Below are 50,534 nucleotides of genomic sequence, written 5' to 3' on the forward strand. Positions count from 1 at the left end.
TCCCACATTGGGATGCAAACTTACATGTCAAAGAAATGCTTTATCGTATCGCCAAATGCTATTGGAGGGTGGAGATACACGAGATCAGTATATACATTTCAATAAACTACTAAAATATTTTTGTTTCATGGGAATGCTATATATACACAGGGTTGATAGAGTTGAACCGCATGAACCCGAATCCTCGGGATCTATCAGTTGTCTGGTTTGTGATCAGTAATGGAACATGAATATTGCCTTGTGAAGCTGAGGGTAAAGCGAGCTAATAAAAACGCAATGTTCCAGCCAATTCATCTTCTATCGCTGCTCGGCTTCAGGACATTGTAGTCGGCAGCCAAAAGTATTGTTTATTGAACATCTGCAGCATTCCACTGAATATGAGATCTGTCTAGTAAACCAATCGTAATCAAGTAGCTTATGGCACCAAGATAAAATGGATTAGTTTTTTTCAAGATTTTTTAGTCATTTAATTCGGTTTAGTTTGTTATGGAAACCAATATCGGAGTATGACCCATATTACACTGTCTGGTGTAGATATTGAAATATGACAAAAGAGAAATCTCAATATGGTCATCAGCTAAAATTTGATTCACAAGACTACCCAGCGGGCACACAACGTTGAATCAACGTTGAATTTTGGTTGTTTGGTTGATCAACCTTTCATAAACGTTGATTCAACGTTTATCATGGGACCAAAGAAAGATAGTCGAGATTCGTTTAGTTGTCAACGTTGTTTCAACGTAAGGAACCAACAAAATGTCAACTAATTGTTTCCTTGGCAAATTTGATACATAATTCATATTGGTAATAGGTATCCAACTTAGCAACTATCATTTCGGAACATTATTTTCATAAAAGATCAAGATCGAGCTAGTGACAGATATAATCTTATATATTATTTGATTGTGCATCGATCCACGGACGGAAATATTACGTAAATCGCAGTTTTAGGTATAAAGTCATCAGTTATCCAAATTGCATTACATTCGATATTTTCCCACAAAACTGTGAAAAATTGTATAATTCCCGACAATTTGTTTCCAAACACAAGCCAGATGTTGACCTTCGATCGCCTCGTTTGGCCATATCCGGACATGCGCACAATTATCGCGCGCGCAAAGGCAGCTGATCGTTGTCAGTTCACTTTGGCGAAGTTCAACGCAATATCGTTCTATTTTCACCATCTTCACGGCATGCTGGTGTTTATTTGGTAAGTATGTCCTTCATGTATAATGAAAACGTAGGATTGCCGTTTAAATCTAGCAGTAGCAAGAAACTCCAAATTAGGGCTCATGTTTTATCTCACAAGGTTACCGGTATGTCACAGTACATGTTTCTCAAAATTTTTGTTTTGTTATTTTTCAATATATTTGCATGCATATATAATTTATTATATAATCGAATAAGATTTCCTTTCGTACCCATCACCTGATTTGAATTTTGCAAATATACATTTTCAAATAATCAATGAAGTACATCAATATAAGGAACCGTTCATAATTAAATATATGGCTGCGGGTGGTGGTGTTGATTGTAAGGGTTGGAGGGTGGGGTGGGGTGTCACCCATTTTGTTCAGGGAGCTAATGGGTCAGCATTTTGTACACACGCACTATGTTTAGAAATTATGGGAAGGGGAGAGGGCGTCATAGATAATGTACATGACATGCAGGGTGGTCCGTCTCTTAGTCTGTACATACTCATACACTTTTAGAGGGGGGGGGTGTAATTCACATTGTACATAAAAATCAACATCACCCCAAAGCCATACATTATGAACGGTCCCTAAGGGCAGCTATACAAAATCGGATAGGATTAATCAACATTTTATATTGCATCCCATTATTATGAACATTTGTTCGTTTGAATAGATCTATCAGTAAATGATGCATTGAGCACGCCCTGAACCCTATCAACATATGTATATTATTGGGGTGGGAGGGGTGGTGGAGAATGGCGTAAGGAAATGCAACGAAAATTTTCACTTTAAAATGTCTTGTGAAAGTCTTTGTTAAGGATGAAATTGTATATAATTTATTTGAACTTTTATTTATTTACAAAAAGTGTAACTTCACTAATGATTCTTTGATGGGACAATTAACAAAACTGCACCCACAGACTTTCATTCTTACACTTGTTTGGAAGGGATATGATAATTCATGTCTCTTAAAGGTTAAAATCTTACATACAAAAGAAGTAATTTTAATGTAAGGAACATTTAATTATGAAATAAGATTATTTTAATGGAATTTGCAGAAATCTCATCTTCAAGACTGGGTGGCAGCAATTTTGTGGATCACATAAAAGGAGCAAGGCTAAGGTAACACGCTTTTAACATTTCACTTGTTTCCAGTATATCACCACAAAGTTTAAGAGAAAGATGATAATGCTCTTTCATTACCCCTGTTTTGAATATTTGTGATAATGTTTGGTCTTTTTTGGTGATAATAGTTGGTCTTTATTTTCATTTATATATTAAGGTTGATCATTTAAGAGAAAAAACTGACAATGATTTCCCCCTGAGATGTTTAGTTTAATGAGCACTCCCTTGCTTGGCGCCATATTGTTTTCCGCCGTAAACAGCTGGATGCAAGATAGCACGCGAGAGGACAGAAGTCATACATTTATAGATATATAGAGATGTTTATTGCTGGGAAACACACTCTTCAGGTATTTGGTCAGCTGTAGAATTTGAATATGATGTTTTTTATTATTGTCAAAGGGTAGGTTTTTCATTATTTGCAATCTAATATGTGTGCAGTGAAACATACTGAGATTTGGAAGAGTCCATTATATAAAGTACAGGTGTTGTTAGATATCAGCATTTTATGTGCATGTTCCCTTGTTAAGATTATCTATCGAGTATATTAGAGAGAAGGTGTATATTTGTAGTGTTTTAAATCAGAGTTATTTTCAGTGTATGACCTACATTTAATATGTTTTGGCCACCTGTCACCCCTTTGGTCAAATAGAGTAGGACTTCCATTTCTTGGAATTGAGAGTCAGAGATGCACTGTTTCCAAGAATTTGCGTTAGCCAGCGATGTTTGTTTACGAGTACATTTAAGTCTTTTTGAGTGTAGATTGGAGTTGTAAGAGATGTTATTCAATGTCTTATTATTCATGATATGATAGATTATTTCTGACAATGTAGAGTTTAATCTCATTATTTTATTGTTCATGATTCAGAGAAGCATAGTTATGACGTCGCAGATAATACGCACACATAATTCATTATATGAGAGATTTTCTAAGCGTTCCTATAAGAGATTAAGTGTAAACATATATGAATTATAAAAAAGTTATTTATCTGAGTTTTATGAGTGTACAAATGACAAAGAGAGAGAGAGAGAGTAGATAATAGAGAATATATTGTATACTTATGAGAGCTCATTATTGTTTTCAGAACTCCATGATCCATACTTCCTTGTGTTTGGGAACAAATGGTGTTGGGAGACCTCCCACAATAGACTTGTTCTTTGACCTGTGAAGCACCACCCATTTTGTTTTCTTATCATTTAATGTAAAATGGCTTTTGTTACAATTTATGACTCCTGGTAGCAAAATTGCTACATCAGTTCAACTCCTATTAATTTGAAATAATCATTTCCGAGAATCTCTAAAGAAAACTAAATCTGACAGAATAACAACAATCTTCCATTGTTTTGCAGGACAATGTCAAACAATTTGATGTCAAGAATGAATGTTGATGGGCAAAACGGCAAGTTTTCTTTTTAAGAATACAAGGTTGTATTCAATCATCTCTGGTAAGTTAATTACCAAGTGCAGCATTTTCATCATGACCATAGCAAATAATATATGACAGTAAAGCATCGCCTAATTCATCCCACCGGTAATTCATAGTCTAATTAAATAATCAACTTGCAATTGAGGATTTTCTTTGAAAATGTTTAAGAAAACTTCCATTCCTTCGGGGTTGAAAATATAAATTGTTTACACTTTTCGTCATATTTTGTATTGATGCTGTTCATATGTTCACATGCCAAGTTACAGCAGTGAAATGAACCTTTCAAGTGATTGATTAAACAAATACTTGAATCATTTAAGACAATATATCTTCCATATAACTTATTCATGTATTTAAATATAAAATTTCAGAATGTGTCCTATCTCAAGGGAATGAGATGGGAATGCATCCAAAGCAAATTTCAAGAAAGAGTTAGGAACGTTTCTGAAGTATCCACCTGACCGCCAGGCAGGAGTGGCAGAAAGAAGAGGAGCTGATAATTTTGTTTTGGAGTTGTAATTGTGTTGAAAAATCTGAACTGTGGTATTGAAATTGGTGGCGAAATGTCACTTTGATGCTATATGCAGATGATATTGTGTTATTAGCACAACAGAGATCACCTACATACTATGTCATGTGTGATGTTTTACATTATGCATTAAACCACGTTTTCTGTGTGCGTGTGTGTTCATAAAGATTTCATGAAAAGTGATTTGTTTTATGTGCTGTCTTCAGGTATAGTTCCTGGTCATCTTGGATCCCTTTCATGGTGAAAGTAATTGCATTGTGTTTATTCAGAGGTCTGTCTAAGAGCTGAAATTCAGACAAAATGTCTTCTCGGGACAATTTTCACCTTTTCAAGGTAACAATACAACAGTAAATAGTTTTTCTTAATTTGGAATGATCTTTTCTTCTTACTGGAATTATAATGTCCAACTGACATAAAACTAAAATGAACATTATATTGAATGTGGAATTTTAACCAAGTATTTTATCAGGTAAATATTTTACTGCAATTTTCTGTTTGAACACTGTTTATTGCAGATAGCTTTTGGGTATTTTAGCTGGATGCAGGAGTTTGGTGCTACTTTATTGTAGTTTAAAGATGAAATGCGAGTCTATTTACAGGAAAGCGTAATACCTCCCAGACACAACCACGAACAACCCATTTTCAACGTTAATAATTTGTCAGACTTCAACATTGATTCGACGTCGGATATCTACGTCAAAAAAACTTTCATATACAACCTATTTTCAATCTATTTTCAACGTTGAGGATCAACCTATTCGCAACGTTGATAATCTGTCAAACTTCAACGTTGATTCCACGTCGGATATCTACGTCAAAAAAACTTTCATATACAACCTATTTTCAATCTATTTTCAACGTTGAGGATCAACCTATTCTCAACGTTGAAACAACGTTGATGTGCCTGCTGGGTAGACTGCAAAGTTGAAAAGGCGCGAGTTTGACTTGGCGCTTCTTATAGCAGTATATCAGTATGTCATGCCCTGTCAGTAACATTTGGGAGGAGAGCTCAAGTGATGGATCCAAGTTAGACTAGACCCTCAGCAGTCAGTCACTTGTAATAGGCAACGTAATTGGACCAGTTCTTAAACCAAGTTTCTGGACCCATTGCCATGCACCCTGAGTAAGACGTTGGTCATGGCATCAACCACTGGTTTGTCTTTAGAGGCAACAGTGATACAATCTGACTGCATGCAAAAAACGCAAAGAATAAACATAGCATGTTCTTGTCATGCAAAAAGCTTTAGGGATCATGAATGTGTTTGGGGATAATTTCATGAGTGAGTGAGTATGGTTTTTATGCTGCTTTCAGCAATATTCCAGCAATATAACGGGAGAGAGAGAGAGAGAAGAGACCACCAGAAATGGGCTTCACACACTGTACCCATGTTGGGAATAGAACTCAGGTCTTAATTGTGATGCTTTAACCATTACACTATCCCACCACCCCAGATAGTTTCATGAAATTGTGTGCTCAGAAATTCATTGCATAAAATATCCCCAGAAATATTAATGATCCATAACTTCTTTTGTTCAGTATATTTCAATTACAGATGACTTGTTTACAAGTCTTCAAATCAACACAAACAATGCAGAGCAATATTTTGACTTCTTTATTGGATATTTATCGCATAGTTTCAATATTTGCAAATGAAAAATACAAAATATGACATTTCGCCATTCATTATGGCTGGATTATAATACACAAATTGGACCCTTCACTTCAGACATTTTCTGTACAATATGTGTAGGGGTCATCCCACCAGTGATATTGTCTCATTTATGTATATCTATATTTATATTTATGTAATCACAATACTCACAAAGCCCAACAACAGTACAGAAACAAAAACACTCCAGAAACATACACCCATGTACACAACAAAAATCCACATTTTAAATAAATTTCAAATCTCATAAAATAAAAGTACCCTTCACAAATTGGACCTAAAGGCTATTGTGACAAGCCCCGAAGTATACAGTCTTGGTGTGGAAGTGATTAGCCTGAATGCTTCATACAGCTGAATAGCACTGGATTGTCCAATAATAGTCTTCAAGTATTCTAGATAATCATGGCCTTCCGCTGACTGATGCCAATGCCAGATGCTGGATTCAGACAAGTAGTTGTCTTTGGCTTGGGCGTCAATGTGAGTGTGCCAAGACTGTAGTCTCAGACATCATAGAAAGGTTCACTGCCCCATAACCTTGATAAACTAAAACTCTGTGGTTAGTCATGGCTTGACAAATATGCTGGTCCTCTGACAAATGCTAGCCAAAATTAACTAGGGCCAGTTATATAAAACATGTGGTTTAACCAGTGGACAAAATGTTCTGATTTTGTTTACTTTCAGGATGACCAGTTGAATGATGTGAGTGGTTGAATGAGTGACTGAGTGAGTTTAATTTATGCCGCTTTTAGCAATATTCCAGCAATATCACGGTGGGGGACACCAGATATGGGCTTCACACATGGTACCCATGTGGGGTTGAATTGAACCAACCCAATAATCCAGGTCTTCTTCGGGCATGACGCATTATGACGCATGACTCTGATCAGGCGCTTTAACCACTTCAATCTACCCAACCACTGCCCTAGTGGTTGAATGAGGAGTTTGGTTACCTGTCAATTAGCAATAATCCATCTGTACCACAGCTACCTCTGAATTATAAAAATGACTGCCTTAGTGGTTGAATGAGGGGTTACAATTAGCAACAATAGATAGCATGAATATCCAATCTATGCCCACAGGGATATGACATTCAATCAGCCAGGTCACAGAATGCAACCACAAGATCTGAACCTTCATTGACTCCCAAAATGAAACAGTTGACTGACTGACTGACTGAGTTTGGTTTTACCCCGCTTTTAGCAATATTCCAGCATCATCACGGCTGGGCACACCAGAAATTGGCTTCACACATTGTACCCATGTGGGGATTCGAACCCGGCTCTTCGGCGTGACGAGCCAACGCTTTAACCACTAGGCTACCCCATCGCCCCTGAAACAGTTGACCTTACTGGAACACCTGCAATCTGAATACAGTAAACAACCTTTATAACAAACACACCTATAACAAACTACAAACAGTCGTCATTAGAGTTCATTATAACCATCATTTACTGTACATTGGAGGTAACCTGTGAAGATCCAGATAAGAATTGATCTTCAGTAACCCATGCTTGTCATAAGAGGCTAACAGGGTCGGGTGGTCAGACTCACTGACTTGGTTGATATATGTCATCATATCCCAAATGAGAAATTGATGTGCATGTCAGTGACTGGATTGTCTGGTCCAGACTCGAATATTACAGACTGTCATCATATAGCTGGAATATTGCCAAACGCTGTTTCAGACAACAAGCCAACAAACAATGGTGGTACTGTTTAAAATGATTTGTAGTTTTCTGGCAAAGGTCTTGTGGCACCTGTGACCCTTCTGCACTGACCATGCTGTTTATTTACTTAACTAAAGTTATTGTTGAAACCGTGGTAGTTCAAATTCCACTGAAAACATCACACACAAATGTTCTTGTGTTCTCTGGCAGGAACAGCAAACAAGGATGCCATGTGTTCCCCATCCCGTGTATGTCTGTACAAATCGATAAGCTGTGCGTTGAATTATTGAGGAAACTTGGATCAGGCACTTGTTTGTCTGCTTTCAGGAAGAAATCAATTTAATAATCTCATGGTCACATCTCAAGACATGAACACATGTCATATATACCAGAGGTATAAACATGAACACCAAATTTATAAAACAGCTTAAACTCAACAAGCCTATTAATATTCAATACTTTCAAAACACTAGTCTACCTTCACCTGAATTAGATTACTCTGTTGTACTTAAGAGTCTACCAGCTCTAAGAACGACCAAATATATATATGAAAGGTTTAAGAGTCCCGTCTAATTTTGCAATATATCGTGGAATATTAGATTTGTTTTGAAGAAAGTGCTCAGTATCACACAAAAATAATTTTACCACTTTGGAAACTCATGGACAGTAGTTTAGGGAGTTTAGTTTTACGCCGCACTCAGCAATATTCCAGCTATATGGCGGCCATGAACAGTAGGTACAATGGTAATGGTCAATGACCTCTAACCCCTTGACCTCGTAGCCAAGGGAGACAACACTGCATAGCAGTTGCACTAGTTGACTAGAAGGACATTGGCTGTACAGAGTTCAGTCCATTTGTTACCAGGATACGCTTATAACTGTTTGGATGGTATATTTGGGATTATGTGGTATATGAGAATGGAAATGAAATAGTCATGATTGGCTTAATAGACTCCTATACAAAACTTTTAAAAAGCAAAGCCAGAAAGAGGTTTTAAACATAAATAGAAGTACTATCCTGGAATGCAATGATGATGTATGTATAGAAGTGAGAATGCATTGGTCTCTGTGATGGTTCTTATGTAATAAACACATCAATACATGAATGAGAAGAGCAAAATGTGTCTTTGGCCTTTTGGAAATATATTTCAAGGAGTGCCTGTCTCTGTGTAAAAGCGATGAAGCATGGGCAAGAAGTAGAGACATTAATAGACTGTTGTTACTTCTATGATTGCTTGACTGCGAAATTCATCAAAATGCATCAAATAAAACTGAAGGGTTTTGGAATGTTTACAAATCCTCAACCATGTTAACAGTTCATGGTCATAAAAAACTACTAATTACCAAATTTATTGTGTTGATTAATACTAGCAACCCTTACAATTATCTGCCTTTTATTTCATCTCATGCATTTCCACATACAGAAAGGAAAACTGATTTTAAGAAATGTGACATTATACGGTGAAACTTTCATCATTGTAACAATATCGCCACCTCAACATCACACTATTACCTTAAGTACAATAAACAGAATGAGCTTGTTTCAATGGCCGATAGTGTTTAGAATGGGAAATTCATTAAATGCTTATTTAGTTTGGTACACCAACAATTTATTGTCGTCATGTTCATGATTATTACAGAAAATCTCCAAAAAGTCCTGAGTTCAGTCTTGAACTACCTTACTTTGTCAGATACAGGAAGGAGATATAGGACAGACTCTACAGACAACATCAGTAATTGTAACCAGAGGCATGTTTTAATCTGAGTCAACTGGACGACCACTTACAATAGTCTGGCAATTACTGGGTGTCCTGCAGATAGATGAGAACCTCCAGTAGACTGTTCATAAACTACACAAGGCCCTGTCCTTCAGCTATGGCGATCTGAAGCTTATGTTAAAGTAAGGGAGTTAGGACTGTCAAAACTCTGAAGTTTCTGTGAGTAGCTGAGTAGCAGAAGGTTAGATTTCTAAGTTAGTTGAGGAAGAAGTTTGTGTAATAATTTATCTTTATTTTTGTGTGTATTTATCCTTTTTGCTATAAGTAGACTTCTGGGTGAATGTTGGTTATATCAGTCATTGCTTTAGAGGGAAAAACACTCTTTGGTTTGTTGTGTTTCTGTTTCATCACGGTACTTAGAGCTCTTTCAAAGCATCACGCCTCCGTAATTAGTCCAACACTGTTGGTAATTAAGCTGATTGGATTAAGAGAGGCCAGTTCGGGAACACGTAAGGTTTCAGGGGCCACTCTGGGATGAGTTGTCAACAAGGTGTGAAAACTCAGGGGCCACTGTGGGAAAGGCCACTCCGGGTATAAATTCTCACTTTGTACCAATATTATGCCAAAAGACGATAGTCATAAGTGTAATCATGTGACCAGTCATGTGACTTGTAGAGACAGGGGTCGCTACCTTCAGTCTTGCTCAGTGTACTCAGTGTAATAATTGTTATTTGAAATTCAAATAAATGTTTGTAACATTTATTTTTGTTCTGTCATGACTGGTCACTAATGATGTAAGTTTAACTAAAGTGGCACTTTTAAGTCTAGAAAACAGTAAAACAAAAAATTCTATCTCCAGATCTTGACGGAATAGAAAACATTTTGTTTAAAAGGTCACAACCATGATTCATTATTATGCAAAAAACATGAAATTTTTCATCCATACATGGACACATAAACCTTTAATGTAGCTTGCCAAAGCAATTCCCTATAGTTGTTACTGTTACAACTAAGAAAATTTATTCTTGTTTATCGTTTAGTATGCACTTGAGACTTCACATGAATAGTACAATTCCAACAAATTAAAATTCATGATGAAAGAGTACAAGATTTAATTAGAATATGTTCTTTTGACATACTACGAATGAACAAAGCTGTTTACCTAATGGGCTGGACCTCAAGCTAAATATTTTAAATACATTTCCAAACACAAGGCAAAACTTCCTCATGAGCTCATGTCATACATTATTAAGATAACTTACACAAGGAGCACAAATCAAACAAACTGTCATGGTTTAACATGGTGCATGTAAGTATTTCATTCAAATTCAATGAGTAAGATCAATACTTCATTATTAAATGAGACAAATAACATTCTCAACAAAAAGCCATTTTTGCAATTTGAACTTCACAAATATGACATGCCTATGTTAACAAAACTAAAATCACTTGAATACATGATGAATAATGTGTAACGATATTACTGATCTGCACAAAAAATATCAAAACAAATATCTTTTACATAAACCAAACAAAACTTTCAAACAAAAGACCCCAGTATGATACATAACATATTTATAATAGTACTGCTCTCCCCAGGGAGTTGAGAATAGAATTCTAGTGCACACTGATACAAAGGTAATATTCCTGTAATATAGATTATCATTTATTACTAAAGATTTGTGAATGGAATCTGATGTATGATAAATGGTCTTACTGATATAATGATTATAATACTGCAATGTCAGGAGTAGAATATTAAACTATTGGAAGGGATATTCCTGGTATTCTGCCATGCACTTTGTAAATACAATTTGGATGTACTGGCCAAGAGATAAGTAGGCCTGCTTACACAAATTTGTCATCTTGTGTACAATTTCTACCAAGAAATGTTCACATTTGGAGAATTTACAAATCATGTATTCTACAATTAATTTGGCAGTGGAGTTGAAGCTATTAAGATGCATTAGCAATGAAACTTTCTAAAATTTCCCTTGAAGATAAGAAAAGGTTGTTCACACATGGTTTACTTTGGATTCCAAACAAATTTCCCATGGCAAGAAATTGGAAAGAGAACACAAATAATTCAAAATTAGGATTTTTTTAAAGTTCTTGTTTTCTTGAATTCATAGGTATTTTAACTTTGAATTACAAACCTCCCAACACCAGCACCTGTCTAATCTGTCACACTGTCAAAACTGGCATAAAATTTTGGTCCTGCCATTTTACAACAATATTATGATCATTAAAACATTGTCTAATGCGGCACCTGTCAATTCCTTATTCCGGCACAACTTTCCGGTCCCAACAAGCAATTTTAAATGAAATTAACATTGTCTAAACCGACATGGGTATGAGCTATCAAGGACCCATAATCCAATACACTAATTAATCCTCTTGGCACACAAGATAATCAGGAAGTGGTGATTGCGCGGTGAATCAAATGCTCAAAGCTGGCATGGGTATGAGCAGTCCAATCAAGGTCCCTTAATCCAATACACTCCTCTTTGCACGCTAGATAATCAGGAATAAAGAGATTAGCGAGTGTAAATGGCAGCCATGTTCGAAAATGATTGTCACTGTCTAATCCGGCACCCTGCCTAAACCCATTGGGTGCCAGTTTAGACAGGTTTCACTGTATCAGGCTTAGAAAAGGTCACGTGTACCTGCAAGTTGAGCTGAATATTTTCAAATTCCTATGGCACATACATCCCTATGTCTCCCCAACACTCACCATGAACCCATAGACTTACAGCACTTGAACTACTAATAAAACAAGAGAACCATTCTCAAGTTACCTTTCAGCTTTGAATGTAATAAGTAAAGAAAAACTTGGCACAAAGCACATTTGTTTCAGGTAACCATGGTAACTCAACCAATCCAATATTTTTTAGGTGACAGAAAGGTATCATGTTAGAATGAAAGAAACAGCTGAATAAGAATTTCATGTTATGAGATATTTAACACACGTGTATCTAGATGATGAAGCAATATCAAATTAAAAGTGGAACAAGAATTATACCTCTTGCATTGGTAAATGGTAAATTACCATGGTTACCAGAACAACAATTCAAAAGACCATCAGACTAGGAAGATTGATTTAGTAGATTGGATGAACACTACATAGGGAATTGTCTGCCATTCTGATAAATCCATTTAGTGGATAAAACACAATAGATTTCTTTTGCCTTCATTCAACTCACACAATGTATTTTATCACCCATACACAAGAATAATTTACAGACATCAGTTATAGACCTATAATCACACAAGGCAATATTGTTTCCAAAAATATAAAGAGATTCTTGTATATTTCTTCTCTATTTCTTATTTAAACCTAACACATAATTATGCTTTTGGAATTTAAGAAGTTTCATTTTCATCACAAAAATCCTCAACATACTCTCCCACTACCCAATCAGTCCCCAGAAATACCTTCAACTTGGCTCAGCAGATTTCAGTCACTCTCAAGCAAATATATCACACAGGACAGACATGTTGACAAATGTAGTATTTGTCTGGGAGTCTCACAAGGACATTAGCTCTATTGCTCTCGGTATATTCTGTGTAACAATATTTTCATTTCTCCAGTTACCATGCCTGCTTTATCATATTTCCACTGTTCTCTGTAAATATTGTAAAAAGGTCTGCAATAACGGGTCAATATAATTAACCTATGGAACATGGCACACATGAATCCACAGACATCTAAATCCACAAGTTCTATCAACAAACCTCTTGTTCATTTTGTTAAGTATCATTTAGCAAAATGAAGCAATTACCAACTGAATCAGAATAAAAACAAAACAATCCATTCTTCCTTTTTTCAAAAGCTGTATCCATGATTTACATGGCTAAATTGCCAATTTACCATTTTGCTTAGAGGTTCAAAAGCAATCTGGCAATAAAGTTAAATCTTACTTTGGGTGCAGCTCCTTTTTCTAAACAAAAGCATGTGAATAATTACAAAACAAGACACATGGTAATCATTATCCTAGCTTCCGGGACTTACAAGGAAAATACAACCCTGTTGTAAAGGAGAAATACAAAGGTTGAGCAATAAAAAACAACAGAGTATCAGAACTTCTAAAACATATAAAAACATGTAACAAAGGCATTAACATGGTCCAATAATCATGATAATAGATATCAATAACGATAACGATAACGATAAATTTGCTATTGCTTCTTTTGCCACAAATCTGTAGAGCGACTGTAGAAATCTGTAAGTTTGCCATGAAAGATGAGATCAGAAATGCTCTCTGCCTTTAACTCATAGCTAACTACACATCTGTTTCTTGTCAACTCAACACACATCGACAGCCCATCAATGTTAACTGCACCAAATATCTGATGATACAGTTATCACAATCATCCCCTCACAACAACATGTAGCTTGAAAGTTACTGGTCCAAAATCACTTGCCACTTTTACCCTGATTAAAGTAAGTAGCAAATTACCATGTCATGTTTAAGTTTATAGAGTGAGATTTTAAATTTAATTCAAATTTAAATTTCAATGACACTGAATTCAAAATTCCTGAAAAAGATATCTTGGTGGATAAGAACACCTAATATCACTCATGGCTATTTCTACAAAGGACTACGCATGTTTTATAGCATACATATATCATAAGTAGATACGAATGTTCCAAACATACCATCTGAACTAGGTTTACAACTGAAGGATACGATATAAGGATCAACAGCCACTATATTAGAATAAGTGAAACGTTTTGGTGTAGGTTCCAATACTTTGTTTGATGCAGAGCTCCAGATAAGGGCCATATCGGCATATGTACGGATAAAAAATATGCACGATACGGTAGGAAATAATTTAGAAAATGTAGCAGATACGCACCACAGCAATGGTGTAGGCGGTCTTAGAATCATTTACAGACGTATTTATCTGAAAAAGTGTTGGGTTTTTTTACCTGTTTACACAAGAGTAGCAATGTTGTGGTGCATATATGAAACGAAACACAAGATCACTGATATTCCATTAAATTCCATTCAGTACTCTAAATGTACTTTTAAGTTTTTCCAGTAGTCCTATATTTAAAAAAATAGGAGTAGGTACTCCTGATGTTAAAAAATTATCTGGAGCCCTGTGATGATAGTGTTAGAACCTACACTGAAATGTTGTTCCTTTTGTATGAAAGAAGTTCTTCATCTTAAAATCTCATCCTTCCTACTAACTGCCTTGCAAAGAAGTTATAGTTTTACAACAACAGTGCTTATCTGGCCTCTCACTATCAAATAGATCAAGCAGAATCCTACCCACAGATAGATCCACACTCTACAGGTCCATATTACACACAGAAAGCTTCATTTCAAGACAAGGGCACTGGATGTCCTGACAATTAGTGGATGGATCCAGAAAGATAGTTTGGCTTCTCCTTTCAAAAGAAACAGAATGACATCTGGGAGCTGTGGTCCTGAACCAAATTTCAAGTTAAACAAATATTAAATCTATCTTGAAATCTATCCCCATAAAGACCAAACCAAGAACATGACCTTGTCATCTTTCATGGAAGCAGTGCTCTATATTTCTGTCTTCAATAGTATAATAATATTAATAATGATAATATATTAATAATAATAATCCCAGCATTCATCCTCAGACTCAGCAGGTGCTCCCAAGTGAATACACAGTTGGTACCCAGGCATCAAGCACGACCAACATCAAACAGACAGCATTTGTACAACATGGCAGCCAAAGCTACTCAGTATATCCTTTCATCCCAGAAGGTACCACATATACACACAGGTATCATTACATGATATGCACATATCCACCAGCAAAACGTCATATGTCATCCATCAGCTTGTACACACATGTTCACAAGGCCAGGCACATGGAAGGCGATGAGAATGTTGTTCTCGTTGCCACATCACAACATTGATTATTTTACATGGTCCACTTGTTATCGTATATCCATACTGGAATGTTTCTTCTGTTAATAGCAGTTCCTTGTTTTGCTGAATATTTACAGGTAAAAGTAAAGTTGAAACTCACATCCTCCTCTGCTGAGATATATAGGTCAAGGTCGTAACTTGAATGCAGGTCAAGGTCAATAACCTACATTGGATGGCTTGTCTTGACCTTTGACTGGCCTCCTTGTTGATGGTATTTCTCTAAATGCATGGTTTCAATTCTATTGCAGAATGACTATCACCGTCCATTGGAATGTGATATCAACTGTTCTTTTTCTAATTCTTCTGCACTCACAAAGTCATTGTCCCACTCAAGGTCATTTGAGTTCATGGGACTGTCCTTTGTAAGACCCACCAGGTTTTCTTCTGTGGACGACCGCTGTCGTAACTGAGGAACAACGCCTGCAATGGGGAAAAATTGTTTTATCATCCATACACAAAATAATCAATTCAAGGAGTGATACCTTTGATTTGTTTGACTTTCAATCAGGCAGTCATTACATGCTACCTACCAGCTTCATGTTCCCACTCAAGGTCAAGAGATGACCCTTCGGTTTTGTCTCGATGGGCAGTACTACTGGACGAACTCTGACCATCACCAGAACCTGTAGCCAAACACCATCATTATATCACAATCATTGAAATCTTCATATCAGTGATCACACTGCCACATCAGCATCATAATATCATTATCATTTCATTCATCACATCATCATAATTACTGCAATCATCATCAGCATCATCACTACAATCATCACATCAGCATCATAATGTCATTATCATTTCATTCATCACATCATCATAATTACTGCAATCATCATCATCATAATTACTGCAATCATCATCATCGCGTCATCATCATCATGATCACATCATCATATCATGATTTCATCATCTTCATTCATCACACATCATCATCATCATCATCATCATCATTACCATCATCATCACTACAATCATCATCATCTCCATCATGTCATTAACATTTCATTCATCATCATCATCATCACTACAATCATCACATCATCATAATTACTGCAATCATCATCATTGTCGTCATCATCATCATCACTACAATCATCACATCATCATAATTATTGCAATCAACATCAGCAGCAGCAGCAGCAGCAACAGCATCACCACAGTCATCATCATCATCATCATCATCACAACAATCCTCACCATCATCATCACTACAATCATCACCTCAGCATCATGACATCATTTAAACATTCTGACCCACCATCATCAAATAACTGTTTGGTTTTTTCGTCGAAGCAATAAAACATCCTATACAAGTCGCTGTCCTAGTCTGATAACTGTGCACAGATGGCCACCTGACAGGAACTACCTTTCATCTCCACATACCAATACAATGTCTCTTTGATCAATATACTACCATCCTTCCCAACAAGGTTTTCACAATGCATGGATGATCCTATAGACAAACATGGCAGCAACTGATGATGCACTACATCACGACAGCGGCAGGTTCACTCAAACACATTCATACATTACTGTTATTGTGTCGCTACCATAACAATAATGCCAATTCATGTCCATACCATAACATTATCAATTTCCTTATTTAATTAAAATTCATTTATCTGTTTATGCCTGGATTTGGTAGTGCAAGTATGTAGAGCTTCAAGTAAGCATAATGCAATTCATATTCTCATTTTGAATTTTTTGCTACATATTACTTCATAGTTGCAAATCAGAATTGAAAGGAATTGTTTGGCTTGTTGGCCTTTAAAGCAATAATATAAAATTTCAAAACTCACTAGCCATGTTATATTGTAAAACTACATATTTTAATATACATGTAAATTAAATGTACGTTTTGGTTGCATAATTTTAGTTTTGTATACATATTCAGAATACTATTAAAATAATCAACAACAATAAGATCAAGGTAAGACAAGAAAACAAACGTTACAGTTTTTGTCTACATGAAATATGCACAAATTTATATTATATTTATTTCAGATTTATTAACTACATGTAACTGCTCTCTTCTCTACTAAAATCTCTAGTCTGCTAAGTCAGGTGATGTATCATTATCTGTTGTTTCAGTTCAGTGCACTTCCTGGGCTATCCTATTACCTAAAAAGGGGTGATGAGCAGTTGTTGTTTTAACAATGTGTGGTAGTATTGGGATGTGGAAGTTTTGGGATATAATCGCGAGAGGTTGGTTGGCCCCTTCTTCACAGTTGGGGTCTGAGGGATTACCCCAATGAAAGTATATACAGTCAACTCTCGTTAATCCGACACTCGTCTCAATTAATTATCCTGTGTTCCTAATTAACAAGTGTGATGTTCACCTACGTCGGTGTCAAGCAGCCAGTAAGGCACATGCTAATTACCATTCACTTGTGATTGTTTGTATACGGCCGGATCATCCGACCGGCTGTGTTGATTGTCGGATTAACGAATGTTTTTACAATGTATTTACAGTAATCAGTTGCTAGATTGGTGTGTCGGAGTCGGAATGCGAGAAGGTCGGATTAACGAGAGTTATTATCACTATTTTAAATGGTTCCCTAATTTTTTGTCTGATTAACATGATTGTCGGATTAACGAGTGTCGGATTAACAAGAGCTGACTGTAGATTTAGCCTGAAAATACGCAATTTCTGCATTTTCTGGGCATACTTAATCAGATAGGACTCAAACTGACATATTTAAATGGATATTTACTAAAATTGTTTCCAATATTCTAAATTTATAAACATATTTATTTTCTCAGAAATCGGAGTTTTTCAAAGACAAACTGGAGATCGGATTTTGCATTTGAAATCAGAGTAACTAGAGTTTTCCTAACATACAATATAAATACTCTCAACTAATTACCTCCATATAACTAACATCCATACAAAATAATTATACTGAGAATGTTCTCACACATTACAACTAATTACAACTAAGAGGTTCTTTCTGGCAACACAAATACCTGTTCACAATGCAGGTTGGTTTGCTTGTTTGTCGTTCAACAAATATTCCAACTTAATGACAGCGGACACTAAACAATCATGTCAGGAAGCTATTCTAAAGCTGGTCCTTATGGCAACAGTGAAAGATGCATCACACAAGGTAATCAAGACTGACTGTGATACAAGAATCATGCTAACATTAAATATTTTACTCTGGTACTCTGTGTGAAGATCTGAAGAAGCCTCCATGTTGACTTGCATTAAGTGAACTTCCTGATCAGCTAATCAGTGTTGAGGCTTTGAGGTTATCGGTATGAGAAAGTGAAGCATGCAGTTCAGACCAGCATATCTGACCTTTATATCTTGGAAACAAACTTTCCTGGATGTACATATGGCCACTCCATTATATTAATGTTGATATCTTACACATCCTGTCATCTCATGGCCTCTATACTAAAAGGAAGTACCACCAAAGGTACATTTGTATACTGTATGCATTTCATGTTGCTACATTGAAATTTCCAAAACAGTGTGGTGTAGAACAGAAGCTTGTATGTTGTAGAAAGCAGACATCTGATTAGTTCAAGGACCCACTTATCCTTCATTCAGATGTGGAGCCAATGGTCAGTCAAGGTCAGTCAAGGGTCAGTCAGCAGTCAGTCAATGGTCAGTCAAAGGTCAGTCAACAGTCAGTCAATGGTCAGTCAACGGTCAGTCAATGGTCACACTGAGTTCACTAGACACAATCATCTTTAGAGGTGTCCTCAGATCTGGGAATCATATCAGAGAGTAAAAGATCTGATACAAAATAATTTCAAGGCTTCACCGATGATACCCTCATCACAAAAAAAGAACAGAACTACAGAACTCATAATGCATACAGAGGATCCCTAGCCAAGAAATGCATTAACTGTCCAAGGCGATTTACGTACCTTGCCGTAGCTGTGCAAGCAGCGAGGGACCGTGCCTTCACACTAGCTAGGAAGATCTCAAAATCATCCTCTCCACCAGCCCTGTATATAAAATATAAAATTATCTCCGATATTGTGTGCACGGGACGAGGTGTTACAGAGCTGTTAGCAAGCTTACAAATTCATGTTCTGACCCTACTGAATCTCAGAAGTGTTGTTAAGGAGGAACAAGAATATAATCCATCTTGTTAGTCCATACAGTCACATCCTTTTGATCAGTATTTCTGTCATATGTTATCATGCAGATTTCTGTTGGTCTGTACTGTTCTCTGACAAATATATTTCTTCAGTTATTATTAGTTAATCTGGCAGTCCAAATAAGAATTGAAGGGACTGCACCATTTTAGTGTCAGGACTCCCAGGTGCACAACCACATGTGACTTGAGAGTTTATCTCAAAGAAAATATAATGTGCGCTATGTTTTTCACAAAATATATGTGAAGGTGTACACACTTCTCACATCCAGGATTTTTTTTTAGAAAGTGGTCAAATGTAACATGTTATATTTGGGATTACATTTTCTTTGTAAAGTACAAATTCTAGTACTGTTTTAGTACAACATGTGGAAGTTGCAGTGGCTGAGTGGGTTATGCGACTGATTTGTGTGCTGGCGATTAGGTGCCTGACTCTAAGGGAGTGGGTTCGAATCCCAGATGTGACTGTACCCAAAAAGGTACTAGAATTTGTACTTAACTAAGAAAGTGTAATCCCAAATATAACATATGTTACAACTGATGAATTTGCAATGCTGTAAAATCTGATCAAAAGAAGATAATTCTGAAAATGCAAAAACTCAAGTATCAAGACTTACACTTCCCAGTCTTCTTCGTCACCCAGCCAGGACCGTGGACCATTGGTGGTGGCATTCTTTTTGGCAGCAGCCTCTTTGGCACGCTGGAGTTTGGTAATACGAGCCGCCTCACGTTTGGCTTCATAATATGCCTCCTCCTCCCTTTCTATTTCCTCTTCCTGTTGTGCAAGCTAGAGCAGGAAGGACACACAGACAGACAAGTGAGAGCACAGTGTAAATACTGACATCAAGGTCATGTGCATTATATTCCAAGGGCAAATTATCACAAAGTTTTATTTTTAAAGAAAAACTATGTTTGTTACAGATATTTCTGCTCAATATTTTGTAAAATAAGTAAGAACTTCAACACCTTTGTCTATTTCTCTGATCGTTTTGCAAAACATGCAATTTCTAATATCAAATCTAGTTTCTATAGCAACCATTTTAAAGGCTCTACTTAATTCAAATCAGCCATGTTTTAAAGAAATCTGACATTTCCAATAAACTTAATTTTTACTTATTGTGTTCTTTCTTTACAATATATATAATTCAGATGGATAAAACCATATGTGCAAGTGTGTGACAGAGACCATTAGATGTCTTTGAGCCATAACTTTGGACTGAACAAAACACATTGAGGAAGAGTAGAAGATAGTAAAGTGCTGATTTATTTACTTGCTTCAGCCCTTATGTTATCATTTTGACAAATATTTCATAATTGCAAAAGAAATCCGATATTTGGTTAAACATTCTGGGGAAAATATTCATTGAACTCATTATGAATGCCAAACTAGAGTAATTTTGTAATCTTTCTTTACACCAACCAAAATTCAAATTCAATTAATTTCATGGCTTTTGAAGATGACGCTCAGGAAATAATGACTTTATCAATCAAATAGGATTCTCGTCATTCAGTGAATTACGAATAAACGGAAACTTATTCATTGGAACACCAAACATGATGGCATCTGCGGCTGCTGATGAGGCTGACGTAACCATGGTTACTGATTTACATTTTAATAGTTTTTTACATTTTACAAGGAGATGAGGACCACAGATGTGATTTTTAGGTTTATTTCCATAACTGTTAACATCACTTTTCATTCTTGTCACAATCGACAATCTTCCAAAATCAAATTGCAAAAGGACATGTATGCATTATCACATGAAACTTTTGACATTTGAATTCAATTTTTTGGGGTGATTATCAACCTGAAATCAAGTCTTTGTGAAAAGCGCCAGTGTTTGAAATGACGTTGATGCATAAGAAATAATACAAGTTTTGACCTATCATATTTAGTTTGACTTTTCAAGGCATATTTCATCTGTAACATATACAACTCTGCAGATTTTTTTATACATGGCTGAAGAAGGATGATGACAAAAATTGGCATTCTGTTCGTGTCAAGTTGTGCTGCTGACCCAGTTTACTTCAGCATCACTATCAGGATAGTTCTACATAGATCATACATATGCCAGTCTATGGAATAAGGACCGTCCAAGCCCCCGAGACGAGCTAGATTTCTGACGGTCGGTCAAAATTTTCAGCTAGCCAGCCCGATGGTTTGGTGAAATTTTAGACGTCCCATACATCTGAGTAAATTCACCATATTTTGGTGTCTGATCTGGTTAAATTCTATTTGGGCTGGTAACATTTTGAAGTTACCAGCCCTGATGTCTGGCTGTGTTTCTGGCTTATTTCATACACTGCGTATGCACATTTAATCAGATATTTACAATACTTAGACAATACTTATTTCCTTTTACATTTGACCATCCTGAATAAGAAATTAATCAAAACCAAAGTAATGTACAATGTAATATAGTTTTATTTGTTCGTCAGGTCTCAGATGGAAGGAACATCTTTACTTCATCCATTCTTATTGATTCTCTGGCCACAGCCAACACCTTATACATATTATAGTTGTTCTTGAGAGGCATATAGAAGTTGGTATTCAAGTATAAGACAAAATATTATGGATGTCAACTTCTTCTTTATTCCATACACGTTTCAGGGCTTTTCTTTGCCCCTTCGTCATTCACCTGACAAAGGGGCAAGGAAAATCCCAGAAACGTTGTGTATACAATGGAGAAGAAGTTACATCCATAATATTTTGTCTTATACTTGTTATAGTTGGTTTACTGTTTAACTCCAATATCCATAATATATCCAACTCTTTTAAGTGTGTTAATAATCAAGTGTTGACCAGACACATAGTGATTAATCAAAGGTGAAATGTCCGATGTCATTGAACAGGAAGCAACTACTTGATTTGGGGAAACAGGACTCTTTTTTTTAATCAAGAACCTGATTTACTGGAGGGAGTACATAAGACTAAAGTACTGTCGGAAATGCTAGAAAATGCTTTTTAACCTTAATATCTTTAGAAAGGTGATAAATGTATTATGTTATCAATATATCAACTCACCTATAGTGTACCTAATTTTTGTTTCAATTGATTTAACATTCCCATGCATTTAAAGGGCAGTTTACAGGAGAGAATTTGGTACCAAAACAACAACTTAAGATTTTTTTAGAGTTCAACAACAGAAATCTGAAATAGTCTTTACATTTATGCTAATAATACAGGTGGTGTAAAAATAAAAATTAACATTTTTCTTAAACAAATAAATGTTGAATGTTTGTGTTACTTTACTTAATTATCGTTTCTTTATTGAAGAAATATTAATATAAATGTTAAGTCTTGATAAATAAGTTTCCCATCATGCATGCACATCTTTATCACAGCGTCCACTATGGCCAACTATTTGCCGACGATTGTTGCAAAGGTTTATAAGTTTTTTGTGCTTGAAAAAGACAGAGGTAAACCTTTCATTAGTATAGAAATGGTTTATTACAGAACTTGTAGAGCTGTTGGTATGTCTTACCAACAAGTGTACAATATTGTAAACAAATCAGACAGGCCAGGGACCGTCTCAAAAGCAAACCCGGGACGTAAAACCATCCTTGACAACTTTGACAAGGGAGTACTTAGACGGGCGGTCTACAAACTTTAGGAGAAGAAGAATATATCTATTCTAAAGAAGCTACACCAGTGACTTCCTTAAATCTTTGGCCAATGTTCACAACTAGATTAAACTGACCGAATTACATCCATATTTTTGCAAAGAACTATACTGTTGACATGCAAAACATTTATTAAAACGTTGCACATTTCTACAATCAATCGATAAGATAACACAAGTGATAGGATTCTTTCCAATGTACAGTAATTCATATGTTTATTTAACAACAAACACACATACACAAATGATCCCTTACATAACCAATACGTATACTATACGTACACATATTCAACATTTTGAAGAAAACATCTATTGAGATGACCCCTCGCCCGAGCGTGTGCTCAGGTGTCAATTTCACCTGTCGATACCGTGGATTCTGATGACGTAACACAGGCAGTTAATGTTTGTATCAAATAACGTCCCACTACCCCTTATTTTTCTAAGTTTTTGGTATTTTCATCAGTAAAAACGCATTTTAGGACATGTCTCAAAATTTATTCCCTCGGTCTACATTAGGTAGATGTTTCTTAAAGTGATATTTGTTATTTAAGTAACTGTAATACCTCTGAATTTTAAATATAAGTCAAAAAGCATTTTTCTAGCATTTCCGACAGTACTTTAGCTTTACAGGAACATTCAAATGTGTCACTTTTTGCAGAGCGTGTGTCCACAGATAACTGATCATTATTATCTATTTATTATAAAAATAATTATTGAGCACCTGTTCATGTTGGAGAAAGTAATGGAATTCCAAATATGAAATACTGACTACCATCCCTGAAAACAAAATGGTTTTTCTATGAAATCTCTTATTTCATATTTAGGATAAAATATTTGTGAATACTGTCTAAAGACTCAAACAAATAGATGCTATATTTCATTAGTTTTAATAAGTTATTTCTATAGTTTTTACAAAGGCCTGTATTAATGTATAACCATTTTTACAATTTGCAAATATTATATCAGATTATTTTCAGTCACTGAGTGAAATATAATACTTTTCCATCGAAAGAGTTTATATTTATCTGTGTCCATAACATTTTCAACTGCCTGTCTGTTTTTAGATTGTAGCTCAAGTAAACTTTGTTTGACACAAAATGTGCATCTTGATCCCCATCTCTAACATATACATTTAAAGCCATTATTACACTCATACGTCATCTCAAAGTCTAATCAAATTATAATATTTTAAAGTCAGTTTTGGGCATGAATGATCAATCATTGTCCATAGATCAAATAAATAACAATGTACAGTCATAATGTATATCCACACTTTGACAACACATTACTCATCCCCTAATGTTCTTCCTGTTTAACTTCATGTTGTAATTATGTTTTATCACCTGAGACTACGCAGACACCGGTCATCAATTATTGGCGGAGGGAAGAAGATGGAGGAGGGAAGGGGGTGATTTTGGTTTGGAATTGTATCACTTGTTGCTGCACCTCCCCCATTTTATACAACATTTCCACATATCCCTCTTTACAATAGAAGACCAATCCCAATAATGTTCAAGTCAATCATTATATTATTTGAGTGAGTCAGTGAATGAGTATGGTTTTACGCCACTTTTAGCAATATTCCAGCAATATCGTGGTGGGGACACCAGAAATGGGCTTCACACAATGTACCCATGTGGGGAATCGAACCCAAGACTTCGGTATGACGAGCAAACGCCTGAACCACTAGGTTACCCCACCACCGGCTTATTATTTGAAGAAATAGAACTGTATCATATTTCCAAATCCCACCCTGCTCTTTAAAGTATAAGTGTGATTCATTTTGGCAACCCCATTTTGCGATGTGTCATTTTATCATGCCTCCATGCTCGACTGCCCTTCCCTCTGCCATAATAAATGACCAGTCCATGAAACTGTTTCACAGGCCCAACTTAAACTGGGGCTTCTGTGGGAGATTATAATCAACAATGGCCTGTGATGACACCATCTACTGAGCAGATGTCAGATCTTTATGTAGAGAGGTATCTGAGGCGACGCTTATCTGGTTGATCCTGCCAGTAATCATATGCTTGTTTTAATAAGATTAGAAGAAGCTTTATCAATACCAAGTTTAAAGCTTGTGTTCAAACAATTATCTGGGTCCACATTGGACCATAAGAAAGAAACAGCAACTATAGGCATCTGCAGAAGACTGGGATCAAGAGTGTGCTTGAATGGTTTTGGTTTGGTTGGTTTAATGCCACACTCTGTAAATAATTGAGTCTGGACCAGACAATCCAGTGATCAACAGCATGAGCATCGATCTACACAATTAGGATGCGATACCATGTGTCAACCAAGTCAGTAAGCCTGACCACCCAATCCTGTTAGTTGCCTCCTACGACAAGCATGGGTTACTGAAGACCAATTATAACCCAGATCTTCACGGGTAGTGTGCGTGAATGAGCAGATGATGTTTCACCGCAGTCAGCAATATCACATCTACATCACAGCGGTCTGTAAACCATCAGCTCAGACAAACCAGTGATGGACAGAATGACCAACAACATACATCGTAAGACACACACACAACTGGTCAGACATTATGACCACGTGATCCACAATTTCGTCAGCTCTTACATCAAGCCTAGGGACAACTGGGAACTATCCCAGAACCCCACAGTCAACAATACAAACAGCTACATTTACAACAACACAGCATATCATCACAGCACAACAAACAGGCTAAACAATAACACAATCACAATTATAATACAGATCAGATCAGTGTGGGTGGCATTAGTTAAATAACTAAGCACATGCGAAAATACTCAACATAAAAGACAATTACCTTAGCATCAATATCAGCATCAACTTGTTTTTGTTCATGCACAATTGCATCATACTGCTGGTGGGACAACAGCAATCGTTCACGTTCAGTCAATGGGCTGAACAAAATAAATCATACAAATAATAAACAGCAAAACCTGAATTCTATAAACAATACAACAGCAACAGCATGCCATTCCTAACTGTGGTAGTAAAACTAACTCCTAGTCAGTATACACAAACACTTTAAATACCCGACAACTTTTATTTCCGTGTCACATTTCAAATACATTGTACCAAACATAAATTTAATTATCACTTAAGATCATGTCACCAATTTGACATAAAGTCATGATTATGCTTTCAACAGTGATTTGTGATAAATTTTCATAGTTAAAGTTTCAGTACATACACTTCCTTAGCATACTTCAGCCTGTTTATAGCCAAAAACATTTTTACTATCATTGGATTACTTGAACCAATTCTACCTTTGGCGCTAACCCTAAAAGATTTGTATAAAAAGGTAAAACATTATTTCTATCAATTGCATACATCATGTTCAAGCACAAGTGGCAGTGCCTTAGGGCAAACTGGCCTACCCTAAAATAGGTGTTATAAAAAAGTCAAACATGTTTTCATTTAGCTACATTACATACATCACGATTAAGCGCCATGGCTTTGTCTTGGATCAGTTGGCCATCTGTGTTATGATTCCCCCATTGTTATTAACCATATTTATCATACTCACATTAAACTGTAATACATTTCGGTCACTAATGGATTGAATCCCCCCAAAGTGCAATCATGAAAGTACATGTTTTTAAATCGCAATAACTATCAATAACACCCATTCCAATATTCAGTGGATAGTTAAATTGCTGAAAAATATTTTTCATCAGTGAGAGATTTATATTTGTGACATTTCTAATAATACTACAGTTCTTTCAATATTTTTAACCCTTACTTCAATTTCAGCCTTAAGCATTCATACAACAAATGCATTTTATTAAAAATATTCCACCACAGATAATGAGTAACAGGTGTTTCAGCCAACATATAACAGGCATGGCTACCTAGTTAGAAAAGCGTGTCTGGCTTGTATCCGCCGCAATAGGGGCCTCTTAAGCCTTGTTAAGATGGCCCCGAAATTGATGCTAATGTCTGCTGCCTTGATGCATGGTGTGGTGACAACACAAACTACAACTGTGACATCCTCTAATATCCAGTGTACTATCTGCAATCAGTTAGCATAAACACCCTGGGCCTATAGCAACCACAGCTTTGTTTTGAGCCATTTTCGAAATAAGAGATCATGCTGAGGGACAGAAATCCCGACTCAGGGATGGGAAATATGGACAAGGTGAAGCCTTCCCAAATAAACCTTTGAAGCGAATGTCTAGTTATTTATTCAAAATTAGATATAATACAATGGATAAGTGAGGAGACTGTGACTACAGACAGCAGACAAAGGAGAAAAGAGGAATGGATGGACAGAAGGACTGAACGACTGTTCAGTTGTTTGGGCACCTACCCATTTGACATAGTTGGAAACTGTGAAAGGGCCGCTAGTTAACTCTAGCTGTCCTCTGCATTCAGGGAGGACGCAATGAGAGGTTCAGAAAGACATATTGTTTATCAAGAAAACATACACATTCAAATTATTATAAGCTGAAGACTTTTTCCAGCATCTTCCTGAGAAGAATTGAAACCAGTCAGGTCCCTTTTACTTCAATGAGTCAGAGAGTGGGTTTGGCTAACACTTAGAGTACAGTGTTGATACTGGTTAGTATGTTCCATTCTGTCATCAAAGGATATGCTACGGACTGTATATGAATTCCTTGTCAACTGACAGAATGGAAGTTCAGATGTGTGGAGACGGGTTGTGAAATCTCTGAGTATTACTTCCCACGTCTGCTCCAGAATGGAGGCCATTTTGTAAGACTAGCATGATGTGTCATAGAACTGTTGAGATGTGCCAGACCATATTGTGGACCATTTCTAGTTTCAGTGAAACTCATGAGCACAGATGTAGTGCTGGCAAACCAAGGAACATTACAGGGTTTCCAAAAGTCGTTGTCAAGGCAACCAAGGGACACAACTCTGCAATCAACTTTCTTACAATCGGCACTATCTTTGCACTTATGACAATAATATGGACACGCCAAAGTAACGTCATTGATAAGATCATAATAGTCTAAGTCAGTCATTAGTATTGTCTTTGACAGTGAGTGAGTGAGTTTAGTTTTACGCTGCACTCAGCAATATTCCAGCTATATGGCGCGGTCTGTAAATAATCAAGCCTGGACCAAACAATCCAGGGATCCACAGCATGAACATCGATCAGCAATTGGGATACAATGACATGGGTCAACCAAGTCAACGAGCCTGACCACCTGATCCTGTTTGTCGCCTCTTACGACAAGCATGGGTTACTGAAGATCAATTCTAACCCGGACCTTCATAGATTGTCTTTGACAGCAATGTTCCAGCAATATTACGGTGGGGAACACCAGAAATGGGCTTCACACATTGTACCCATGTGGGGAATCAAACCCGGGCCTTTTTGGTGTGACGAGGGAACGCTTTAACCACTAGGCTACCCCACTGCCCCCCTTCATCAAAGACTCTCAAGTGAATGAGTGAGTGAATATTGTACTGCAATATCACTGGAGCGTCTAAATAAAGGAATCTAAGCTGAACAGCCAGATGTCAACAGTATGAGCAGCGATCCATGTTGCTGGCTACAAATGGCTGTCAGCAACTCAGTGATCACTAAGCCCCAGTCCCGGTGGCATGCTAGGTTGAAATCATTTTCAAACTAGGGTCACTATTTCCGAAAACCTGACTCTGACACAACAGCAGCTCTTCACACATTCCAATGTTTCAATCAAGAGTACACAAATCAGAAACATATATACAGATACATTATTTGAGACATGCGGGAACGATGACTCACCCAATGTTTGAGGCATATATAATATCTATATACATTTGGGAATGTTATTAGTGATAAATGAAACAAATGCATGACTGACCCCTTTCATGACATATTATCAACAGCATGATTACTGAATGTGAAAAGGCAAACCACTAAATCACCCATCCTTTCTAAACAGCTGTATCTAGGTAGCAACTGAGAACTCAGACATGTTGGATTTAACTTCTTACGGGAAGCAATTATTTTTTTATATTGTAATGTACAACAGAGTAGCCATGAGAGAAGAAACTAGAGGTTCATCAAACAGAAGTATGTGGTAATTTGTTTTGAAGCTTGTCAGTGGTTGTGTTCTGGTTTCATGACTCTGCTCAAATCACGCAGTGACATCATGAAGAATGAAGAACAGTTCTCCAGCGTTTACAGTCCCAATGAACTCAACCACATTTTAGACACAAGCTTTAATACAGCTAGCAGGAATTAACCACTGACTTATTGGAAAAAAAAGACAGATTCTATCAGGGTTCTTGCTCGGGGCAAATGTGATCAGTTAAGTGTAGACAATTAGATATAAATAGTTTGAGACTGGAATATCAACTCTGTCCGTCATCTACAACAACAATACTGCATTATCTACCTCTGTCTTCCTTCAAACACTGCAAGATGCATAATAGCATAGCAGGGAGAGCCAGGGGTACAAACATCTCAATAAACCATTATCTAATTCCTGACAAATTCTTTGAAAATGACCCTCAACACAGTTGTCGTACTTATTTCATTAATGAAATATATGCCTACTGACTCCCACCATGAATACCAAGCCTACAACTGTAATAAATGGGTGAATGTATGTCTATTGGTTAACACTGCATTATTACAGCTCACATGAAGATGGTCTGTAAATAATCACTTCCTGAGCAGGCAAACCAGTGACAAATAGTGTTGGGAAGTGGTTGAAATCTCACAATTGATGATTGATTCATTACCAACGAACAATCATCGAAAAAAATTGGTTAGCATCATTTTTCAGATTTTTCTATCCAGGTTGTTATTGCAGATATGTATAACATGATGCAACTTGCTACTTTAAAGTGATGACTAATATATCATGAACATAAACTTCCCGGAGTCTTCAAGAAATATTCAGTCATGGCTTTTCAGTTAGTGAAGTGAATTTTCTAAGAATTAAACACGCTTTCAGGCCCTGACACTTCAACAATATGTTCCATTGTCAAGTATTTCAAAGACTAAAACAGTAGTTCCAAAATCGTTTATGTTCGATTATGAGAAAATGTGATCGATTGCTTGGTCGTTTGGTCACTGTGACCAATCTTCGATTATTTCAATTAATCGGAACACCACTAGTGACAAAGTGATATGACTTGCCAGGGTACCAATCAAACCAAATTACCAAGCCTAATACACAATCCATTCTGACTCTTTCAGTGACAAAAACAGTGCCAAGGAATGAGAATGACACATCAGATCAATCAGAACAACTCAAAGTTGATCGTTTCAGTTCAAGGTCACAACTGAAGGTTTTTTTGTCTGAGGTCATCATCAAGGTCACAGGTCAAAGTTGTTCAGGATCAAGGTCACAACTCATTTTTGTTCATCTGAGGTCATCATCAAGATCACAACTCAGAGCAGTTCTTTTCAGGTGACCATGAAGGTCACAATTTGGCTGTAACACTTTATGACAGATTTTTTCAGTAATGGTCAAATACTAATTAGGGAACTCGAACTTCCAACTACAGCATAGAAAACAGTTAACAATAAAGATATGGTTGTTCGTTCATATTGTTTCATACTTCATACTTGTTCCAAAATACAAATTCAGAAACTGATAGAGGCTACTGTGGAATTTGGAGAACAGTGCCATGAGATCCTTCATGAAGTTGCATTGCCACACTACTTGGAATCCTGACAGCCAGTGAGTTGGGTAAAAAATTGCTGTAAACATGTTTTCAGTTACTATCTGGGAGGTGATGCCTACCATATTGTGAAACCTACAAACATGGTATAGTCATCATACGGAGCCTTAATTCTGGAACTCTAGTTGCTAGGCTATGTTCCTGCTACAGGTGCGAGAGCAAAGTCAACCAATGGTTGAATGCATGAACACTACTCCTCATCATGGGGACACGTCACACACTGTAGCATCCACATCATCAGGTTCAGTCGGTTAACACTACATGGGGCACTCAGGGGGCGTTTTAATTCAATTAATTCTGCATGTTTATACGACAAAGAATTAGTTTGAGGAAAGGTTACCAGGAACATTTTATGAGATCAATATCTCATAGGACATTCTGCTAGATAGGTTTGAAATATGAAAAACATATATGAGATATTTGGGATGACAATTAGTCAACATCCAGGAAATTAAACTGATGTGGAATGCTGATCATGCTGATAGGACAAGTTAAAACAGCAAAGCAAGGTCTGCCCTCTGTGTTATTGACTACAACTCCTGTTATACACAGTACATGGACTACAACAGAGAACATCTTCACACAACACTCACCGGTTCATGTCCTCCTGAGGCTCCTGGAACATACAACATACAACATACAACATACAAACATACAACATACAACACATGATGGACGACATTCTACACATCCACCAACAGTACATCTTTTGAAATACGATTATTAACACCCCTATAATTAAATATAGTCAGTCTAATTCCTTTTCGACATGAACACTTGGCGTCCTCACCTTCTCTTCTGGGAATATTGAAATATATCTTGCAGACCTTTAACTTCACTACAATAACTCTCTTCATGAATAATTAAAAACTAACTTAAAAAAATAAATTTGAAAAATATTTTTTGTGAAGGTCTCATCCCAAGGAGGTTGTGTCAAGTGAACTTTCCAATTAGCCAATCAGAACCACTCTAAATTCTCTGTACGTGTGAGCAAAGTACTCAAAACAAAATGAGGCAGACAAAGTTTGCACTGAGTTCACCTGACATGACCTTCAATGGAGGTGTCATGATCATCATATCAGACTGACTGAGTTTGGTTTTACGCCGCTTTTAGCAATATTCCAGCAACATCACGGCGGGGGACACCAGAAACGGGCTTCACACATTGTGCCCATGTGGGGATTCGAACCCGGGTCTTCGGCGTGACGAGCCAATGCTTTAACCACTAGGCTACCCCACCGCCCTCATCATATCAGAGAAAAGATCATGTTGCCATGAGGTTGCAATATTCTGTAAGCATGATTTCCATGAAATCTGACAGAATTGTCAATCCAGACAAAACAAGCTGTACAGAAAGTACAAAGATCTATGTTGGTGAGTTGATAAAACGTAACTGATGCAACAAATTTGCCAAGTAAATCTAAATTTGGAGTATTTATAATATATAAACGAATGACAGATGACTAGTACCCTTATATAATCTTAATACAGAAAGTGAGCACATCCTTTTTATTAGGCCAGACCAATTATATTTCTTGTTTTACGGATCCGCCTGTCATATTTTTTCAAGAATAAGAAAAAAAATACAAATTAATTTTCCCCGCTAAAAAAATAAAACCTAAATGTTTTTGTGGGCCAAAATTGTAAACTTACAAGAAAATATTTTTTTGCCCAATATACACTTCATAAACTGCCAAATCCGTAAAACAGGAAATAAAATTGGTCTGGCCTTATTTAAAAATTACAAAGCCGAAATCGGTGCTGAGACCAACAATGCCTTGCAAGTCCCATACAGAGTCAAGCATGGGGAAGAAGGGACCAACAGTACCACTATAATGAATGGTTGGTTGTTTAACACTGCACTCAGCAATATTCCAGCTACATGGCGGCGGTCTGTAAATAATCGAGTCTGGACCAGACAATCCAGTGATCAACAGCATGAGCATCGATCTACGCCTTCCAAGTGCCAAAATGAAACAAAGATGGGGCCAACTGTGCCCTGTAATTTCCTAGTGAGGCTAGCACAGGGTACTTGGGGCACTCACAATCCCCACAGGGAGGTGCAACCCAAAATCTAGCCTTCAAGAATTTAACAGCAGTTTTAGTAACATTTTTTCGGAATGAGAAGAGTGACCTGACGAGTAGAATTACACAACTATTCAGTGAGGAAAGTGACTGGCGAAAGGCCAAACAAAATACTTGTGTTTTGGGTAACATGCCTGACCATACATAAACAAACACTGGTTAGTAAAAACCACAAACGTTTTCTCGACACCTGTTTATCATGTTTACACCTGTATTAAAATTTCAGCATCTCCATTGAAATGCTGGAGGGGTCATGTTACCATGGATACAGAAACACAAGTATTTTCTTTAGTCCTAAGAGGAGCTGCGTGTACTTACATCATCCATCAAGTTCTCGAACTGAAAGAAAAACAGGGATGAGGTGTACATGGTGTAAGTCTGACATGGGACAAAGCTGGTACTGATAGCTTTGGGGAGAGTGCATGGTGTTCACACTGGGAAGCTAGGTTCAGATCATAGTATGATTCATACCAGATACGTTTATAAATGTTGTCATAAGACAAGTAGTAGCAAGCAATCACACGATCAAACATGACAGCGTAATCAAAACATTGTCAGTTCATTTCCATTCATTTCTTAACAAGCTCAATTCAGGTTAACTGGTAAATACAAATGAAAAGAAAACGAACAACATCAAAGATTCACTGTCACATTTTATCGTCAACACAGCTTCCTGAGCTCGCATTTATTTCGTGACGCCTTTTAGACTAGACCCTCGTACTCGCATTAAATTCGTGACACATTAATTTCATGATTTACAGTATTACAATGCCTTCTTAAAACAATTACATGGTGTTACCATCATCCTTAGTAAACTGGTAACTCTAACTGTTTGTAATTATGAAAATATACCTTAATACTGAAGTGTATAATTTGTCATTTTCACAATATATGAATGTGAGATGAGCGTATGTTGTTTTATGCCAGTGAGGACAATTCCAGCTATACTGTGGCAGGTTGCAGATTATTCAATATTGCTCAAGCGAAACAAACAAACAGTTGTGACATAGGCTGTGATCAATCCTGCCAAAAGCAGCTAGCCTCACAAACACTGTAAACATATTTTCCTTTCCTTGCTGACCACAAAAATAATTCAAGCACTCGAAAGTCTTTTACAATCTGAGCCATGTTTTTCATAATTGCAACTGCTAGAAAACTGCTGTGAAATCACATTACAAGTAGCATACCACATGAGAAAAGACAGAGTAAATGCTAATGAAACCCTATACATTTTATTATCAGTCTTCTATTAAAAGCCTTCACTTTGATTCACATGAAAATAGTGTCTTAAAAAACTAGGAACCTGATATATGCATGCAATATCTATGATGATTGACATTAATATTCTGGGATTGCTAAACCAATATATCTAGATATACCTCTGGTAATGGTGGTTGCTGAAAATAGAAGTAAATCTTATAATCATCCTGTTCTCATACATGGTAAAGTCATGAATAGATACATCCAAGTGCAACTCCACATAAAATACCTTGTCTGATGACCTGGAGATAGATAAACATGATAAAATGTATTCCCATTAATATTCTGCTTTTTCTAAATTTTGATATCCTGTTTGGAAACAAATACATACATCTTCTATTTAGGGATAAAGCACCATTTTTGGTCAATAATATGGACATGTAGATCTTTGTACTGAGACAAGTGATATTTTACAGTTTACTTATGAAGAAACAAGTTTCTGAATTTGACATTTCTTCACCCATGCACAGATAGAATCACTGCCTCATGTTTTCCTGAAACTCAATATTGATCCAATCAAAGAGCATTAGCTGTGTATAATGTTTTTCACATATTCAAAGGAGTGTGTACATCACCTAACTGCTCCATTTGACACAGCTAACAAGGCTTAGAAGCTTAAGTGAGTTAGTGAGAAGGGTTGTACGCTGCTTTTAGAAATATTACAGCCATATTGGTCCATAATAAATTCATAATCAGATTTTGATCCCCTGTTCTAATCCAAACTTTTCAGATCATTTAATGTCCCTTGGTAACTACAGAATATGTAAATCACAAAACCAGATGCAACCCATTCTTAGAGTAATGCTTAGTCTCTGAATATATTTAATTTTGATAGTAACAAATACATTTATTATAACTGAAAAGAAGCCCCAGTGAGATGGCAAATCAATATTGATAGTGAGTGAGTGAGTATGGTTTTACACCGGTTTAGTTTTAGCAATATTCCAGCAATATCAGGTGGGGGACACCAGAAATGGTAATATTGATATAGATTTAAACTGAAAAAGAGCTGGGAGATTCCTGAACCTGAGGAAATCTAGACTTGCTTCATTTAGGGCTCTAGCATTGCAGAAAGTGCTGGGCAGAAGGAAAAATAATGTGGTTCAGGGACTGTGAGACAGACTAACCCATTCTTTATTGAAATATAATGAGCTATATGAAATAGACTATCTTTGTAGTTCTATGCCACTCATATGTACTTCATCACACCTGGAGGCAGTGGGGTAGCCTAGTGGTTAAAGCGTTGGCTCGTCAAGCCGAAGACCTGGGTTCGAATCCCCACATGGGTACAATGTGTGAAGCCCATTTCTGGTGTCCCCCGCCATGATGTTGCTGGAATATTGGTAAAAGCGGCGTAAAACTAAACTCAGTCAGTGAGTCATCACACCTGTTGACAGGTTAATGTACACAGATGCCTTGAACAGTTAAGGAAAAACACATTTTATATGTATTTTAATAAAGTCTCTGACCTCATATGCATACAGAGATTTGATAATATATACTATATAACATACATGTAGATAATCTAAATCTTTATTGCTGTGATCACTATAATTATCACAGCCATTTCCCACAAAACAATTTGTATGTGCCAGCGTTCAGAAAAAGTTTCAATTATTGGTAAATGATGTTGTTTTTAAATAAGACCATTAGTTCTAAGGTCTTTAAATCATACGTCATGACTCTGATTATCTCATATTTGGCTTTATGACTTGTGTTTTCTGGGCAGATAATAATATCAAAACTTTCAAGTTTTCTGTTATTAAACACATTGCTAAGACGAGCATTTGCTTTCTTCAGTCTTTAACACAGTCTGTCCCTCGGCAACCATCCACACACTTAACAAAACAGGATATGCACAAACTTTACAAAATGACAACATTTTCTATGTAAAAGTAAACCAGAAGAATCTAGGGTTTGATTCACAACTGAAATGTTGCATAGTTTTTTAATCAGGTGCCTTTCAAATACTGCAAAAGAATAGTTTTTAAAGAAATAAAAGGTTGGTGATAGAAACAGAGCTACAAATAACGTTTTGGGTCGTTGAGTTATGTACTTGCATGTGTTCATCTCAACTGGGTATCCTACTTTTCCGTTGAGTAACCAAATATATTGTACTCACCTCACTCAAACTCAATTGGGTATTTTGCCATTTTCCATTAATTTTACAATATAATAAAGTTTAAATGTTAGTGTTTGTTATTTATATTTGATCTGTAATATGAGAAACAATAAGAATGACTGGAAGTTGTCAAGTTCATGTCCTGAAACAGAACCTCTCAATATACCTCAGTTATTTTATCTATCCACCAGTTACGCAAGCTCAGATTTGACATTTTTGTGTGTACGCATGTAGGATCACATTTATTGAGTATTTACAATAATTAAAGTGTACTTGTATGCAATAGACTTAATAGGAATTGGGTTTTCACATAAATATTTGCATAATGTACCCAGATACGCAACTTATCTGTACATCTGTAGAGAAAAGTCTTTTAAAAAGCCCTAAACTGAGTCATGGAACATTTTGTATCCTGTGCGTAATATTTTAATCCAAGTTTGGCATGGTTAATAACAATGAATAATATGAATAAGGTACAATACCAGTGTTCGAAATACCCATCCACCAGAATGCCCAAGATGGGTTAATGTTGAGCCTGGTGTGAACAAATTAAAGTTACCTGACTGACACTCTATTATCATTCCAGACAATTTTCCCATAACATAGTATTGAATATGATAATTAGTTTTTCGTCTCATACATGTTTATCTGTTGTAACTTACAGCAGAAACCAAGCTGAGTGAGTTTTCTAAAGCTCATCAAATGTACGTTTCTTCTGTTGTATTTGACTTAAGAATACTTTTAGACAATGTTGATACTAAGGACTAGTTGGTTTTCAAGCAGGCTGGTAGGTCTTAAGAGTAGCCCCGTGGTCTGGTACACATTTTTGGGGAGATTTATACAATGGCAATACTGTAACACAACACAAAGTGACACAGCAATGTATTTTTAACTGAACATTTTTATTTACCATTGATTGCCAACTGCAGAATCTATGAACAGCACTTTTTCTGTCATGAAATTGTCATGGGGTGACATTTATCAAGTTAAATTAACACACATATTTTGACATATACAATAGTATATTCAGGTATTCTTACCTCAATGGAAAAATCCCTCTCCACATTGTATCTAGTCTTTAGATACTTGCGGCTAAAACAAACAATGAATAACAATCATTTTTTATGCAAAGATTTCACTTTGATCATGAATATGATTTAATACTAAGCTTAGCAACACTCCAACAATATCCTGGTTGTTCACCCTGATAAATGTCTGTATGAAGATATTATACCTTCCTCGGAAACTGACGCAGATGAATTGTTGTCATCAATGCAGTGTTGAGACTCTCAAATTCTCAGGATGAGACAGCACAGCATTCAGACCAGTTGATCTCAATTTTATAACCCCTGCACCCCACCCCACACACCACCACCCACACACACCACCCAAAAAATCAAAACCAAAAAACACCCCTCAAACAGCCAGTTATTCAAATCAAAATTTCCAAGTTAAGGTAGATAAGAAAGGAATCTTAGTATTATATTGGCTGACATCTGATTGGTTCAAGGAACAATCCATCCTTCATTTAGATTGGGCAGTCAAAGTTAACTCTAACTTCAAAGTTCACCTGATACAACCAGTAAAACACATCATATTGGAATTTGGAGTGAAAGATATTACTTGAATGAGAATGAATCTCAGGTAATCCATGATATGATTGCAGTTTCAAATTTGAAACATGACATAACCTTCAAGACATATTTCCAATGCAAAACAAACCATGATGTAGAATAGCTCAAATGGCTATATGACAATGATGAATATGAGTACAAAGACAAATGATATTCCAATCAACAATCATAAGACATGTCCAGACCGAATATAAGATTGAACAGTAAACGACAAAATAGAAATTAAAACATAGACTGTGTATCAGTATATCATTCAGTAGAAAATGAGATTACTGCTTACAACGTGAAATACAACCTGACATTAGAAATGATATTTGGTTCAAAATAGGGCGTACACAGTGTATATCAATATTATCATGAGAATGATATCAGGGAACATCTGTTTATTGTCAACAGAACAGGATTTGAAAGGGTTTGATGCATCCTGTACACATGCAAACTGAGAATGGATAGAGACAATTAACAGATTGCATGTTACCGATATCTGACATTTTTTCTGTGGTATGAAGCATACACTAAACATGCAGGGTGCCAATAGTTGATCTGAGATTTAAATAACTCAAGTTATAACATCAACTATAATCAAAAGGCTTCTGAGCATTGCAATTACATTAAATCACTAACATTTGCAATTAGAAATTGGATCATGACCCAGATCACCAGGTGAACAGACGAGACCTCTGGACATTAGAGAGGCCTGTTTTACAGTAATATTTACAAGCAAGCATACTGTACCTGTTATAGAGAACAAAATGACCCAAGCTACCAATGTCCATTTCAGAATATACAAACAAAAATCATGACACTAAAGTTCAAAATCTCAGCTTGAAAAAACATATTTATAACTAATCTATGGTTAGATGACATTCGTCATACATAGACAATATACTTAACAATTTGACAAGCCAACATCACAATACAAAGGCATTTCTTGAACGTTTCCCGTAAACATGTAACACTGTGTTTTACAATTCTAGGGTGCCAGTGACTCAGGCTTAAATACGCCATACCATGCAGTTTTCCATCTGCCGTGGCCAGATCAATACACTACAGATCTCATCTCGGTCGGTCCAAGTGACCGTCACACGCATTTATACTCACTGTTTCATTCGAAAAACGTCGTTTAACATGTCAGTGTTATTCATATCAGACACAATAACTCCGAATCAAGTTATTTGCTTGTTAAGAAAGTCAATATACAAACATGTAGTCGATCGTGTTATGATCACTGAAAAAAGAGGCGTACCCTCCATTCAAACATTACATGCCAATCACATAAGATTTTTAAGTGTTTTTTGTTCTTACCGTTTGTCAAACAGGCCACAACATTTCCTGAGGCAGTTGCCCATATTGAAACCGACCACAATCATTCACTATCTACAACACATATACATGATATTATCACTTAAACCCGTGACATGTCACATCCTTGATACCAAGCAGCCGAATACGGAAGCGGAAATGAAGGACGTAGTCGGTGTAAAAGCGAATCTATTATAAAGCGAAATAAGAATTACTTTCGCCGACATGCGAACATACATTCATGCGTATAATTACACTATTTAAGCAATATATACCAAATAACGTAAAACAAATAATCAAATAACATATTACTAAGGCAACAGATTAAAGTCAAAATAATTAAATAAATCCAAGATTCTCTGAACTAACAAATTTTAAAAAATGGAAAAAGATATTAGATTAACTTGGACTTGTGAAAATGTATACCTTCCATTGATGACTATAACAGATTTATAATATTGTGAATGTGATTTTTTTTTACATATCTTCAGTCGGAGGAGGTAGTAAGTATGCTTTTAAATTCTAATCACTTTTTTAGACTTTAGATTTTAACAATTAAGTACATCATCATACATGCACACTTGGATCACCTCAGCTTATGAGGTCATATAGGCAACGGAATACGCCGAGCGGAGCCGAGTGCTAATGTATGTGTATGTGTATGTGGACCTGATACAGTAAACCCCGGTAGTATGTAAATACCATTAACCTGGGATGTCACTACCACGAACGGCTTTCTCCGTAGAAATGACTCATTTGTTAATCATTTGTCAATTGGTAGATAAACAATGGAAACTGTACCGTCCGGGATAAAAAGGATTCACTGAAAATTGCCGGTTACATCCACATCCTTCGATCAATGTGTCAGAGTAGCTGCTGAGGTGTAGCAAAAACAGTTAGACAAAAAAATAGCCTGCTTACTGCGATTTGACCATTTACAATCTAAACCCGTGAAGATCCGGGTTAGAATTGGTCGATCTTTAGCAACCCATGCTTGTCGTAAGAGGCAACTAACAGGATCGGGTGGTCAGGCTCACTGACTGGGTTGACACATGTCATCGTATCCCGGTGGCGTAGATCGATTCTCATGATGTTGATCACTGGATTGTCTGGTCCAGATTCAATTATTAACGGACCGCCGCCATATAGCTGGAATATTGCCGAGTGAGGTGTTAAACAACAAACAAACAAATAAAAAATAGAGGTAGGAGAGGAATATAATTCCTAATGGTCCCTATCTTTGTGGGCTAACTTTGGTTACTGATTACCTATGCATCGATTGTTTTGGGGCCACACAATCCAGTGATCAACAGCATGAGCATCGATTGGGATACGATGACAACCTCCCGATCCCGTTAGTCGCCTCCTACGCTACTTGTATGGCGCCCAAGCATGTACATCCCTCTATAGCTTGTTAGTTAGCAAGTTACCACAGCAATTAAAATCAACAAGTTTGATACATATGGAAGCGTATTATTGCAAAATATTAGACTGTGGACCTCTTACGCTCCCATAGTTGAGGTTAAAATCAAATGGTGTTACGTGCTTTCACAGCACTAAAGCTGTGTCTCAAATGGAAGGTAAGGCACATTCTCCATCTAACACTGTGAAGATCATTTTAATGTTCAATTAAGGAATATATCTGTTGCAACGCGATATCGATTAACTGACCCTGGATCGATGTTCAGTGAGTGAGTTTAGTTTCATGCCGTTTTAGTAATATTCCAGCAATACCACGACCTGGGTCACCAGAAAACTGAGAACAGTTTTCACTGCCTCAAAGCTATCGAAGAATAAAGGAAAATGCATACTGACATAACTGCAACACGCATCAAGCGGTCACTGGAAAGTAGTGTTTGTTGGTGAAAATAGAAATCCATGACCAGACAGGTTATGCCTGCTGCACAGTTAATTCTTCTCTTCCTCAAATATATATTCATAGACTCGGGAGTTTTAACTGACACATTTATAAAACTTGGGGTCTGTGTATGTGACGTAGCACATAAGCTCCGCCCACTGATGAATATTCATGACTATTCTACACTTAAGCCCATTCTACATTTAAGGTCACAACATTCGTATCCATAAATCAAGGGGGCGAGTGAGTGAGTTTAGTTTTACGCCGCTTTAGCAATATTCCAACAATATCACGGCCTCAGTCAGCAGAAATTAATGAGCTTCACACATAGTACCCATTTGAGAATCGAACCCGAGTCTTCGGCGCGGCGAGCCAACGCTATAACCACTAGGCTACCCCTGCGCAAGTGTGGTGGTCTGTATACTTATCAGGACTTTTAGTTGGAAACCAGAGATTGATAGTGTGAACACCGACCAGACTGTCGAGTCATGATGGAACTCTAAATGACCCAAATGACACATAGACAAAGTTCTACAAGATTCCCAACCACGTAATTACGTAATGGACGTATACGGCCATTTATGACACCCCGTCCTTTCGATAAATAGGCTCAATGTGTCCTACTAATGTAAACATTGTGTACTATATCAACAATGAAGGTGATTAATGACAGTTATATCAAGGGACCTTGTGGTTTTAGGGGACTAGGTTCAAGAAATGGAAAAGTTTCAATATTCTGTGTGTATAAAAAAGACCTCCAATTACTTACGTTCTGAGCCATCCATAGTAACCTCAAGGAATATAGATGTTCACAGTTGAACTTTTGAACTGATCCCCAACATTGTCTTTGACAATAGGATAACAAAAACATTTTATAAGGTGTGGCACCAACCCAACCAGCCCCGCCCCCCTGAAAATCACAAGTGATCTCAAGTGAGTCAAAATAATACAACACAACTGTATTAATGAAATATAGACGAAGTATGTTCATCAGCTTTCCTATCACCCCCCTGTCTGATTGTCTAACGTGAACTCCAAACGACAAATTATAGTTTTCTATAGCTTCACTTTATACTTTGAATGTTAAAGTGTTGTTAAATTGTGGGTATTTACTTTACATAGTGTGCAACAGACTCTTCCCAGGAATCAACCTCCGTGGGATTTCATACAGCTATCATTTGAGCTTGTGAAACAGAAGATACATTTCTTCATGGGTGGTCAGGCTCGCTGACTTGGTTGACACGTCATCAGTTCCCAATTGCGCAGATCGATGCTCATAATGTTGATCACTGGATTGTCTGGTCCAGACTAAAATATTTACAGACCGCTGCGATATAGCTGGAATATTGCTGAGTGCGTCGTAAAACTCAACTCAACTCACTCATGTATTGAAACAGCTAGTATATATGCCGAATACCCTGAGATCCGTTTTAGTCTAACAGAGAGACTTAATAAACATACAAGAACGAATGTTTTGGTTGATAAGCTGACGATCAACGGAAAGCACATGCTTGAAAATTGGCTTGACAACAAGAAACAACAACATAAACAACAACATAGCAACAACGTTACTTCAAAATGCTACCAGGATGAAAGCAGTCGCCTAAACGCTGCAGACCTAAGATCCATGAGCTGTGATGCCCGTTTTACACACAACACAATAGAATAAACATTTTTGTTAGTTTCGTGTAACTATTGTTTAGCCACTATGTGTTTTAATCTACTTTCTTTTGCACCGCAGTTTAAATACATGTAATTGGCGCTTGTGCGATAACGTTCAGATCTAAATATACCTATACCTTTTATTAAATAATTTCATTTGTTTCATAGGCCTTTGTTGATTACAAACACCTTTCTTATCGCCATGATCATTGTTTACTCAACAATTGCATTATAAAATAACGTTTTCCCTTATATAATAACATAGTATTCTTTATTTTACCGTCTCCAATGTATGTCCACTTTAAAAACATGTCATGCTTAATGTTTAATACTTTTGTCCTCACACGGTTTTAACAAAATGAAGTTGATTAACGGCGCACGTTCAGTCCATAATAACTGGTAACAACATGTAAAGGACAATATATTATAAATTTGTTGAGATCAAATAAAAGGGATATTACTGAAAAATAATGGGCAATAGAGTCCCGTAAAAGATGACATCTTATCAATAACGCACAAGTATTAAATAAATCAGTCCTCAGAGTAGCATACTAGGGTCTCATGAGTTACTTCCCTTTAAAGCACACTTCCACTCGGCTTGTCTTGATCCAACACGAAATTATGACACCAGCGGAATAAGCCGAGCGGACCCGACTGCAACACGACCACGCGACAAAGATCCCGAATTGGAATGGCATCATTCGGCAGAAAATAAACGTATGACACAGGACAATAGCATACATTCCAGCTCATATATCCATCTGGTTTAAAATATACGAAAACTTTGGGTAACAGAAGGTTATGAGAAGTGGGAAATGTGAAATGGAGTTTTTATGTCTGTTTTAAGGCAGAATTTCAGACAACAAAAGATTTCTTATGACAGACATTTAAAATGTATATGATCAGGGATAATCTACAGCTTCTTCTACGTCTTCTATTCTCCCTGATATGATATAATATGTATATTGCATAAGCTCAACAGCGGCACTGTTCAGCCCTACTTAATGTCTTACGAAAATGTATTGTGAGTAGCTGTGTATTTTAATGAGATCAGGGGACGGTCAACAAATAATAAGTCAGTACGTGTTTAGGCGAGGGTCGTGAACATGATGAACAATGATAGTATTATTGGGGAGGGTTGTGACAAAATTGACCGAATAAAACGTATTTTATGCACATGGTCTTTTCAGGGTATGTACAAGGATATGGGGAGGGTCGTCTAAAAAGACAAGCATTTTTTTGGGGTGGGTGGGGGGGTGGTGGTGGTGATATTTTTCATTATACTTATGCATCAAACTTCACCGTCCCAAACAAGCAGAGAAAATTCGAATTCGAATTCTCTTCAGCAACCATATTTGTCGTAAGAGGTGACTAACGGGATCGGGTGGTCAGGCTCGCTGACTTGGTTGACACATGTCATCGTATCCCAGATGCGTAGATCGATGCTCTTTCTGTTGATCACTGTATTGTCTAGTCTCAACCACCGTTTAATAACTGATCGCTCTAGACTTGAGATGCGTGAGGTTGTCTCAAATGAAATGTTGTTCATAGAGTAATTGGGAATGTCCAGCCTCATTTTTCTTTTCAAATTAACAGGAAACATTGAATGCTATCATTGTGTAAATGTCGCTTTAAAAACATAAATAGTATTCACATATATTCGACTGTTAAATATTTTATTTCACAGGGATAACCTTGATTGTTTTTACTGTTCAAAGTCCATCCTGGGATAAATGTATGCCTTTTAATTATTTTGAACACTTTTGAATTATTTTGAATAATTACAATTCCAGTGTGATCAGTTTTCTTTCATTGGCAAACGACCCGTGAAGGTCGGGTTAGAATTGATCTTCAGTAACCCATGTTCGTCGTAAGAGGCGACTAGCGGGATCGGGTGGTCAGGCTCGCTGACTTGGTTGACACATGTCATCGTATCCCAATTGCGTAGATCGATGTTCATGCTGTTGATTGTTTGGTCCAGACTCAATTATTTACAGACCTCCGCCATATAGCTGGAATATTGCTGAGTGCGGCGTAAAACTAACCTCACTCACTCACTCATTGGCACACTATTTCAGTTAAGTTTCAGCTCAGTCTTCGCGTCTTTTCTTAGTCAAGTGGTTGAAGCATTTGTTCGTCACGCTGAATACCCATGCTCGTTTCCCTCGTATATACAAAGAGAAACCCATTGGTATCCCGCACTGACTTTGCTGAAATATTGCTGAAGTCATATTGCTCGCTCGCTCATTCGCCCACTCCCTAATACAATCTGTTTGGATTCTGGCCTAACTTTTTGCACTTATATACGGATTACAGTATCGGGAGTGTGATAATGATCCCGAGATATCCAGAACCAGACGTCGTTGTAATGTCTAGACGAATAACATAGACAATTCTGCAATAATAGCGGTACGCAGTTTAGCAATAAACGTTAAACATTTGGAGTTATGCCCCTTCTCGTTTGACCGAAATGGCGGATAAGTCAAGGTATAAACTTTAAAGTTTTATAAGTAAAGTATTTATAGATATGAAACCGAAGGCTTTGTTGATGCTTACGCTTAGCAGGAAACAGTTAGTTTAATTGTGTCGCCGGTAATAAATAGCTAGGATGTGTTTGTTTGCGTGATGTCAATTATATAAAAACTAAACTTTTGAGGTGTTTCACTCAAAAAACGATTTAATTGTTCCTGCACAAAGCCTTTGTAAACAGTAAGTCAATGGCAGTGGTAGAAACCAACATTGGTACCACCGTGTCTGTTGTGAAACTGTTCTTGTGGTTGATGAATTTGATATGTTAGTATTATTATTTATAAACACAGCCCAGGAAAGATCAGCTGATTTAGCTCTATCACTATCAGTACATTTTGTCAAATTATATTAGATCTAGTTTTGAACAGCAACTGGGTGCCATTCAGTGTATCATTTAAAGATGCAGACTAAGCTAAAGATACTTGTAGCTAATGTTTGATTACCACTAATTATTGTTTCATGATAAAATAATCTTCATATTTCTAGGTATGCCATACCTTGTCCTTGAAGGTATTTGTAATGGTGTGTCCGGTATCCCATGCTTTTAAGAACCAATGCCAGGTGATCACATTGTCTGCCTTGGTGTTCTGTCAGATTTCTAGTCATCTTGAATCAAGGAGAGGGATCATTGCTGTTGTCTTAAAGTTAAAGGGGCACAAATCTGGGGCAATTCCCCGGGACTGATTGTTGCTTTTGTTATTGTTTTGGGGTTTTTTCACGCGGGTACCCTGATCATATCCAAGCAAATGAGCAATCTTGACTGGTTCATGACCTGTGCTGCACCACCTGTAAGTGCAATTGCTATAAAAGGGCATATCCTCACATCCATCAACTAAAGATGTACAGTTTTGTCTTGGAATTATTTGAGAAATGTAGTCATCTTTGTGACCCCTCAATATTTCAGTTACATTGCAAACTCGCTGCAACATATGATGAATATTCCAAAGGCTTTTTATCTCCCAGTGACTAAATATGTTAGGATTGAAAGGAAACAGAAGTCAATGTATGTCTTTCTAATTTTGGCTTATAATCCTAGCACATGACTTCTTTGAGAGGCATTTTAGAAGTTGTATAGATGAAGGAAAACCAAGTTCTATGGATCGTCAACTTCTTTATTGCAATGAGTGTGACGTTTCGGTGTAGGTACTAACACCGTTATCAGACAATATGCAGAATGAGTTTATACAATACATGTAGATGAGTTGATGTACACTGAGATGGTAATCGTGAGTTGAAGAGAGTAGGTTGATGTACACATGGATTGGTTGTGATTACAATACACAAGAGGGAACACAGAAGCCAATTGGACGAGTTATGGGTGGATTACTGGTGATCTCTAATTAGGTGGTGATAGGCTGAGGAGATAAAATAACCTTGATCCCGGTTCATGGTGGGGCTGAAGTGTTGGATTTTTATGGCTTCAAGAAGTTTCCTAATCTTGTAGTCTGATCGGTTAGTTTCTAGGATGTGGATGTTGTCCCAAAGGATGGCATGGCCAGGGTTGGCTTGGGTGTGGTTAGCTATGGTGGATTTTCTTTTTTCTGGACTTAAGTTTTGTGTTCTTTAATTCGTAGAGGGAGAGGGCGGGATGTTTCACCTATGTAAGAGTCTCCACATTGGCAATTGATCTGGTAGACTGCCTCTGTGGGGTCTTCTTTAGTTGTTGATGGGGGTTTGCCTGTGGCTTGGGGAGGTTTTGGATGGACTTGCCTTTCTGGAACAGAACGTCTATACCTGCTTGCTGCTGAAGTAGTCGTCTTATCTGGTGGCTGACTGCTGGGACATACGGGATACTTATTACGAAGGGTGCTGATTGCTGACGGGGTGATTTATCTCTTGGGTTAAGGATGGATCTGATGCTGTTGTTAACTAACTTCTGGGGGTACTGGTTATAATGGATGAAAACATGGCGGAGGTGGTTTAGTTCGATTTCTAGGGCTTCTGTTGTCGAGCAGATGTTCTTGGCTCTTCGGGTAAGGGTGGAAATGATGCCTTTCTTGACCTGCAGAGGGTGATTGGAGGTGAAGTGGAGATATTGGTCGGTATGAGTGGGTTTCCTGTAGCCAGTGGTGGAGAGCTTGTTTTCTTGTTTCTGTACCAGGATGTCGAGAAAAGGGAGTTTGTTGTCAGATTCTTCCTTGAACTAGTATTGTTGACATGGAAAGGATACTACATTCCCAACATACACTTACCACACATTTATGAATTTATCAATTAATATCTAAAAGATGCTATAAGAAATATGTGGATAGCATATATGCAGTCCCTCATGTGCTAATGTTTATGTTGACATGAATCCTTGCATATGATGAAAATGACTAACATTTCAATGAAAAATGGTACGTCATACATTATGGGGATAAAGGCCCATTGAACATGGTGGAAAGTGTTGGCTGCATACTGATATCTTTGTAAAGTTCTTAAAATATAAACATTTAGAGTTTTTAAATAACATGGCTACTATGTTTATTGTTAAAACTACTTTTTTTTCCAATGACTGATCCATTTCTGCATTTATCTTTATGAAATTAGATTTGTGTTGTGCGTCTGTTTTTAGCTTTTATGAAATTTTCCATTTTATATTTCTTTCTCTTGATTAAGATTTTCGGCATTTTCAAAATCTCTTCAGGTTAAATCATTCCTCAAATGTTTATGGTCTATAGATGTGAATGTCTACCATTGCTCAATACTTTAAAGTCAGTTGATCTAAAGGCAATTGTTCATGAAGGAACATGTTTATCTCCAGCTGTAAACACTTGCCATAAACCAACAAGGAATCAGGAATTATCTGTCAGAAGTGAATTAATAATATAGCAGGGGTGGAAATAACCCATTGCCCGACGCCCGAGTCCAGTGTTTTTTTCCGTCGGGCAAGCAATTTTGTATATCAAACTGTACCGGTGTCCAGTTGACTTTCCAATATTAATTATGTTGTTTATATAAAAAATCAACAAGAAAACTGACGGTATAGTGGAAAAAATATCAGGGCAAGTGATTTTACATATGCCACCGTACCGGAGTACACTAGCAATTTTAAAGTTATTTCCACCCCTGTACAGTTCCTGAGCCTTCAAGAGGGGCAGATAATCTATCATTCTGAGTTTTGAGTACCAGTAGGTTATTCTGTGTGTAATTCACTCTCAGTTTAATGAAGAAATGAAACTAAACATTTGTGATATTAACACTACGAGAAAGTTCACTGAAGTCTATTATTGTCCACATGACATTATGAAATTGGTTTGTGACATCAGGGAAAAATGGATTCCATCATTCTCATCATTGTGTGTTTGTTTCTAGTTTAATGCCACACTCAGCAGTATATTCCAGCTATATGATGGCAGTCATTAGATAGCTGAGTCTGGACCAGACAATCCAGTGATTGCCATCATGAGCATGAATCTTAGCAATAGACAAGCATCAACCAAGTCACTGATCCTGACCACCCAATCCCATTAGTTGTCTCTTAACACAAGCATGGGTTGCTGAAGACCAGTTCTAACCCATATCGGGGCGATGGGGTAGCCTAGTGGTTAAAGCATTCACTGGTCACGCTGAAGGCAAGGGTTCGATTCCCCACATGGGTACAATGTGTGAAGCCCATTTCTGGTGTCCCCAATGTGATATTGCTGGAATAGTGCTAAAAGCGGCGTTAAGCTAAACTCACTCACTCACTTTAACAGATCTTCATGGGTTTCCCAACAGTGAATTAGTCTGACATCATAATGAAGATATGCTTTAGCTAACCAGTCAGCACTATTTGTTGTTTAACACTGCACTGAGAATCACCACATTCACTTAAAAGATATTTGAAAGTTCCATGCACTTTGAATGAGTCTTCAACCCTTGCTTGCATCTGTTACTATCACTTTGTGTTATTTTTAACCAACGGGATCGGGTCTTCAGAAGTGGTCCTCTGACTATGTGGTGAGACACGAGAGATGTTCCCATCTGTTACTATGCACTTGTGTCACTGGATTGTCTGGTCAAGGGTATGTTTGTTTACAGAAGTGGTAGCTCCGAATATTGTGGTAGTACGAGAGATGTGCATCTGTTACTATCACTTTGTGTTATTGTTTAACCAAGGGTATGTTTCTCTTCCAGAAGTGGTCCTCCCGTATGTGGTAGTCACGAGAGATGTGCATCTGTTACTATCACTTTGTGTTATTGTTTAACCAAGGGTATGTTTCTCTTCCAGAAGTGGTCCTCCCGAGTATGTGGTAGTACGAGATGTGCATCTGTTACTATCACTTTGTGTTATTGTTTAACCAAGGGTATGTTTCTCTTCCAGAAGTGGTCCTCCGGTATGTGGTGTGTGTCTGTTAGTCACTTTGTGTTATGTGCATCTGTTACTATCACTTTGTGTTATTGTTTAACCAACCAAGGGTATGTTTCTCTTCCAGAAGTGGTCCTCCCGAGTATGTGGTAGTACAGAGATGTGCATCTGTTACTATCACTTTGTGTTATTGTTTAACCAAGGGTATGTTTCTCTTCCAGAAGTGGTCCTCTCCCCAGTATGTGGTAGTCACGAGAGATGTGCATCTGTTACTATCACTTTGTGTTAGGGTATGTTTCTCTTCAGAAGTGGTCCTCCGAGTATGTGGTAATACGAGATGTGCATCTGTTACTATCACTTTGTGTTATTGTTTAACCAAGGGTATGTTTCTCTTCCAGAAGTGGTCCTCCGGTATGTGGTAGTGCGAGAGATGTGCATCTGTTACTATCACTTTGTGTTATTGTTTAACCAAGGGTATGTTTCTCTTCAGAAGTGGTCCTCCAGTATGTGGTAGTAGTACGAGAGATGTGCATCTGTTACTATCACTTTGTGTTATTGTTTAACCAAGGGTATGTTTCTCTTCCAGAAGTGGTCCTCCCGAGTATGTGGTAGTACGAGAGATGTGCATCTGTTACTATCACTTTGTGTTATTGTTTAACCAAGGGTATGTTTCTCTTCCAGAAGTGGTCCTCCCCAAGTATGTGGTAGTACGAGAGATGTGCATCTGTTACTATCACTTTGTGTTATTGTTTAACCAAGGGTATGTTTCTCTTCCAGAAGTGGTCCTCCCGAGTATGTGGTAGTACGAGAGATGTGCATCTGTTACTATCACTTTGTGTTATTGTTTAACCAAGGGTATCTTTCTCTTCCAGAAGTGGTCCTCCGGTATGTGGTAGTACGAGAGATGTGCATCTGTTACTATCACTTTGTGTTATTGTTTAACCAAGGGTATGTTTCTCTTCCAGAAGTGGTCCTCCCGAGTATGTGGTAGTACGAGAGATGTGCATCTGTTACTATCACTTTGTGTTATTGTTTAACCAAGGGTATGTTTCTCTTCCAGAAGTGGTCCTCCCGAGTATGTGGTAGTACGAGAGATGTGCATCTGTTACTATCACTTTGTGTTATTGTTTAACCAAGGGTATGTTTCTCTTCCAGAAGTGGTCCTCCCGAGTATGTGGTAGTACGA

At 37.1% G+C, this 50,534-nt stretch overlaps 2 protein-coding genes across 2 annotated transcripts in view; one reads left to right on the forward strand and one right to left on the reverse strand.

Annotated features, from left to right (window-relative positions):
- Positions 1-14,592: 14,592 nt before the first annotated feature.
- Positions 14,593-39,169, reverse strand: LOC124269331 (AP-1 complex-associated regulatory protein-like). The gene is given in 10 exon segments (XM_046704345.1): positions 14,593-15,667; positions 15,778-15,870; positions 19,130-19,146; positions 19,148-19,210; positions 19,980-20,149; positions 25,777-25,873; positions 31,217-31,239; positions 33,027-33,047; positions 37,131-37,182; positions 39,030-39,169. Coding segments are annotated over 10 exon segments (765 nt in total). The 5' UTR covers positions 39,095-39,169; the 3' UTR covers positions 14,593-15,503.
- A 5,831-nt stretch (positions 39,170-45,000) lies between these two features.
- The window catches only part of LOC124269332 (transmembrane protein 11, mitochondrial-like), a 6,925-nt gene continuing 1,391 nt past the window's right edge, over positions 45,001-50,534 (forward strand). Inside the window, exon 1 of the mRNA XM_046704346.1 lies at positions 45,001-45,033. Coding sequence (XP_046560302.1) covers positions 45,017-45,033 — 17 coding nt within the window. The 5' untranslated portion in view covers positions 45,001-45,016. The remainder of the gene's footprint in view (positions 45,034-50,534) is intronic.

This window comes from Haliotis rubra, unplaced genomic scaffold (genome assembly GCF_003918875.1).
Source record: "Haliotis rubra isolate DU_JTF1 unplaced genomic scaffold, ASM391887v1 Scf144, whole genome shotgun sequence".
In the NCBI taxonomy this organism is placed as follows: domain Eukaryota; kingdom Metazoa; phylum Mollusca; class Gastropoda; order Lepetellida; family Haliotidae; genus Haliotis; species Haliotis rubra.